The 72,089-nt window shown below is 35.8% G+C and overlaps 5 protein-coding genes across 6 annotated transcripts in view; 2 read left to right on the forward strand and 3 right to left on the reverse strand.

Annotated features, from left to right (window-relative positions):
- LOC132051663 (protein HOTHEAD-like) overlaps positions 1–1,559 on the reverse strand; it is a 6,777-nt gene extending 5,218 nt beyond the window's left edge. The window contains exons 1-2 of one of the 2 annotated variants that reach the window (XM_059442831.1): positions 1,345–1,559; positions 250–611 (exon numbers count right to left, since the gene is read on the reverse strand). In XM_059442831.1, the coding sequence (XP_059298814.1) occupies positions 250–591 (342 nt within the window). In that variant the 5' untranslated portion in view covers positions 592–611; positions 1,345–1,559. Of the gene's footprint in view, positions 1–249; positions 612–1,277 lie in introns of both variants that reach the window. The other variant, XM_059442830.1, reaches the window with a different exon arrangement.
- Positions 1,560–14,939: 13,380 nt separating this feature from the next.
- On the reverse strand, positions 14,940–15,266 carry LOC132053787 (uncharacterized). The gene has a single exon (XM_059445891.1). The coding sequence runs from the start codon at positions 15,264–15,266 to the stop codon at positions 14,940–14,942; it is 327 nt and encodes a 108-aa protein (XP_059301874.1).
- A 6,180-nt stretch (positions 15,267–21,446) lies between these two features.
- LOC132051664 (pentatricopeptide repeat-containing protein At2g22410, mitochondrial-like) lies at positions 21,447–23,827 on the forward strand. Its single transcript, XM_059442832.1, has one exon. It carries the CDS (start codon positions 21,550–21,552, stop codon positions 23,227–23,229), a length of 1,680 nt encoding a protein of 559 aa, XP_059298815.1. The 5' UTR covers positions 21,447–21,549; the 3' UTR covers positions 23,230–23,827.
- A 361-nt stretch (positions 23,828–24,188) lies between these two features.
- On the reverse strand, positions 24,189–26,678 carry LOC132051665 (L-idonate 5-dehydrogenase-like). Its single transcript, XM_059442833.1, has 6 exons — positions 26,460–26,678; positions 26,182–26,249; positions 25,653–25,889; positions 25,037–25,327; positions 24,741–24,928; positions 24,189–24,645 (listed from the first exon to the last, which is right to left on the reverse strand). Exons 1-6 carry the CDS (start codon positions 26,590–26,592, stop codon positions 24,453–24,455), a joined length of 1,110 nt encoding a protein of 369 aa, XP_059298816.1. The 5' UTR covers positions 26,593–26,678; the 3' UTR covers positions 24,189–24,452.
- Positions 26,679–32,763: 6,085 nt separating this feature from the next.
- Positions 32,764–40,486, forward strand: LOC132051666 (uncharacterized). Its single transcript, XM_059442834.1, has 5 exons — positions 32,764–33,044; positions 35,690–35,951; positions 36,038–36,234; positions 37,381–37,568; positions 39,808–40,486. The coding sequence occupies exons 1-5, from the start codon at positions 32,950–32,952 to the stop codon at positions 40,092–40,094; spliced, it is 1,029 nt and encodes a 342-aa protein (XP_059298817.1). The 5' UTR covers positions 32,764–32,949; the 3' UTR covers positions 40,095–40,486.
- The last annotated feature ends 31,603 nt before the right edge of the window (positions 40,487–72,089 follow it).

Here is a 72,089-nt window from a genome sequence, read left to right on the forward strand (position 1 = left end):
AAGAAGATAATCAGCATTTTTCGTAAGGAAAATCTGAAGAAATGACAATATATTTATGGTGTCTGTTAGGAAAATTAAGTGTCTTTTATGAAAAAGCATGTGCCTTTTCATAAAATAACTACCTTTTCGGAAAAGACGCAAGAAATAAAACCTTCACTTTCCATTCACGTGAAATATACCCAACAAAGATAGTAGAGATCAGTATTCAAAGATTTATGATATTCTAAATAAAATATTTTCTTTCCTTACCTTTTGATTCCATCCCATTCTCTTAACGTACCCCATACTGGCCCGAGAAAAAAACCCGGCATTAATGGCTGAGCCACCGCCTAAGACGCGGGCGCGGTGGTTGAATACACCGTCCGTGGAGATGAAGAGTTGTGCGGGTGACGAAGGAGAAGTGTCAGCTAAATTGTTGGCAAAACCGGTAATGTTTGTGATGTTGGGGTTCCCATATGGGAGGCCACCTCTTTCTAATAATAGAACAATGGAACCTTGTGAGAGAGTTGCTGCTAATGCACAGCCTGAAGTTCCTCCTCCTATTACGATGTAATCGACAAAAACCACCTCTGGAGCTGATTTAGCATCCATGGCGAATGTGGAATATGGGGCTGCATGCATATAAATGAAACAATTATTAGCACCTAATTTTTTGGATTTAACCTATAGATACATGGATAATGAAAAATGGCTGATTGAGCTGGCTAACCATTTGATGACTCGGGAAGAATGGAAACAGGGAGTCAATCCCAAATTGTTTGAAAAGTTTAGACTTTTTCATTCGCCGCCATAATAATTATATTCCACTTCTAGGTAAATGGCCATGAGCTTATGATTACTCTCAGCCTCTTTGACGGCCCTTTAAATAGCGAAGCTTTCCTAATAGAAATATTTGCATGAAACATAGATCTCAATTCCTTAGGAAGCATCTCTGGACAAGATTGATCCATTTAGATCTTGGTCCATAATGCATGGTCTTTTTATTGATTTTCATAGTAAAGTTTTTATAAGACCAATACATTTACTAGTACTTGTTTAGCTGACATGATCAATGTAAAAATTAAACTCATTGTTCTAATTGGGGAACTTTGTAAAAATTACGTCCATCTATTGTAAAAATATTGCAACTACAAAAGTAAAAAGATTATTTTATAATCAGATTTAATAGACTGTACATCACTAATTCGATTGTTTCACTATACCTTTAAGTAAGACAAAAGAAAATGGAAGCAAAGAGAATTGATTATATGGAAATTCTCGAGCAGGAAGAGAGTTACCTTTCTCAGAGTAACAAGGAACGGAGAGAATGAGAATTCCAATTAGAGAAGAAAAAATTGAGCTAACCATTTTCTGTTTCTAGATGATTAACAAAGGCCACAGAAGGAATAACAAGCTAAGCTGATCTTCTTATTATATAGAGAGATCATTCACGATTATAGAGGCAAAACATTCTGCAAGGTGCAAAGATTTTTGGGTCAGGTTAAATCGGAATTGTTGTTCAACAAGTCAGATGGTGCACTAATTACCATGTAAAAAGATGAGCAAGTCGGTGATAAAAACGCAAAGCTTCATTTACTTTAAAGAACCCGTTTCTCTAACTCTCACCTGCCCAAAAAGAAACTAATTCATTAAATGTTTCTTACTGCTAATTTACGGCAAGTTATTAATGAAACACAAACCAAACTATTACAAGTTGTTATAAATAGTTAAACTGAAATATCACAACTCTACTCAATATATATTCTATCAAATAAAATATTATAAGAAGTTGATTATAACAAAATATCAATTAAAATATTTGCATTTACATGGCTAAAAGAAAAAAAAATTCAAATATATAATTTTAAGGTCTCAAACTAAAATTTCGCTTTAGGCCCCCTAATTAATCCATTGAGACGCCCCTGATCATAACGTTAAAAAAAAAAATAGAATATTGTTGGCACGTATCTTTAACTAGTGGTCTCAATGGTTTTTTGAAAAATTACCGACTTACTGACCAAACTGAACGTATAACAACCCGATTATTAGGAATTTTTTAACTGCAGATTTCTATATAAATCTATAAGTGTACCGAATAATTAGGTAGGTTTTTAATTTTATAAAAATGCAAAACTGTATCGAAACATTTATATGTGTAAAATATATTTTATATATTAAATTTAACTAATGAAACATAAATTTTTCCCTTCGGTCTAGAGTGATAGAAACGACTACAAGTCAAGCACCCAAAATCCCAACTCAAAACCTAATATACTCCTACGAAAACTAAATTAGTTCTAACATCTTGAATAATAATCTACAAGTTATTTCAACGATCTTGAGTGGTAAGCTACAGGGTGTTAGATATCCTTCCTCTCGTTTGATTTAAATTTCTCTTAGTCAATACTTAATATTCGTAGACTCAATTCTTGAGTCTCATTTTGATGAATTTCTTTTTCTCGTGTGATCTTTGACTGTTTTGCCTTTGCTAATTAACTTATGGCTACTGTAAAATAGTGGGATAGATCTCTATTCACGTCGTCTTTTACGTTTCTCTTGATTCATTACCTTTTAAGTAATAAAAATGTCTAGAGAGTTTTTGCTAAAGCCTTACGAAAGTATGCCTGATATCTTTTTTTTAGCATCTACTTGTAAATATTATATGACGTTTTTAATAAATACCAAAATTAACCTAATTATACCAATATCGAAGAGCAACAGATGATGCAACGATTATATAAAATCTAATTACCAAAAAAATGGATATGATGTTGCAGCTATAATTTTCTTTAGAACGATTATTTAATGATGTTGCAACTATAATAAAAAAAATATTTACATTTATTTAGGATATGATTCATGGGAAAATACATAAACCCCCCCCCCCCCCAACATATACTCGGATTAATTATGACGCACTCAGCCTTTGCGGGCGATCTATTACCCCCCCTGGCCTTATTTTTTCTACATTTTTGTACCCTTTTTTGACTGACGTGGCAAAAAAAAAATTGATGTCCGCCACATTGGTGCCACGTCACTGCCACATCACTGCCACTTTTCCTTTCTTTTTTTTCATTTGATTTTTCTTTTATTAATTATATTTACGCTAATTGACCATTAAACCATTAATTTTGTCTTCTTCATCACTAAACCCTTCTTCTTCTTCTTCTTCATTTCAAGAAATTCATCAACTCATTTTCTTCCTCCATTAACACACACACACATTCAACCAATTTTCTTCCTCCATTAACACACACACACACACACACATTCAACCCATTTTCTTCCTCCATTAACAACACACATTCAACCCATTTTCTTCCTCCATTAACACACACATTCAATTTAATCATCAATCATAAAGAGCTTATTTTCAAGAAACATTCAACCCATTTTCTTCAACTCATTTTCTTCTTCCATTAACACACACATTCAATTTCATCATAAACCCCCCTTCTTCTTCTTCATTTCAGGCAGCCCCCCCAAAACTCGAGATTGTACAATTTCTTCATTTTCCTGCCGTTGTCTTTGCCCCCCCCCCTCTCCCCAACCCGCTCCTCTTGACCCACCCATTTGAAGAAATTTCCATTGACACCCATTTGAAGAAATTGCCATTTGAAGGACAAACTGTGCAATTTCTTCCTTTCTGGGTTATGTTCAATCATGGACTGGAATTTAACAACAATGGAAATTGTTGTTTGTGAAATTTCATGGAAATTGTCCAACCCGCTCCTCTTGCCATTTGTTAAATTTCATGGAAATTCATGGGGAATGGAATTTAACAACAATGTAGAAATTGCACGAACTGCCCATGATTTCACGAACTGGGCTATGTTCAATCATGGCGGCGTCGGTGGAGGCGGTGTGGTGGTGGCGGCGGCAGTGGGGGTGGTTGAGGAGAAAGAAGAAGAAAGAGAAAAATAAATTGCAATTAGTAGCTTTGACAATTGAAATGTGGAAGAAAGGGAGGGTGGGGGTGGGTGAGAGGATAAAATATAAATAAATTTTTAAAAATGATTTTTTATTAAAATATAAAAACTATTTTTACTGTTTTCACTCGATATTAATTTTTTTTTTGGTGCCACGTCAGCCAAAAAAGGTACAAAAATACAGAAAAAATAAGGCCAGGTGGGTAATAGGTCGCCCGCAAAGGTTGGCTGCGTCATAATTAATCCGAGTATACGTTGGGAGTTTTTTTATGTATTTTCCCTATGATTCATCATAATTAGTACATATAATACTAAGCTTTAGGTGTTATTCATCATTAATACATAAAAATAATGAACATATAAATATATATAAAAATTTAGAATGAAAAAAACAACTTAAACACAATATTAAAAAATTATATATACTAGTTAAGTAAATTATTTAATTAGTGCATATACTACTAATTTTTAGATTATTCATTAATACATAAGAATAACGAATTTATAAATATATACTTATACGAGACGTCTCAAGTAATATTGTTAGTCATAAATAATAATAAAAGAATATATATTCTAAGAATATAATATTCTATTAAATTAAACAACTGAGCCAATAAATTGTTGTTATTAACAATTTGTACAAAAAAAAGGGCACCTTATATACTGTGTCATATAAGTTTACACAATTATATGCCTTACAATATTACTTGAGACATCTTGTATAAGTATGTATTATGTCCATTATTTTTATGTATTAATGATGAATAATATTCTAAAACTTAGTAAGTATTATATGCACTAATTATGATGAATTATAATCCTAAATAAATTTAAATATTTATTTAAATGTTTTTATATATTTTTTTCTAAAAAATAATAGCTACCGCGTCATTAAATAGGTATCGAAAATTATATTTTCGGCTAAAATAACATTGTAACTAACTAGGCAAAGTTAAGTGACTTTTAAAAGGCAAAATAAAATCGATTGAGTATGACGATCAATTGCTCAAAGTTGAGTAATCATTCAAGCTTCTAACTATCAATTGCTCAAAGTTGATTAATCATTCAAGCTTCTAACTCTATAATTAAAGAAGGTGATGTATGTGATTACCTCGTCATGTTGATTGGTGTCTGAATCGTAAATAAACGATTGCTATATTTGTCTAAGCAAGTGGTCCAACTGAATTCTGCATGAAGTTTATTTAAGTATATATACTTAAAAGGGCAATACTTGGGAGCATCATATAATCCATATCAATCTTTAATTAAAGACTTCTGTATCGGGACCATCCTAAATTTAACGGATTATTTAGTAAACATCTAAAATTTGTCTAGTCGTTCCTGCGTAAACTACTTAAATGGTAATCTAATTATCATGAATAATTCTTTCTTCCTCCTCTTTTTTTCACGTTTTGATTGCGTTACTATTAGCTTGAACATTTTAGCAGGTTAATCCGAATATATGAAGATTAATTTGGAGTATATTCGGCGTCACATGAATAATGATCAATAGTAATAACAGAATTTAAGGTCTATACTCTATTGTATTGAAGAGACAAGTACGGGCACAAAATGTGGTAAAATCGAGAAAGTGCACTACCAGAAAGAGAGGTTTTTCCTAGCGACACTTAATGAGAAATTTGTGTTATAAAATATGATTTTTCCACGCCATTTCCACCGAACCAGCTCACTAAAAAAACACATGATGGTAAACAAGTTCCCATTGAAATGCTGGGAAGCTTCTTGATTTTTCGGCGTGAAAACACTACTATTTAGGTTTTTTCCACTGACATTTAGTGGGAATAGCCACAAAATATTTTTCAGTGGGAAAATAATGATTATTTAGTAGTAGTGGTCCTCACGAATACATAATAGGCTTCATCAATTGGGCAATAATTAGGACACAAAGGTAGTTCAACAACAAAAGGATGCACTAAATCAATCGATGCTTAATCTGCGGAAACAATTTAAGTACCATGAGGATATTTGTGGATTCTAGACAAATGACTAAGTTCAACTTGGACAGATCCGACCCCCAGGCCCAAGTTTCACCTAGTTCAGAAGCCCAATACACAAGACAGATTAGGCCGGCCATATTCACAAACGGGCAATTGGCACGATTGTCCTTCTTCGGGGATGGTATTTAATTTTTGGCCCTCAAATTGCTGGTCTTTAATTTTTGGTCTTCGCCTCAAAGTCTATGGGTTCAGGGTTCGAACCCCTGCTCAGTCAAATATTTTAAAAAAAATCGCAAGACAGAGTTTAGATTTTGTAAGGCAGAATTTGCCTGCAAAACTCTACCTTGAGGCAGAGTTTGCTACCTTATAATGCAGAGTTAGCATGCCTTATAAGGCAGAATTTGCTACCTTAAGGCAGAGTTTGCCTTCGGGCATAAGGCAAACTCTACCTTAAGGTAGAGTTTGAATCCAAAATTTTGCCTTGCGATTTTTTTAAAATATTTTGACTGAGCCGAGATTCGAACCCGGAACTCATGAATTTTTAGGCAAACAACAAAAATTAAAGATCAACCATTTGAGGGGGAAAAAATTAAAGACCAGTGCCTTTGAAAGGCAATCCACGCAAAAAAAAAAAAAAAAAAAAAAATGTTCACAAACATTGGGTTGGTCCGGTCGCTTCAATATGATAAATTGCAAGGTTTGCCCTTCAAATGGGATGGTCTTTAATATTTGCCCTTAGCAATCGAACTTATGTCTAGTGGCGCATAAGTTCTTTAAGGGTACAGGACATAACTTGTGAAATATTATGATGCGAAAATATAAACTTATATTCCACGAAAGAGTTATTTGCCTTGAGAAACAAAACTTAAAGACTAACAGAAAATAGGGGCAAAAGTAGTTCTCAAATGACCCCTTCAATAAAGCATTTCGGATATACTGGGAGCAATCTGAATTTTCCAGAATATTTTCAATCCAAATGCAACCATCACTTAGGGCCTGTTTGGAAAGCCACCCAAGTAATTGGAATTGGGTGTAATTACATAGTTTAGCTTGTTTGTTTAACCAAGTAGTTACACAGTTAGGTGAGAATTAGGAGTAATTGAGAGGGTGAATTACACTCTCCAATTATCAAGGGGGGGGGGGTTGAGAATTAGGTGTAATTACACTCTGTAATTACAAAGTTACTTTAGTTTGTTTCTTTTTGTTTTATTTTAATTTCTTTTTATTTTTTATTTCTATTATTTTTTTTATTTCTATTATTTAATTTCTTTTTTATTTTTACTTTTAAAATTTTAAAATGTACTTTTCTTTTTATATTATTTATTCTTCATTTCCTTTCTTTTCATTCTCAACCATTAGTTCTTGTGGTTCCATGTAATTGCTCGTATTTTTTTTATTTTTTTTATTTTATGCATTTAGCATAACCGTGTTATTATTCTAGTTTAAATGTGTTATTATTCTAATTTTTTAAACTACATCTCTTAATATTGAAAAGAATGAGTTATTAACAAACTTGGCATATAACGAGCGATGTTATTAAAATAGATTTTCGTTGTGTAAGAGTTATAGACTTATATTTTCTCTTTCTTTGAATTATTTACTTAAGTTACATTGAAATTTGACATACGAGTATTATGTTAAACTTTTTCTTTTGGATTCTGAATTTAGGTTATATTTTCGATTTTAAGTTATTCGCTTTAGTACTGTTGACTTGTTATTTCACATTGCATGTTGTTTATTTTTCACTTACAATTGATAGTTTTTTGTGTCAAACATTTGAATAATGTTATGACATTATATTTATAAATATTATTTTTTTGTCAAACATCCAATCCATGACGTTCTCACAGAAAATGTCTTCTTTTTAAGTTTTATAATTAATTAAAATTAAATATTATTAGTTTGAAAAATATACATCAATTATTTTTTACAATATTAGTTACAAATATATGATTATTAATTAATATATTTTAAAGTAATAATGTGCTATTAAATAACTAATTTAATATCATTTATAAAGGCAAATATTTTTAAATATTAATTTTAAATTTTATTTTTATTTTTAAATTAAACTAACTGTGTAATTACACTTGTGCAACCAAACAAAGACGCTTGTAATTACACTGTAATTACGTTATGACAAACAAACAGGTCATTGTAATAACACTACTGTGTTATTACTAGGTTGTGTAATTACTACCCTAGTAATTACACCAATTTCAATTACCAGGTGGCTTTCCAAACAGGCCCTTAATTTTGTAGATAACGTGTAAATTGTACACAGTACTAGTTGTTATACATAGATGCATATATGAGGGACATTTGTAAAATCATAGCTCTATTTTTCCTTTTCTTTATTTTGTTCAAATACTTGTATATGTAGAGATAGCTAGTAGCAAGTGTAGGTTGTACCTTATGTATGCAGTGAATGGTTGTACACAGTTTGTTAGTTTGTTAGACAAATAGTTAATCAGTTAGTGGGAGTTGATGCTGCAAGTCTAGATATTTTGGGTCTTAGCTGTCAATATAAGTAGGACATTGTACACACTTTGAGATTGCTTTTGTGAATGTGAATATACATATAATTCTCTCCAATTTCTTCTCTCTAATTCCTTCTCATTACTTCAAAGATCAGTTAAACTCGATTTAGTTAATAAAGAGTCTTTTCATTGTATTGTCTGTCCATTAGCAAGACAAACTAGAACTCCATTTCCCCTTAGTGTCAAGAAAATTGTATTTCCTTTTGAACTTGAACACATGGATATTTGGGGCCCTTATAGACAGGCTATCCCTAATGGATTCAAATACTTTCTTACCATTGTATATGACCTCTTTAGAATGATTTAGGTGTACATGATGAAAATAAAGAGTAACACTGTTGTTCTAATTAGAAACTTTATCAACTTTATTCATACTCAATTTTCTGCTTCTATTAAGACAAGTAGATCTGATAATAGTCTGGTTTTTATAACAATTATTGCTCTACTTTGTTTTCTTCTCGTGGCATTATACATCAATGTTCTTGTGTCCATACACCCCAGCAAAATGGGGTGGCCGAGAGGAAACACAGACAACTCCTTGAAGTATCTAGAGCACTAAAATTCAACCATATGCACCACTTAAGTTCTGGGGTGAGTGTCTTCTCACTGCTGTGATGCAAGTCTAGTTGCCCCCAAGGTCGCCTACAAAGTCGAGAAGGGCCAAGCTTCACAAGGAATAGGTACTCGTGAGCATGCTTTGGTACCATTCCGGAGTTCCCAAGTGTGGAAGATTGCTTGGGAGGATCAAGCGGAGATGGATGAACATTGAAGTGGCTAAATTAGTGAAGGATGGCTATGCTTGCAAATGAAGCTACTTCATGAATTCAAGACTTCATCTCCAAAGGAAGACCAGCCAAACAAGGACCTCATTTCATTAAGGGTAGTTATGTAATAGTCAATACTCTTCTTTTCCTTTCTAGTATAAATAGTAGGTCTTTTATTTCCTAGATTTAGTTTATGTTGAATACTCTTGTGAGAGTTATGAGTGCTTGGAAAAGCCATTGTTGAACCTTGATTGGAAAAGGGGTTACTTGGGAATTCAATTCCTTGAGGTCCACTTTATAGGTTTAGGTGCTTTTATGATCCCATAAAAGCACCTAAACCTGTGAAATGGACCTCAAGGGAATTGAATTCCCAAGCAACCCCCTTTTATGATCCATAAAAGCACCTAAACCTATGAAGTGGACCTCAAGGGAATTGAATTCCCAAGCAATCCCCTTTTCCAATCAAGGTTTAACATTGGCTTTTCCAAGCACTCATAACTCTTACAAGAGTATTCAACATCAATATTCAACATAAACTAAATCTAGGAAATAAAAGACCTACTATTTATACTAGAAAGGAAAAGAAGACTATTGACTATTACATAACTACCCTTAATGAAGTGAGGGCCTTGTTTGGTTAGTCTTCCTTTGGAGATGAAAGTCTTGAATTCATAAAGTAGCCTCATTTGCAAGCATAGTCATCCTTCACTCATTTGGCCACTTCAATGTTCATCCATCTCCGCTTGATCCTCCCAAGAAATCTTCCACACTTGGGAACTCCGAAATGGTACCAAAGCATGCTCACGAGTACCCATTCCTTGTGAAGCTTGGCCGTCCTCGACTCTATCCCTCTTAGATGACCTTGGGGCAACTAGAATTGCATCATATGTCTACCTTATCAATAGATTACCCTCCAATGTCCTTGGTGGTAAATCATCTTTTGAAGTTTTTCATGGTTCCACTCCATCTCTCACTCAAATGAGAGTGTCTGGATGCCTTTGTTATGCTACTATCCCTCATTACTCAGATAAATTCATACACCCGAAGCCATATCTTTTGTTTTTATGAGTTATTCAGATACACAAAAGGGATACAAGATTTACAATATCTCTACTGATTCCTTCTTTGTCAGTAGAGATGTTGTATTTCATGAGTCTATCTTTCATTTTAGATATCCCAAATCTTCATTTCTTCCTTCTGTTCCTTTCACATCTCCTAGCATAGATCCTAATGATTCTACCTTCCCTTCTGGCTCAAGATTCTTCAGTTTCTATTCCTACTTTACTTTCCGGTTCTCTCCCTTCTCTTGATCAAGCTCTTACAGAATCTATCTCTATTCCTGCTTCTATATTCCTCTTGCTCCAGCATCTTCCCCTATTTTTATTGCTCCATATCCTGCTACACATACTTTAACTCTTCTTGCTCCTTCTTCTCTTCCTTCTAGAAAATCTGCAAGAGTGCATAAGCCATCTATCTGGCTTACAGATTATGCTCATCTTTCTTCTTCTTCTACTCCTTATTCTATCTCAGCTTCTATTTCTTATTCTTCCTTGTCCCCTTCTTATGTTTCTTGCCTTAATGGTTTTTCTTCCATTATTGAAACAACTTCTTTTCATCAAGTTGCTCAAGATCCAGCTTGGGTTTAAGCTATGAATCTTAAATTACAAGCTATTATTGATAATCACACTTAGGATGTTGTTGAACTTCTTGCAAGGAAGAAGCCCATTGGTTGTAAGTGGGTGTTCAAGGTCAAATAAAAAGTTGATGGTAGTGTAAAGAGATATAAAGCAAAACTTGTTGCTAAATTTTTTGCTCAACAAGAGGGTCTAGATTACCATGACACCTTTTCACAAGTTGTGAAAATGATATCAGATGTGTTATTTCTATTGCTACCCAGTACTCATGGCCTCTTTTCCAAATGGATATATATAATGCTTTTTTGCAAGGTGATTTACATGAGGAAGTCTACATGGTTTTACCTCAAGGATTTGCTAGCCAAGGGAAGTCTAAGGCATGCAGGCTACTCAAATCCTTGTATGGCTTTAAGCAGGCCAGTAGACAATGGAACATGAAGCTAACAACTACTTTGTTGCAGTCTGGTTTTCAGCAAAGCAAATCAGATTACTCATTGTTCACTAAGAGATGTGACACAGATATTGTGAATATTTTGGTGTATGTGGATGATCTGCTTATCACATGTAGCAAGACATCACTAATTCAAGAAGCAAAAGATATATTGAATCATAACTTCAAAATGAAAGACTTAGGGAATATGAGATTTTTCCTTGGAATTGAGTTTGCCAGGTCAACAAAAGGCATACTCATGAACCAGAGGAAGTATGTGGCGTTAATATCAGAGTGTGGTTTGGGAGGAGATAAACCAGCTTCAACTCCTTTGAAACAGAATTAAAAACTAACTAGCATTGAGTATGACAAAGCATTTTATTTTGGCAATTACAAGGAGCTGGAAGACAAATGAGTGTACCATAGACTTAATTGGAGATTACTATACCTAGCAACCACAAGACCAAATATCTCTTATGCCATACAACACTTGATCCAGTTTATGCATGCCTCGAAAATGCCACATTATGAGGCAGCCTTACATGTGGTAAGATATATAAAAGGCAGTCCTAGTCTGGGATTGCTAATGAGTAGCAAACAGTCCAACAAAGTGACAACACATTGTGATGCAGACTGGCATCCTGTTTGTTGTCTAGAAAATAAGCTACATGTTTTTGTGTCAAGTTAGGAGACTCTTTAATTTCCTGAAAATCTAAAAACCAAAGTACTGTGTCCAGAAGTTCAGCAGAAGCTGAATATAGCTATGACACTCACAGTTACAGAATTACTATGGCTTGAAGGCTTATTGAAAGAGCTGGGATTAAAGGTAGATTTGCCAATGGATTTGAAATGTGATAGTAAAGCAGCCTTGCAAATTGTTTCTAATCCTATGTATCATGAGAGGACTAAACACATAGAATTAGATTGCCATTTCATTTGGGAAAGAATACAACAAGGAATCATCAAAACAAAATATGTACCAAGCAAAGCTCAGATAGCTGATATTTTAACCAAAGGTTTGGGAAAACAATTACATGGTGATATGGTATGCAAGTTGGGAATGTTAAATGTATTTCATCCCTTAACTTGAGGGGCAGTGTAGAGATAGTTATTAGCAAGTGTATATTGTACCTTATGTATGCAGTGAATGGTTGTACATAGTTAGTTAGTTTGTTAGACAAGTAATTAATCAGTTATTGGGAGTTGATGGCTCCAAGTCTAGATATTTTGGGTCTTATCTGTCAATATAAGTAGGACATTATACATAAATGTGAATATACAGAAAATTCTCTCCAATTTCTTCTAACTAATTCCTTCTCATTACTTCACCATCTTTTCCATTAGTTAAGCTCTATTACACAAATAGAAAAAGATGTTTTTGTGCTATAAAACATGATTTTTTTACCTTATTCCCACCGAACCAGTTCACTGGAAAAACGCATAGTGGGAAACAAGTTCTCACTGAAACATTGGGAAACTTCATACTTTTTCCGTGTGAAAACACTACTATTTAAATTTTTTCCACCGACATTCATTGAAAAATAGCCACTGAATATTTTTCAGTGGGAAAATAAATATTTTAGTAGTGTTTCCCCTTCACCAAAGATAAATACTGATTCTGCACAAAGAAAAATTCAATCAATGAAATGGAACTACCCCAAATTCTAACATATCCTTCTTGAATCACTCTTCTAAATGGCTTCTGTGTATTGAGCTCTATGTTGATGTATGTAGGCTTATTATTCCATATCATATATAGTATATGTAAATTAATGAGTTAATGATCCAAGTCCGAGGCGCGCAGGTCAAGTTTTTAATTAGTCTACGCACTAGATAGTTTGATATTTTTAGGGTGTGTTCAGTAGGGAGGAAAATGTTTTCCTAGAAAATGTGTTCTTGGAAAATAAGTGAGTTTCTACTTGTTTTCTCATGTTCGGTTGGGTAGTGAACAATAAGTGAATTTCTTTGGGTAGTGGAAAAAAACTGAATTTCTTTGGAAAAAAACTGAATTTCTTACTTATTATTTCATGTTCAGTTATTTGTGGTAGAAAATGTTTTTTGAAAAATATTCATCCAAGCCCCACCCACCCCACCCCAACCCCACCACCCCATACCACACCAATGCCTACCCCCACCGCCCACCTCCCACCCCAAGCACCCACCCTCTACCACCCACCCCCTAACCAAATCCCCCCACCCACCCCCTAACCAAATCCCCCCACCCACCCAACCACTACCCTTGAACGCACTTCATCTTCACCCACCTTACGCCCACACCACCGCTCCATCCGACCCTCCCCCCCACACCCTCCCAAATTTTTTTATTTTACTTTTATAAAAAAAGAAGAGCAATTTTTTCTTACCCACCCCTAACTACCACGCCACCCTTACCACCCACGCACACCAAATTTAATCACGCAAACTTTCTATTTTTAATTTTTTTTTATATTGGTAAAATAAAATATGAAGTAGAAAACTCAGGGGAGGTGGGGGTGATGTAAAAAACCCAAGGAGGGGGGAAGGGGGTGTGTGGTGGGGGCTGGTGGTGTAAAAAAAAAAAAAAAAAAAATGGAGGGGGAGGGGGGTTTGTGGGGGTGGGGGTGGTGGAGGGGTGGTGCGTGGAGTTGTGGGAGTGGTTGGGATTTGGTGGTTGGGGGAGTGGGTTGGGTGGTGATAGGGTGGTTGGTGAAATGTCACTTCTGCACTTATTTTTCCTACTTTGATTGGGGAAGTCATTTTTCCCCAATTTCAAGAAACTTATTTTCCTAAAAAAAAATTATTTTTCAAAATTATTTATCAAATGAACATGAGAAAATTGAAAAAACACACCCTTACTATATCCAAACTGCTACACTAAAGTCTACCGAGAACTGTCATTTAGTAAAAGTTAAGCCCAAATGACAGCAAGCTGGCAAAATATTTTTGGAACTGGAAGCAGGTGATCGTGGAATAAAAGTTAACTCCTTCGTGGCTAAAAGACCAAGTGATCATGTCCCCAATTAAGATCAGACCTCGTGTATTTGAAATTTTATCGACTTTTGGGGAAACGATTTTTTAATTGACATAAGTCACAGATTTTTTCTGTTGTGCAATAAATAACAGAAGATGCTAGCTGCCTTCCTATTTGCCTAGGTGATTTTCTCTCTTCCTTTTACCTTTTCCGATAAAGGAAATGCACACTATTTATAATTACGGGTGGTATATAGTCGAGAACGTAAAGGAAAAACTCAGGAAGAAATTAGCTGGGCGAGGTATTTAGCTGTTCTAAGAAAGAAGAAATGGAGATGAATACAAAGTAAAAATGAGGAACAAAATATAAGAAATTAATACATGTAACGTTTAGAAAATGGCAAACAGATGTACTTGCTCCAATATCGACAAGATCCGACAAGAGCTTTGTTTAATTGTTTTACGTACTTCTTCTATAGTTCTATTTACAAAATTTAAAATTCACACAAAAAGTAAAAAAGGGAACCAAAAAAAAAAAAAAACAGTTTTACGCATTTCTTAAGGGAAAAAAGAAACTCATTGTATTTTTGTCTATGTTGCTCAATCTCTTTTAAGCTGCCGCCATTTGCATGTTAGATCCTTCAAAAAATACCGCATTTTTGAACGATCTGACAGGAGTATCCGACACGGGTGCAACAACATATTTAGATATAGTCCGATTAACATAGATTTTTGTAATTGGATATAACATAACTATGTAAGGTTAGGAGTGATCTTGATGACAAGTCCAGGGAAAACATCATCAGGGTCATGGATATGTGGATTTTGCTCAACTATGAATGGGTCATCACACTTGTCACTGATGGTATGCAGAGTTTCACCTTCTCCAACAACGTATATTTCATCACAAGGCCTCATAATCAGGAACGGCTGGTTTCCTTTCATTGCAGAGTTCTCTTCTACTGAGCTCAATAGAAGTAGGCAAAATATTACAATAGCACAGTACAAACAAGAACCAACATCTGGTATAGCTAATTTTGCTAGTGTTGTGGACTTCCCTGATATAACAAGGATAGCCATGTTATGGTGTACTAATAAAGAGGACAAAAAGAAAAGGAAGAGAGAAAATTGAGCAAGTATCGATGAGGGTGTTTACATGTTTTCCTTTATATAAAAGAAGAAATTAACGGATTTAGGTAACATACGGGAGGTGGGCGGTTGTGTTTTATTGTTAGAAGTTGGATACAAAAGTCTTCCACTATATACTTGGTCTGTTATTATTAATAATGTCCAATTTACGTGGTACTCATTTCTTTTAGTCAGTTTTAATTAGTACTAATAATTTAATTCCGAACTTCTCATTTTAGCCTTAACGAAATAATTAATTGATAGCTAAAAAAATTTATATAGCTTATATTAGAACAAATTTCAAGATTCTTTTTTTAGTTTTTTAAAAACTCCATGTTCAGTCAAATACCTTGACATAAATTGAGACGGAATGAATAATTTACCTAAGTTTTTTTAAAATTTTGACTAAAAATAGGCTCGTGAATTGATTAAATGACCCTCTACAAAATACAACAAATCGTTTTTGTGTTATGTCAGAATCGCCCATGCATACAGAAGGTCGTCAAATACCTCTATTCATTTTTTTTAAAGACCCTTTTAACTAATTTCCTCCCTTTTTACTTTGGTGGAGGGTGGGTGGTTCATTCATGTGATCCTAGTGAAACAAAGATCCTCTTATTATCTTTTGATCCTAATTTATGTGATATCACTTAATTGGACATAAAAAAATTTAATTTATGTGATATCATTTAATTGGACATAAAATTTTAAAAACTGCAGAGTGGAACCATGCAGTATCAGAAACGAGATAGATCTTCCAAAGAACAAGACCTTTTTCGAATAAGCCAATTCATTTGGGACCCTGCAGATCCACTCTTTTTCCTATTCAAAGATCAGCCCCCTGGCTCTGTGTTTTCACATCGAGAATTATTTGCAGATGAAGAGATGTCAAAGGGGCTTCTTACTTCCCAAACAGATCCTCTGCTAATAACCAACGAATGGCAAGTGCTTTTCCTTGTGTGGATCCTATTGCAATGGGAACTTGATGAGTCGATCCACCTACACGTCTTGCTTTTACTGTTATATCGGGAGTTACTCCACGTATTGCTTGACGTAAAACGGATAGTGGATATAGATAATTTGATAAGCTAACAATTGTGTTTCAAAATACGGTTAACCAACATGTTAACTAATTGATTACGATAAATTGGATCGAAGTTTGCTTCTTCTTCTTCTTCTTCTTTTTCTGCAGTACCTCGACGTGACATGAGCGTGAGTCCCGTTCTACATGTCAATACCGGCAAGGTGGCAACAATGAAATTTATAGTAAGAGGAAAATCCGTCGCCTTTAAAAATCGTGAGGGTTCAAGTCCCTCAATCCCCAAAAAGACTATTTCACTCCCCAACATAAAAATAGTTTGTGAAATTTACAGTTTCAAAATAATTTAAATATTTTTTTGAGTATAAGTTATTTCACTTTAGTGGAGGGCGGGCGGTTCATTCATGGGGTTGAAGGATAAAAAGAGGCACTCTTATGAGGTGGTTATAGATGTTAATTGTTACTGTAGTATTTAATTTTTGATGATGTTATTAGTGGACATTGACCCTTTTTAATCTGATTCTACATAAAAATTAGTTTCAATAAACAAAAAACTAAAAGAAACAAATAGAATGAATCAGAAGAAAACATCCCAAGAAGAAACTAGGAAACAATTTCCCACCCGTCAAATAACTAGGATGTGCAATATTATTTTAAACAAAAAATGTGATTGACCGAACATGTTTGGTGAGCCACAATCCTAGTAGTGATAGAAGCACTTCATTAATCAATTTTATCTGATCCTCGCAAATTGAAACGCGTGGCTCATATTAGAGATTTTGTTTCATTTTTCTTGATTTTAGGAACTCACCAAGTATCAAATAGTCATATGTGTTTCTGAAAGGGCCAAGTGGCAACAACTCGGATAGTGAAACTTTACTAGTTTGATTAATCTAATAATAATGTATCGACTTGTTCGCGTTAATATACTTATTAAAGAAGTAAAGATTAATCCACTTTCTTTCAAGAGCTTTTTTCATTTGTAGAGTTTAAGACTTGAGATCTTTAATTTAAGAGTAAAAAAATCTCAATAATCCAAACAAAGCAATCGGTGATCTCTCTTATTCTTCTTTTAATCAAAAGAATCCTAGTTTTTTCCAATGAATTGTTCCATTCATTATATTGTTCTTATCAGTTGCTTTTATCTATCACATTGCCGACCAATATTTCGAAGAAATGATTTTCTATGACCATTTTACATTTACCATTTTGAATGACCTATTAAAATATAATACTACTCAATTTTATATGCTTGCATCAGTTGTCCTCAGTTGCTGCGTTCTCAAGTCTCTCTTTTTACTAGTCTTGAGAAGCCCGTGCTGAGCTCGGGCCCAAGATCAAGTCAGAAAATTTCACAATAGTTTAAATTAGAAAAGAGATAATTTGATACATTGTAAACAAATATAGTTGGATGTATTTAAAATATTAAAAAAAAAAAAAAAAACTGACTATAAGAGTAGAGTCGACCATTTAGTTTGGGTTTTCTTCACAATGGTTCAGAAAAAACTCTACTCCCTCTGTTCCTATTTAAATGTCTTAGTTTGACTCTGCACGAGGTTTAAAAAATAAAATGAAACTTTTAAATTTTGTGGTCTTAATCTTGACATTTAGAATTTTGGAATTGAAAAACTTATTAAATATAGAAAAATGCATTTTTTTGGGACATGCCAAAAAGTAAAGTAAAACACTTAAATTAGGACAAAGGGTATATTATATTTCAGCTAAGATTTCGATATTTAGAATGATCCTTTTATTTCTTCATCACAAATTCTTGCTTTATTTTCTTAAAAAAATAACATATCACCGTAAGAGCGGATGTTTAGCTAAACTCAAAATGGTTTAAGAGTTAGAAAAGATAATTAACAAAATTAAACTGCAAAAGTCACTACAAGAAATAAAATATTTGGCAACAAAAATTTTTTTGTTGCCATAGATTGATTATCATTGCAAAAAGTACTTTTGGCAATAAAAAATAATAATTTTGTTGCATAGACTTTTCCCAACGGCTGTTATTGCAACAACGTGCAACAACTTTTTTTGTTGTTGCCAAAAGTACTTTTTGCAACAATAATCAATACTATGGCAACAAAATTAAATTTTTTGGCAACAAAAAAGTTCATTTGCCAACAATAAAATTAAGTTGTTGCCAAATATTAAATTTTTTGTTGTCATTTCTATACTTTCTTGTAGTGAGTTACAAAACTGTTAAAAAGTTAAAATTTATTAAGAATAAATGCAAATATGTGATTAAGCAGCTGCCCACTTCGTAGCCACATTTACATCCCTTTCCGTTTTATTCTCCTCCACCCCTAACTTAATTAAGCAAATTGAATAAAATGTATAGTCCTTTTTCTTTTATTTTCAGTGTAAAATCAAAAAAAAAAAAAAAAGTTAGCTAAAAGGATCTGTGTGCATATGCGCGATTAGTAACAACCATATTTTATGAACTCTCTGGTTCAAGAAAAAAGTATCAAACTATACATTCTACATTTATTCTTTTGTTAACGAATTAGTAAACTTACTTATAAATAAGACAAAATTTAAAATTTAAGAAATTGACACTTTATACTGACATTAGTATATCTTAATTCTAATTAAATCATATATATCTAAAATACAAAAAGTAGCTACTTTTCTTAATTTAAACTTTTTTTTTCTTTCAAAAGATGCATGTGAGGAAATAACAATTTCCCCCTTTATTTCTTGAAGTCTAATGGAATATTAATTTGTTAACTTTATGTCAATAATAATATTATAACTCTGCTATCAGTCCCAAGAAAGTTAGGATCAACTAAATTTAAATAATTAAATCATGTCTCAATACAATAACGTATCTAAAAACATTATTATTTGTTCTCGCTTTTATTTTTCTAACAGATCAATTTTTTTTTCCTACTATACAAAATTATGTTAAAATATCATACCTAAATTTATATTTTTAAATAAAAGATTATTAGTAAGAGATAAGATCAAGAGAAATTTCATTATAATTATAGAATTTATAAAGTGAAAATATCATTTAAAAACTTCTCTCTCAATACCAAACGAGGTCTTCAAAGTTATTAATATTGTATAGTTTTTGTCTTTGTGGATGGTTGTTTCTTTCAGATGACATCATCACCAGTTACAATTTTTTAAACATTTTAAAGAGTCTTAGTAGGCGTTTGACCACAGAAATTAAAAAGAAATCACTTTTTTTTTTTTTTTGGAATTTTTGAAGTTGGAGTTGTGTTTGGCCGTAATTTTTGAAAATAATATTTGGTTGTTGAAATATACTTTTTCTAAAAAAATATGAAATATGATTTATGCCCCCCAATTTCTAAAAACTAGCAAAATCACCCAAAGCAATTAATAAACATAAACTGTGCGAGAAATATATCAACTATACTGAAGATCAGCTTATGCAGTGCTCAAAACTGATGGTTTCTTTCCATCAAAAGGCTACAACCGGGAGGCTTATTGGTGTACACGAAAAATATAACATCTATAAATATGGCTTTGTTGCAAAATTCCCATCTACTTCTTTTCTTTTAGAGGATTTTTAGCACGTGATGTTGAATATTGTTGGAGTGGAGAGTAATTGAGCAACATAAGTTGCCTCTGACCAGTAAAAAATGTTGTATGAACTTTTAGAGAAAATTGAGCAACATAAAAACTTTTAGGGTAAAAATTGAAAACAGAAAAATAAAAGTAATGGTCCAAAACAGAAAATGAAAAAAGTGAAAAACAAGATTTTGATTGTTTTTCAAATTCTGAAGTTGTATTTGGAATTTTTATGGCCAAACACCATAAAATGTAAAAAACATCTAAAAAAAAGTGAATAATTCTCATGGCCAAACGGGTCCTTGAACTTTTTTATATTTACCAAATTGAAAGTGGCAACCTAAATAATAAAGGAATAAAATAAGGCTACAATAAATGGCAAGTATAAGGGCAAATTTGGAAGAGCTCTTCTTTTGATTAGCAAGATGCTCAACTAAATAGTTGCGATGTAACTGAGGATTACAAAAATCATTAGATTGTCCCTTATTATATATAGTAAAGTAATGTGATATGCGATTTAATTTTTCAAGTTAAATTATCAAATGTATATTTGAAATCTATGAAAATTATTTCTCTCCCGTCCCAATTTATTTGATATAGTTTGATTAGGCACGAAATTTAATAAAATAAAAAAGATTTTTAAAACACGTGGTATTAAAGTGTGACTCAAATTCATTTTTATTAAGGATAAAAATGAAAGTTTGAAATTAAATTATTCTTAAATATAAAAATGTATCATTATTTTTGGGACAGACTAGAAATAAAGTTTATGGTATAGAGGCATAATTCAAATAGCTAGATTTTGAATAAATAAAAATTACACTACAAATTCTAGGTAAATTGATTGTTATGTATAGGGCTGTTCACAGTTTTGGTTAAAACCAAAACTAAATCGAAAATTTAACCAAACCGAATAAAAAAACCGACATTTGGTTTAGTTTGGTTTGGTTTGGTTTTAAATTTGAAAAACCGATAATATTTGGTTTGGTTATGGTTATAGTAAAAAATAACCGAATAAATAACCGAACCAAACCGATAATTATATACATAAAATTTATAATTATTTATATGTATAATATTAACTTTTCATAAATAATTAAAGATATTTTATACCTTTTAATTATTAATTTAATTTTGGTCTACGTATTTTTAAGGCGCAAAGTACGTCTTAAAAGAATATGTCGAAATCAACAATCCAAGCCAACTCTAATAAGTTGTAAGCATAAGGGTAAAAAGTAAAAACCCTACTATCTCTTTTCATTTTACATTGCTTATCGTATGTTTTCACTTGATATGCGCAAAGTTCGCCGCTTGTGGTAGTGAGGAAAAAGAGTTTCATAAGAAATTTGAACAATGTAGAGAGAGAATATTTGAATTGTCATGCGGCTCATAAATTGAAAAACCGAACCAAACCGACAATAACCAAACCGGTGATTATTATTTTACTTGGTTTGGTTATGATTTTAGACATTTAAAAACCGACTAAATTGGTTTGGTTATGATTTTAACCAATAACCGACCCAAACCGAACCATGAACATCCTAGTTATGTAAAGAAATTCTCTAATGTTTAGTTAGAAAATCATCATTTCCACTAGCTTTCAACCTGATCTGAGTAACATTTACTGAGAAAAATTGGAGTAATTAAAATTTCATGAAACTCTCAAGACTATTTTCGTCCACTGTCCAAAAACCATCGCCATACTTGAACATCTCAAACTCAACTAAAGAACTTCATTGCCACCTCATCAGAACTCAAAATCACTCCAAAGACCCTTTTGCTATTTATAATTACATGATTCGTGTGTTAGTCAAAAATGATCAACCCATTGATGCACTCCACCTGTTTGACAAAATGCGTCAACAAGGATTACATGGAAATAACCTCACTTTCATTTTTATATTTAAAGCTTGCTTACAAGTTTCAGATATTGTTCTTGGAAATGCAGTTCATGTTAATGTTTTGAAGCTTGGGTATGAGTCCTATTTGTATGTATGTAATTCTTTGATTTATTTGTATGGTTGTTGTGGTGATTTGGGTTGTGCTAGAAAGGTGTTTGATGAAATGTCTGAGAGAGATTTAGTATCATGGAACTCATTGATTTGTGGGTATAGTCAATGTAATAGATATAATGAAGTGTTGGGTCTTTTTGCTTTAATGAAAGAAGAAAATGTGAAGGCGGACGCGGTGACATTAGTGAAAGTAGTGCTAGCTTGTAGCTATTTAAGGGAATTTGAGATGGTGGATTATGTCGCGAAGTATATTGGGGATAATTGTGTGAGAATTGATGTGTATTTGGGAAATACATTGATCGATGCGTATGGTAGACGTGGATTAGTTAGCTTAGCTGAAGAAGTTTTTGCTAAGATGGAAGAGAGAAATGTGGTTTCTTGGAATGCCATGATCATGGGGTATGCTAAAGCAGAGGATTTAAGGGATGCAAGGGATCTTTTCGACAAGATGCCTAAAAGAGATGTGATTTCTTGGACTTCTATGATCACGGGGTATTGTCAAGCTAATCGATTTTCAGAAGCTATTGCACTTTTCCAAGAGATGATGGCGATTAAGGTTAAGCCTGATGAAATTACGGTTGCTAGTGTGCTTTCTGCTTGTGCGCGTTTAGGTACACTTGATGTGGGTAAGGCAGTACATGATTATGTTTGTCAGCATGACGTTAAAATGGATATTTATGTGGGGAATGCGTTGGTGGATATGTACTGCAAATGCGGATCTGTTAATACAGCCTTGGAAGTGTTTTTGAGCATGAGGAAAAAGGATACTGTTTCTTGGACTTCGATAATCTCTGGCCTTGCAGTGAATGGATTTCATGATAAGGCTCTTCAGCTCTTCTCACAGATGTTAGGAGACGGTTGTAAGCCAACTCACGGTACATTCATTGGCGCACTACTTGCTTGTGCTCATGCAGGTTTGGTGGACAAAGGTTTGGAATACTTTGAGAGTATGGAAAAACATCATGGATTGGTGCCAGAAATGAAGCATTACGGTTGTGTTGTTGATTTGTTGTGCCGCTCTGGTAATTTAAATAGAGCGTTTGAGTTTATAAATCTTATGCCTATGGCGGCAGATGTGGTTTTGTGGAGAATGTTGCTTAGTGCTTGTAAACTTCACGGTAATGTGGTTCTTGCTGAAATTGCTGCAAACAAACTTCTTCAATTAGATCCTGATAATGGTGGTAATTATGTTCTGTCATCAAGCACTTATGCCACTGCAGAGAGGTGGGACGATGCAATGAAAATAAGGCAATTGATGGATGAGGGTACAGTACAGAGGCCATTAGGCTGGAGTTCAATTGAAGTAAATGCAATCGTCTAGCATTCAAGGAACCATGCCTTTGAAATGTGAAGTACCTGAAACATAGTACTGTTTGAAGGCACGTGAAAATCGAGTGCATATCATGTGAGCAAGAGTTACTGTTCTTTAGCTCTGCCCTTTTGGATTAAGGAAAGCTTAATATGAGTTGCCAACTTATGCATGAGTTTGGTTTGCTCTTCTTCAGCAGTAAAAAGATGAAGGTCCCAATATGGATATAGGTTTCTATTTGACACCTAAAGAACATATTAAGTTTGATCGTGGAGAACAGAATTGTATTTATGAGCTCTGCTTCCTTGGGGTTATAGATGGTTGTTGTAACTGGTACGTGATTTGTCAGGTGCATATTGCAAGTATAGCACCGGTCTTTTGCTCTTTGCTACTGCCTCTGTGCCACATCTAACATTTTAAAATTGGAGTGATGGTCGGAGGCTTAGAGCATACTCCTTAGAAGATTGTGAGTGTAGCTGTAGCAGCAGAATCGCAAGGTATGAAGCTGCAAAAATCTCGCTGATTGGTTCTTTACTTTTTGAGTGATACTGTATATTTCTGAATCATGTTCATATTGATTTTTATCTGTGTTGCTCGAACTATCCAACAATGATGCCGCACCTGTGTCGGATTCTCCAAAAATGCACTACTTCTGAAGTATCCGACACGCACCCTTCGATAATTATGAAGAGTCCGAGGAACATAGGTTTTTATCCTAGTGATCATGGGTTTGGTTGACACTGAACCTTGTGTAAAGCATTCTAGTTACGGGCAAGCCATTCTAGATGGAACTTTTGGACGAGTATATGAATGATCAGTGGTTTTACATTATTCACATCCGCAATATCCTTTTCTACAACATTCAAGTTAATTATTAATACTTCTCGCTGAAAGAGGTTAAAAACTGATCTCCAAACACGCATTTGTGTAATGATTTTTTTGGAGAGATGCAAGCAGCAAGGTAGAAAATATGATTGAAAATCTGTCTCATGCAAATTTCATTAATAATAGGCCTTTATATAAGCACAAAAACAAAGTAATAGACTCCTCCTACCCTAAAGTATTAGACTCCTACTAAAACAAAGAAACTGAATGTTCTACTAAATCAACTATTACACTCCTCTTACACCTAAACAACTTGTTATTCTAAAAAATTGTAGCAGTAACACATGCAACTTCCAACAATTTGATACCAACTTTGAGTTCAGGCCACACTGCCAGTAACTTCTATTCAGCTACAGGTTGAACATGACCTTGATGGCATTTCCACCGCGAGAACTGGTCTCAAAGGCTTCTTCCACACCCTCTTGAGTGAACTTATACCTGTGGGTTATGAGCGGCTTCACGTCTATTTTACCAGTTTTCAGAAATTCAATGCAGAGTGGCCATGTATTCCGATATCTGAAAATGCCCACGACATCCACCTCCCTACGACACAAGAAAAAAAGACCCTGATTGAAAATTTCACCTTCAACAAGTGTTTTAGGGAAGAACTTTAATTAAAATCAAAGTAGTTCAAGTACCTTGCAGCAGCTGAAGTAAGAGGGAGAGTCATCTCACGCTGACCTAATCCAACGAGGCAAACTTTACCACCAGCACGGGTGGCTTGCAGAGCCATTGACATAGTCTTGTTAAAACCAACACAATCAAAGCTCAAATCCGCAGGACTACCCATTGCACTACGTATTTGCACCACTTCCTCTTCCACATCCTACAAGTCGAATAGTGCATGAGATATACCATGTTTGTCCATCAAAAGAAAAAAGATTACCAGGGGATGACACAGATAACTGCTGATGGGGAGAAAAAAGAGGAGAACCTGCATACTAGAAGAAACTTTAATGATCTCATCAGCACCGAGGTCTTTCGCGAAAGATAATCGGCAATCATCTATATCAACGATGACTATCTTGGGTGATCCAAAAGCACGAGCTGCCAGCATAGTGACAAGGCCAATAGGTCCTGCACCTATGATCACTAGTTTGGTTTCTGGACCCACTTGGGCACGGCGGCAAGCATGGACACCAACACTCAAAGGTTCACACATTGCACCTTCCTCCAAGCTTATATTATCTGGTAACTTAAAACATAGATCTCCAGGATGCACCACCTGATGCAGAGACAAATTCCACACTTCTTATGAAGCCTAGTAAAGGATTTCAAGAGAAGGAAAATTCTTTTTCAGTTAACTCACTGTCCCCTACTTGAACAATTCTTTTGTAGAAAGGCACATGTTCTTATACTGCAACCGCACCTGTTGCAACAAAGTAAAAGATGGGTGCAGTGATATTTTGTCTACACTTATTGATTTAAAATCTTGAATCTGCCTTTGCTCTACGTGAGTTCGATAGCTCTTCCTGGTTCCAACACCCCGATTGCTCTGAGCAAAGTCTAATCTTTGTCAACTTTGGAAAATGATGGAGCAGAGATATTACCTGGTTGGCTAAAGCACCATTAGTTGGAGGAGAGCCAAAGAATTTCATTTGACGGCAGAGATTGTAGCGATCGTCTTTGCATAATTGACACTGCCTGCAACTAATACCAGGCTCCAAAGCTACCCGATCACCGATCATCAGAAATTTCACTTGGCTACCAACTTGTTCTACAATTCCAGCACACTCATGCCCAAGTACCATCGGCTTTTTAACCACGAAATTTGCTACTCTCATATTCTGGATAGCCATGTTGAAACTAAGTTACAACGCAGTAATCTAAAATTTTCCAAGTACCTTAACAATTTTTTATATCACCAATCTTCTATGCTCGCAAGGGTGTGGTCTAGTAATCAATAAAGTGGTTGAAAGTCATGAGAGACTAGGTTCAAATCGGCATGGTGCCGGTACCTGTACTAGTGGGAGAATAGTTGAGGTGTCCTCTAGATGAGATGACCCCAACACCACAGCTATAACGGAGTAAGATTTTTTTTTTTTGTTGTTGTTGGTCTATTATACAGACTAAACTTACCTTAAAGTGATGGATATCACTTCCACATATACCAACAGCTTTAATTCGAATCTTGACATCATAAGGACCTAATTAACACAAGATCTGTATCAGCACAAAACAAATAAATTCAACTAACTCAAGTTGATGCACAGGTAGAATCAAGACAGATTTCCCAGGTCAAAAAGTCATGAAGGAGCTCAGCACGGTTCAATTAAGTGCATGAATTATTGTGGTTGAGAGAAGAAGAAGAAGGCAAGAAAGACAAAGATCTAAGAGCAAAAAACAGAATTACCAACCAAGAGGTGGGAGCCTATATGGCTGAATCCGAAGTGTTTTGATACTAAGAAGCCAAACTGCCAAGTTCTCTTCTTCTGTTACACTGTATTCTGCTTCACCATCTGATTCTGATAAATGTCCCTTGATCACCATTCTTACACACTACCGCAGCGTCACGAAGGTTGACTTAACTAATAGTCCTTGCGGTTCAGTTTAGGTGTCATACTTCCTTTTAAATTTTATTTCAAAAAGAATATCATACTTTCTTATTTAGAAACTATTTAATTTTAAATTTCTATATACCTTTAATGTAATGCTTTATAACACACAATTTTTATGACTTGTTTTACTCTCATGAATTTTAGAAGTCTTTTTTTCTTATAATATGATCCTTTTCTGAATGTTGTATATAGCGAGAACTTAGTAAATCGGACTGTCAACCTCTTTCTTTATTAAATTTCACATCTTTTTTGGTTGTGGTCGTCTTATTGACAAGACTACCACTATGGTCATTTGGATTGATATGATTAGGCGCGTGCAAAGTAAATTGACAAATCACATCAAATTGATAAATTAAATTAAATAAAAAAAAGTCAATTAATAATTTGATTTGACTTGATTTGATGTTAAAAAAATTTGATCATAATTGATTGGATTTGATTTTAGCTAAAAAAGTCAAATCGAATCGCATCGAATCGAATCAAATCAATCCGTTATTACATTTATTCAATTTAAATATTTTATACATTAAAATATTTATTTGTAATGTAATTTAAAAATATTTTTTAAATTTTTTCGTAGTTTTTTAGTCTATTATCATATTATTTCAAGCTTGAGCTTAAAATTTTGAATGTCAATGAGTTTTATATCCCATGGATGTTAGTAACTCAAAGAAAGTCCAAAAAGAAAATCCAAAAAGAAAATCAACTCAACACTAATGCTAGCAAAAGAAATTCAATTCTACGACTAGGAATGACAATAATGTTGAATATCTATTCTTTAATTTTGCATAATTGATTTAGAGAGTGAAAACACATAACTTAATTTTTTTCTTTGTGTTGTAATTAAAACTTATTAGCCGTATTTATTTTAGCATAACTTAGTATTTTTAGATTATGGTCATTTTCTTTATGGCTTATTAATAAGCAATATTTTTCTTAACCGATTTTATTATCTTTTTTGTTGAATATTTTAATACAATGTCATCACTCATATCACATTTTTTGTTATTTTTTTAAGAAACACCTTAATTATATAGTTGTATCTTACTAGGAATAAAGAAATATTTGAAGTAGAAGTTATATTGTTTGTATGAAGACTTTTCCGGGAAAAAATCTGAAAAATCCTAGAAAACCGAATAACCCGAGGTTGAAAAATTGAATTTTTTTAGTTTGGTTTAGTGTATAAATTTAAAAACCCTACACAATTGGTTTGGTTTGGTATTTTAAAAATTCGAACCAACCCGGTTCATGTACACTCTTAGATATGGTTATACAGAAATGAGTGACATATTTGTATTATTACAATAATTAGGAGAATGAAGGAAAAATTGCTCCAAAAAAATTGTTTGCACTCAACTTAGATAAGCGTAACTTAATTAACTTGAACCAGAATTGAGTTCATTGCAAGGTGACAACTAAATGCTGAAGTGAATAATTTTTATATACTAGTACTTCTCTAACTCAAAAATATAAAGTTCAGCTCGCAGTTTACGCAACCCAAGATCAAGTTTTAAGTAGCATTTATCAAAATTAATGGATTCAGCTTTTTCTAAAATTTCTCATCAAGTGCCCCCTAGTCCGCCAGTAATCCTTAAAAAGGTTAGAAAGAATTTCTTTTTCCAGTTTACTAATCTTAATTTGTTTACATAAAATAATTACTACATGTCTTTGCAGTTTGGGGAGGAGGAATAGAATATACTCCCTTCGTCCCAATTTATATGACACCATTTGACTTGACATTAAGTTAAAAAAAAAAACTTTTAAAATGTGTGGTCTAAAATAAGCTTTATATAAATTTGTAAGCAGAATCGTAAATTATCTCATAAAGTTAAATTATTTATAAATATAGGAAGATAATATTCTTTTTGAGACAAATTAAAAAAATAATGCACATAAATTGGGACAGAAGGAGAGAGAATTTGTGATGCAGAAAGTAGATTTTGCAGGGAAAAAGAAGATAAAAGCTGCGGCTAAGCTTAATTCTGAGGTAGGGTTACTTGAAGAGAGTTTTCATTGATTATGGAAGTGGATACTTACATCAGGTTTTGTACCAATTCTCAGTTGAGCATGAACAAAAGAGCACAACAAACTTATACGGAGTACACAATAATGATAAGCATAAAGGTGTCTGTGGGGTCGAATTACAAATATCAAAAGTAATCATTAACTTATTAGGGAATTAAGTGCTCAAATTAGAAACTTATTCCAGCTCCTAATTGTAACTTACTTTAATTATAATTGCACATTACTCAACTAAGGATAGTTGACTCAGAAAGTCATTCAATTTTATTTTCTAACTTAAAAGTTGTTCAACTATTGATATTTCATTCAGAAAGTCATGTAATCTATTTAAATGATTTTTTGATTAAAATTTGCTGACGTGAAATTTTTATTTAAAACTAATCATTTAAGAAATAAGAAGATACCCGTTTGGACCTTATTATTGACCTATCCCTCTTGACCCGACCCGCTAAAAATTTATTGACCAAGAGATAACGAATACAACTTACATAAAATGGGAAAAGGGTCAAAAATGCCCCTCTACTTTGGCAAAAGGGCTAAAAATATCTTACGTTACAAATTTGGATAAAAAATATCCTTCCTCTCATTAAAGTTTTCAAATATACCCCTATCTTTACGGAAATCCCCAAATCCCCAAAATAACCCTATTGCATTTTTAAACCCGCTCCATTTAAACCCGATCCAACTATAATAAAAACACATATGCTACCAACTTGTTCCCGAGTCCTACATCTGAACCCACTAGGCATAGAAGCGGGTAACCCATATGAGTTTTTTATTTAGTTGGATCAGATTTAAATAGAGCGGGTTTAAAAACGAAATCAGGTTACTTTGGAGATTTTCATTAAAATAGGGGTATATTTGAAAACTTTAATGATGGGAGGGATATTTTAGCCCTTTTTCCAAAGTAGAGGGGTATTTTTGATCCTTTTCCCTACACAAATTGACAAAACATATATTGAAAATCAATATCTTAATTCACACAAAAAATATATTGAAAAATCAATATCTTAATTCACAAATACATAAAAAAAGTACAAGTTTGTTATAATCTAATGGACAACTCTAGAACCTTATATGTACGCTAGATAGAATGTTCTAAACATTCATATTTGTTAATGTTATGTTTTGCCCCGCCATGGTTTGTCAAATGACAAAGCAGTTTACTGGCAGTATGATACTCGCAATCAAATTAGGATACAAGTTGCGTTACACAACTACTTCATTAAATGCTTGATATCATCTATTTTTAAAGCACCTGTCCTGTCTTGTTTAGTGACAGTGACTTTAATTTGTTAACGATTATGAGGCTTTGTAACATCAGTGGGTCATTTCAACTCTTGATTGGTACCTTTAATTGAACTAACGAGTCACTAATTATCGTATCACAATCTAGACTATTAGTATTATCTCAAAATAATAAAGAAGAAAAGACTCACGGTATAAATATTCAAACTCTATCGATAATTAATCTTCTAGCAAGTGGCAACCATATTTTCGATTTGAGTTGCCAAAATAAGTAGCAAGTATTAATTTTTATTTATCTTTAATTTATAGAGCATATTAAAAAGAGATAATTAATGGAGAACTATCACGTTTTTAACTATAACTTTCAAAAAAAGATAATAGGTATGACTCATATAATAAGGGAAACCCTTGAAAATATATCCACTTTAGAAAGGAAACCTTCTTATAAACTACTCTGGAAAAAAGACCACCAGAAACTAACAAAAGGGAAGGTAAACGTAAAAGAAAGGATCCGCCTGCTCAAAGGAACGGATCCTCATCATAGATCATGAGACTGAAGGAAATAAGGAAACATCAATGGCTATCAAAGGTTCAAGTCACCTCACGAATTCTCGAGAAAAACTGAAGAACGAACTAGAAGGCATATGCACCACCCTCCATGAAGAACTTGTGAAAAAGAGGGCCCGACGGAATGAGCTAGTCAACCTCAAAGACATAGTCACCGAGGCTATAAAAAGAATAGATTCTCAAAATCGCCAACCTCCAGGCACGTCAATTACTCTAATAGGCAACTGCCAAGACACAAAAAGAGAATAAGAGACTAACCTGAGGACAAGAGAGTTTGAAAAAGTAAATACCAAGAGTAAGAGAAGTACATAAATAAGGAGGTGAAACCAATCAGAGGAAAAATCACGAAAAAAAATATCTTCAATAGAAGAGACAAATAAAGATCTGCACCTCCTAGAAGGAGAAGTATGCTTAGATGGGCCAAAATGTATCTAGTACATTCCTTACCTCATTAATGAGGATTTAGGCTTGTCTGGGTTGGTTCCAAACCCACCCTAAACTATCACGTTTTCGTACTTAAATTATTACGTATGTTATTCCCTGAACGACCCCCTTGCTCATTATATGTTATGTAAGTGTGTTCATCCTCCCAAATACTTTTTAAAAAAAATGTCAAGTGACACTTCACGTGATAATTTTTTTCCTTCAGATTTCGTTTAAATTATTAATGGTTTTACTTTTAACTTCAACTCTAATTAAATAAGTAAAACTAAAGAAACACAAAAGTTAAAAGTAGAGAGGAATTAAAAGTTAAAGTGATACAAGAAAGGTTGAAGAGAAAAATATAAGGGACACCACTTTTGTCCCATTTCGCAGAGATGTCTCTGGCGGTAAAGACATTGATGCAGACCGGTTCTCATTTGGTTTGATTTCACAGTGATTTCATTTTATGATCTTTGACTTTTGTCGTGTCTACGGTTGAAAGGTGTGAATCAAATATCATGAAAAAATGCCCTAAACTTTGAGAGGTTGAAGAACATATCTGCATATTCACATGTTCTTTTTATGTCTTTTCCTCTATTTTCCTTAGTTCATGTGGCTTAATTAACCGTTATAAAAGCCACGTAGATGAGATTTTTTGCCCCTCACACGTCTGTTAAGAGGTGGTTACACACTCTTTGTCCATCTGTCAAACCAAGGGGTTATAGTACTTCAAAGTTGTAGTTTAGAGGGTAACGTAAAATAGATATATAGTTTAAGTATGAAATTAATAAAAATGTAATAGTTTAGTTTTAGCACCTGAAAATTATAATTTTAGGGAGTATCCTAAACTAGATAGTTTAAAGCGAAACGAATAAAAATGTGATAGTTTAAAGGGATTTTGATCCATTATCTCTATTAAATACCATGAAACGGTATCAAAAGAGGAGTAGAAACAATAGAATAACCTGAGTAGGAATCACATTGATAGAGCTCGAAGGCACTTCTTAGTATAAAATTTCTACATCAGTATTTTCATAGAACGATTACACATGCAATTCTTGTAGTACTTGTATTAGAGATTTGTTTTTGAGAAGTAGAGGGAATTATAAGTGGAAGGTGCTTTTGGAACTCACAAAAATAGTATTCGGGAAAGCGTTTGCTTGAAAATTTGACAAAGAGTTTCGGTTCCCGGTGCCTTTATTAGGGAATGCTTTGCCTCTTACATTCAAGTCTTCACTCACATTCAAGTCCTCAATATTCAGGGAGTGTTTTCTCTCCACATTCAAGTTCATCTAGGTATAGAATCACCTTTGTTAAAGAGTGTTTTGCCTCCCAACGAGGGACTTTCCTGCGCGAATTCAAATTTAATCAAACTCCACTATAAATATTTAGGACCCGTTTGACCATGAGAATTTTCCACTTTTTTCCGTAATTTTTTTTCACTTTATTTCAAAATCAGCATTTGGCATTGAAAATTCCAAATACAACTTGAAGTTGTATTCGGAAAACACCTAAAACGTTATTTTCATCTTTTTCACTTTCGGTACATTTAAACAATTAAATTTCTTTTAAACAAAAACTATAACAAAACACAACTCTATCTTTAACTTCAATTTTAAAATTCAAAATATAGTGAGAAATATTTGGAAGTATATTTTGGAAAATTTGTTTTTTCAACCGAACAAAGATTAAAAAAAAAAAAAAAGTTTTTATTTTCCCAAAAAACTCTTTCCTCAAATTTTACAAAGATATACGACACCTAAGATAGTCACACGTGGCATGTGGTGAAACGCCAGAGAGAGTGATAATCACGAGATTCTGGTCTTCGCTCACCTCACTTATCAACTCTCTCACTCTTGGTTGTGTTCACGTCCTTCATTCATCACCTCTTCAATTATTTTGTATATAAAAAATTCACTTACTATGCTACCTGTTACTTTCATCCCTTCATTTTAATTCTTCTTTCAACTCTTCTATTTCTTTTTTTCTTTTTTTTTCTCCTTTTGACTTTCATTTCTCACCATTTCCGATGGAAAAATGTCGTTTGCTTCTGTTACTTGCCGTAATTTCTTCTATTTTCCGGCTTCTCCATGCTACCGACGGTGATGCTGATCCGATTTACAAGTAATAATTTCACCTTTAATTCATGCTCAAGTAGTCTCTAGCTAGCTTATTGTTGTTTCTCAACTATCGATTTACTATGTTAGCCTCTGAAATATATATATATATATATATGTTTGATTTTTGTCTGGTAATTTAGCAGCAATTGACACAGCTTGATTTACTGAATGAATCACTAAGCGATTAATGGTGGCTCGATGAAATTAGTGGCCTAAAGCTAATTTTTAATAAGAGACCTATGTTTTTTTCCCCTATTGTTTATAGTGTATGTATCCTTAATAACATAAAGTCTTTGATTTCATGTACAAAACACTGTTAAATACCTTTTCGTTGTTTCTGAACTACTATCAATTTACTAGTGGTTGATACTTTCTAAGCTTTCTTATTGTTGTTTCTGAAGTATCAATTTACAAGTGGTACTCTCTCCGTCCTAATTTATGTGGCACCATTTGACTAGGCACGAAGTTTAGGACTTTTGGAATTTGTGGTCCAAAACAAGTCTTAGATAATTGTGTGGTTGTAAACCATCTCATTAAGTATAAAAGGGGAAATTTTAAGTTAAATTTTATAAATATGGATATATGACATTTTTTTGGACAGATTAAAAAGAAAAGCGTGCCACATAAATTGGGACAGAGGGAGTACTATGTTAGCCTCCAAAATATATGTTTAATTTTTGTGTGGTAGATTATGTAATTCATAACTTTGGGGAATTAGCAATTGGCACAGCTCGATTTGCAGTATGAATCCACTAAACAATTGAATTGGAAAAAGAAGTGCTTTGTGCGGAGGAAAGTTTTTAAACGTAGGAAAAGCATTTTTTGGAGTCATGTTGGGTATAAAAGTAGGTGACATATGGTAAATTTATGAGGCGGAGGATAGAGTAGGAGGTTAGTATTTTCGGGTTAGTTTGGATATTAAAGAGTGATAATAATGTTAAAGTTCAAGTTGAAATAAGTGATATGGAGTAAGTTTTGGGATATTTTTCACTCTTTTGGTAGAAACATTTTCCGTCATACCAAACACTGCTAAACTCCTTTTCTGGAAATTAAAGCCCTTTTCTTTATTCCTGACATATCGCGATACATTATTTTCTTAAATTGATAAATGAGTCATTGGGAATTAGAGGTGAGGTTGCTTATCACTTGATTAGTGTATGCTTGCGCATACATATGGGAGATAGAGAGTAGCCTATGTATTGTTGAAATCTACATTTTAAGGAGAAATACAATGGTCAATGATTTATTAGCTTGTGCTAAAAATCTATATATTTCTTCGGCCGTGGAATTTGCGTCCTTGCTAATCGAAAGAAATGGACTTGGATTTCTAGAGTAACCTGTGGAATCAATTGATCTTTCTTGTTGAAAGTCAAAAACCTTGTATATTGTGCGTTACACTCCATTTGGATCATTAAAGATTTAACCATGGATTAAAATGCTCTGTGGTCAAGGAACCTGTTACTATTGAGAACTTTTTCTTTTTCCAAATAAGCACCAATTAGACACAACTTCAACCACATAGATATTCTTTAAGAGCTTCTATCTCTTGACCTTTGGATTGAACTTCCTAAAATTACAAGTCATACAACTGAGTGATGTCGAATGATGGCGGTGTTTGGAATAAAAAAGGGTTAAAGTTTGGTTTTGTTTTGGTTTATGTTTTGAGAAATAATGTGTGGTTTGTTTGGTTCTGGAAGAATTGCATGTGTCATGTTGGAAGATTTATTTTTGGAAGGAATATTTGGTCTTTACTCTTTTTGGGGTTTCCGGAGGAGGTAACAGCATTTCCGCAAAAACAAAATCAGTGAAAACAGTTTTTTATAGGCCCAACAATTCAAACCAATATAGGTTGGATCAGGAAAGTACGCTATAACCGATTTAGACTGTGTATCTATTAGGCATCTTTCGATCATGTTCTTCTTAGTATGGACCAGATATTAATTTTCCACAATATTTTATCTTATGGAGTGAATTGATGCCAGTGAGCTGCTTTTTTACTTCATAAGGTTACAAATTAGGAGAGGCACCGTCAGGTCCTCTAGAACTGTGGTTAGTTGCGGACCATTACTCGTAACAAAGATCCACATATTTCAAAATTGAACATTACTTTACAATTGTAACATTTGACTGTTAGAAGGCCCACATAACCTAGGCTACTATGGCTTCTACAGTCCAAAACCCAACCGAAGTATGAATAGCCGCAGAAGCTTCAAAGATCAAGAGTGATCCCAAGAACCAGTGATAACTGAGGGTCCATTATGTTTTGACCAGACAATTGATCATGGATGTGCTAAGCTCATTTTGGATGTGGAACATGACGAGTAACAGCTATTTATTCTCACATGTATAAAGTTAATGTAATTTTCTGTTTATGTTCTAGAAATTTCCAGACAGAATCATGAACTGTAAATGGCAGTATATGCATATAAAACATACTTTTTGAAGATTTTTAAGCTTCTAGCCACCCTCTGGACTATGGTATACTTAAGATTATTGCAATCACCTAGTAGGGCATTGCTTTCGTTCCTGGTAATAGTTTTATGGGATGGATTTTGATTGAAATCCGAGTATCTGCTTGTTTTCTGCTGCAATATTTTTAGTGCGACTCTGTTTCATGACTTCTGATCATTGAATTTATTGGTTTCACAGAGCATGTGTTGGTCACTGCAAGGAGACTGGATGTATGGGGGAAAAATGCTTTCAACATTGTAACTTCTCTTCTGGGGAAAAACCAATTGATGGTCCATGGTACCTACAGGAACCACTTTATCTGAGATGGAAACAGTACGACTGCCTTAGTGATTGTCAATACCACTGTATGCTTGCCAGAGAGGAAGAAAGGCAGAAACTTGGTCTTAAGCCTATCAAATATCATGGGAAATGGCCATTCCGGCGTGTCTATGGGATCCAGGTTCTTCACAAAGTTAGATTAGTTTGTTTACTACATCTAGTATCTGATATAATTCATTCATCTTAACACAGTCTTCTCCGAACCAGGAACCTGTTTCTGTGGCTCTCTCTGCCTTTAACCTTGCTATACAATTCCATGGATGGGTATCCTTTTTTATCCTAGTGAACTACAAGCTACCTTTTAGCCCAAAGAACAAGCCATATTATGAATACACCGGCTTGTGGCATATTTATGCAATTTTATCAATGAACGCTTGGATCTGGAGTGCTGTTTCCCATAGTAGGTGAGTTTCCATTCTTTTTATTTCTTTCTGATTAGTAACCCTTTCCTACTGTAAACTGCATAAATTTAGTTTAAGCTGACATCAAGTGGTTTGAAACTGTCTTCTGAAGTTGTGGTAGTTCCCATTTTTTTAGTATAGGCTTCTCACTAAAAATGTTGTTACAGGAAACTGTACGAGTTTCTTCTATTTGTAGAAACTTTCTCCGTTGCTCGTCGATTTCCGAATGATGTTGCGTGCCATCAGATATCATATGTGACTACGATGCTGCTGCGAATAACTTTGGTTTATGAGGAGTGAAAATGACAATTATGCCTTTTGCATTTTTATTTATAATTGGAATGTAACAGGGTAGCACTGTTTGGTGCATGTAAATCTTGTTTTTTCTGAGGAGTATTTTTTTTTATGAATTGTGTGACTTCCTCAGTAAGCTTACACTAGGAGAGACAGGACACTTATATTTAATTAAATGACTCCCTCCATTACATTTTTATGGCACTATTTCCTTATTAGGCCGTTCTGAAAAATGACAGCTTTCTAAATGTGGAAAAAATAATTTAATTTCCCATTTTACCCAATGACAAGTTTTTACTGCCACAGAAATATTCGGTATATTCAAGATCACAAGTTTCAAAATTCTTATTAGCCACACAATTGTTATGGCATATTTAGGACCACAAGTTTCAAAAGCTTCCTTTCTTTCTTAAAGTTCGTGCTCAGTCAAACTACGACATATAAATTAAAATGGAGGGAGTATGTCTTAACATGTCCCTGCAAGTGGTTTCCTGATTTTTTTCTTTGGTGAAACACGTGGAAGTACCTTTAGTTAACAGATCGTGGTAAAACTTGAGCCAAGGATCTTTTCTGCTGTGATACCATGTTGAATTGTATTATCATTTCATCTGGGCTTAAGTTATTAAAGAGGGGACACTTTTGTTATTCAGTTAGGCCTTAGCACTTTCTAATTCTAACTGTTGTTTAAGACTTCCTACATTTGTAACTTTTCAGAAAAGTTACACAAGGGTCTTTGTTATAGTAATAACCATGTTGGGTAACTGTGACACTATTCTTTGAGTCATTATGCTGCTTTGTTCTTGCTTACAGTTTCTCCTTTTTGATTGTCCTATAATGTTCTGGAATTAATTGCAGAGATGTAGAATTTACTGAGAAGCTGGACTATTCGTCCGTGGCTGCATTGGTTGGGTATTCTCTTCTTCTTGCTATATTGCGAGTCTTCAATGTGAGAGATGAGGCATCAAGGATAATGGTTGCTGCTCCCCTTGTTGCGTTTGTGACAACCCATATCTTGTATCTGAACTTTTATCAACTCGACCATGGTATGTCCCCTTTCAATATGACTTTCTGTTGAACAATGCATGACTGGTACCTTATTTCCTGCTAGGCCTGGAAACAATACATCAACTCCTTGGATAATTGTAGCATCATTTGTCCCAATTTGCTCTGGGTCAACACCTAGGATCTTTATATTTTCAACTTCTGCAGTATATTAAAAAATGCAAAAACTTGGTCCAGTAACTTCCTATAGTTTCTCTGTAAAAACATAATCAAGTGAATCGTGACTAGAGAGGGAGGCTGTAGATGTGGGTAGATGATTGAATTTACTTTCAAGTTATTATGCATGTCCTTTTGGATGTTGAGTAAAGAGTCATGAAGATTGTCAATGAATTGGATCTTAGGACAGGTAAAATGTTGCATCTTATTTTGTATCCAGTCTGCCTTGATAAGGTTGAGCGCTCTCACCAAGTTTTAATTTCTTTGTTTGTTTTGTTACAATTTATTTCATTATCAAACAAAACTCAATAACGAAAAACAACTTCTTTATTATAACTATATAACATATCTAACAAAAAAGTTTTTTAATTAAATATTTAACAAGGTTTCTCATGGGTCAATTTGGGCTAAATCGTAGGCACAAATTAGCCCAACTTCCAGATGGGGGCTGAATTTTGCAGGGTCAAGATGGGCTGACTTTTGCATGCCCCAGTTATTAACCCACCCAAACTTGGACTGGTTGGCGGGTCATGTTTTCATGGGCTAATTTTGCCGCCCCTTGTCCTGATGACGTAGCTGGATTCCACTTTTCAGAGTTCCTGAAACTGGCTTAGACTGCCTATCTTGCTTATCCTTGACCTTAACTTTCAGGTTATTTTGCGTTTCCTTTGGGTTGTTAAGTAGAGTGACAGAAGAATGGTAATGAATGACTATAGCTAAGAAAAACGTAAAAAAAGCTGCATCTTAGTGAATCAAGTTTGCCTTGATGAGGATGGTGTCACGCGGTTATCTTGTCTTGGGAGCAAGGACACGTGCGGATTGTTTTTATCATATATATTCAGATTTCAGCCACTAGCGAAACAAAATAGAAATTACTCAAACAAAGAAAAAGTAGACCTGAAATTCAATTTGTTCTTTAGTCATTTAACAGTTATTGAATCTATGAGTTGAATGTTCAATTGCTATCATGAAGTGTTTGATATAAAAAAGCAAACATGTTGTTGAGTGGAAACTACTCTATCAAGAGTAGTAAAAGGCTAATTGAAGGAGTTCTTTCTCTGCTGATTGTCCATTTTTATCCTCTACCACTATAAGATTCAGTTTGTCCACGCATATGTTGTCAAGTTGCCATTTTGACTCTCCATAAAACAAATTCATGTTTCTAGATATACTTTGAATAAATTTTCGAACATCTGCTGCAATACTAATATTTCCCTTTCCCCTTTTTGATAGTGGTGCACTACTGATGCTTCTTGTAAAGCATGTGTACTGTGACCATGACATATACAGTAATCACAACAACAACAACATACCCAGTCTAATCCCACAAGTAGGGTCTGGAGAGGGTAGAGTGTACGCAGATCTTACCCCTACCTTGGCAGGTAGAGAGGCTGTTTCCGATAGATCCCCGGGTCAAATTTAAGCAGAAATACGGCAATACGAAAACATAAGTAGCAACAATGTCAGGATAGTAAGAATACTAAAGTAGAAGCGACAACAAGTAGTAATAGAAAACTGAGAATAAGAAATACGAGAATACTAAAATAAAAATGACGAAAATAATACTGATCCTACTGGAAAGGAAAATAATACTTATACAGTAATCACAATTTTAGAAAATACAAGGCACTATAAAATAGACGTTACATCTTAAAAATCGGGACAGAGGTGTCTAATATTGCATCACCTGTCGTCAAACTTTAGGTCATCTTGCTTTGGTACATTAATAATAACATTGGACTGTCACCTTTTTTCATTTCCTTGTTTACCTTATCAAATACTAATATGACCTTGCACCTGGGTTGGGAGGGGGATTGGTATAGAGAGACAGAGAGAGCTGAGATGTGTATAGAAGCTACCTTTTTTTGTCTTTTTCTTGACCAACTTCAGACACATTGAGGGAACATTTTTGGTGGTCAAATTAGTGCCCCATGTGTCATGTGGTCAATCATAGTTGCAGGGACCCTTAAAATTACTGATTATGTTTAAGTGGTAGCTCTATTTGTCATGAATTTGTTACATGATATGAGGCGTGGAAACTGAAGTTGTCAGATTACCTTGCAGGATTAAACATCAAGGTCTGTGTTGCTATGACAATGCTGCAGTTTGTCTTATGGGCGGTCTGGGCAGGTTTTACTCGCCATCCATCACGCTGGAAGTTGTGGCTTGTGGTGGCTGGTGGAACCCTTGCTACACTCCTTAAGATATATGAGTTTCCTCCCTATATGGGATATGTAGATGCTGATGCTTTATGGCACGCTTTCGCCATTCCTCTGACCTACTTGTGGTGGAGTTTTGTAAGGGATGATAGTGAATATGGAACAACAACTGTCATCAAGAAAGCGAAGTAGAATGAGAAGCATATTGTAATTGGTAAAAGGTGTCCAAAGTGATTTCCATTCAGGTCTTTGTTAGTTTTTGGTTGGTTGGCTCTTTTTTCTTGCATGTACGCATTTTTTGGAAATGCTTGGCCATGCGAGTTTCGCTTTTTCCAACTTCAGTAGGACTAGTTCAGATGCATTTTTTGATTTGCACATCTTTCTCCAATGGTCTTGTTGTAAAACGTATCTGAAGTTGTACTTATGTGATCTGTAGCTTGTATTCTATACATTCATATTCAGGGAGTTGTTCTTACCTTGGGCACAGCATGCAGTCATTTTGAGCTCCTTGAGAGAATTAGTTAAGAGTGGTTTCTGTAATTTTAAATGGTGTGGGATATGTGTTAATTTTGGAGTTCCCAGTGCTTATAGTTTAAACTAGTTTCTTGGACATGTGCGTTGCAGGTGTATTTCATGATTGTTAGATATCGTTTGAATTCTTAAGTTTTGTTAATGCTGAATACATATTCAACTTAACAATATTCTTGTTTCTTTAGAAAATGTTTCAACGACATATAACTTACATATGAAATATGAACAATGTCGGGAGTGGCGGAGCTAGGATTAGAACTAAGGGGGTTCAAAAATATAAAGAAATAGATAAACAAAGTTGCCAAGGGGGTTTAATATTTGCTATGTATACATAAAAAAATATTTTTCACCTTATATATACAGTGTAATTTCTCGCAGAAGGGGGTCCGGATGAACACCCTTGGCCCTTACTGGCTCCGCCCCTGAATGTCGGTTGTAAATGCAAGTACATCACATGTAGAAGTTTTTGCCTTGTCTTTAAGAAACCATAGTCTTCTTTCCCTTTCAATCGCATTCATATCGAGAAGTTGTCGTCTAACAAAAATAACATTTTGTGGATACTATACAAAAATCCGATGATTATTTAGTAATTAAGTATCAAGGTACAAAAATTCAATTCTACAAATTTAAACAGCGGAAACGAAAATTCACTACTTTCAAGTTGAACAAGACTTTTACATACACTTAAATAAATAACACCCATTCTACCTACAATTATGATGCAATGAACCGACTTCATTCTTCTGTTCCATTACAAATGTAAACTTGCATTTTATGGTCAATAAAATAGTGATAAATATGTAATCGGATGCTCAAGAGGTAGAAGACCAGATCTATGAAGATTGTGATAAACTATAAATAAAGTAATGCTAATACCCTTGATTTGGATAGAGTGTTGATAGAAGTTCCTATTTGCCAGTTGTTGTGAACGATATTGGCCCGAAGGGCACGCTTGGAGGTATTGTTAAGATGGGCCTGGACTAGTATTTGTAAAGTAGCCCAACACTAAATTAAGTGGCCTTGTATGGGATCCGGGGAGATAAATAGCAACTGGTTGGAGCAAAATAGGTTATGCGTATGGTTACGAAGAAACTATCTTTTTTCCTCTCATCCCCTTTTTCAGATTCTAACTTCTCATCCCATTCTTATCTCCATCCTAAGTTACTTGATTTCAGTATTTCTCATTGTAATTCAATAGTTTGAGTGTTATAATTATAATTTGGCTATCAGTGATTATATATATTTGTGCTGACATTTGCTATTACTTTTATGCTTTTAGAGGTACCAAACCTCTTGTCTGTACATCCTCTCTCGTTTTAATTGGGCTAGTTTTCTCAGTGGGTTTAGGAGAGAAATATTGCGCTGCATATTCAATTCAAGTTGTTGTGTTCGATATTAGAGCAGAGACTGACGTGCCAACAAGAAAGTCGCTGGATGAGAAAATGACTGTCCCTTGGATTGTTTTTTGGACTGCTGGCACTTACTCAATATGTACTCTTTGGTACACTAATCTACTTCCTTTCTACGAGGACACACTATCCATCATTCTAGTGTTTTCAACCACTTCAAGAATCTGGTACATGACCTTGAATTTGCACAAATCAATTATTGTCCTGAATTCTTATGAGAAGTTGGCTCAAGAAATTAACAATGAGCTTCAATCAATGCTCTGGATTGGAAAGCAAAAGGGTGGATATGTGCTGCATCGAAGTTATGTTATTGTTATCATACTCCCCCTTAATGGAATTGAAGCGGAGAAGTATGTTCCACTTTATGAGTGTGATATTCTTTCATCGTTGCTATTGTTCTACTCGAATCTTGAGGACAAAGTTCTTTTTGAGGACGGGAGTATTGTTGTGAACATATTGGCCCGCAGGGCATGCTTGGAGGTATTGTTAAGAATGGGCCAGGACCAGTATTTGTAAAGCAGCCCAACACTGAATCAAAAAATTACGCAGATTGTCCTTCTTTTGGGGTGGTCTTTAAATGTTGCCCCTCCTATTTGTGGTCTTTAAGTTTTGCCCTTCGCTTGAAAAATGGCCTTATATTTGAGGTTCTGGGTTCGAACCCCCGCTCAGACATAAATTAAAAAAAAAAAATAATATTACAAGGCAAGACTTGGGTCACGTGTATGCCGAACCCGGCATACACTTGTTAAGGAATAACCAAAATTATGCCGGACCCGGCATACTTATACCTTCTGGGCAGACTTTAAGTTAAGCCTTAACTAAAAGTCTGCCCAGAAGGCAGAATTTTTCCTTAAGACATAGTTTAGTTATGCCTTATGGGGCAGACATTTAGTTAAGGCATAACTAAAAGTATGCTCCATAAGGTATAACCTTTCCTTAAGACATAGACTTTGCCTTATAAGGCAAACTTTTAGTTATGGCTTAAGGAAAAGTTCCGCCTTATGGGGCATACTTTTAGTTATGCCCTATGGGGCAGACTTTTAGTTAAGACATAAATAAAAGTATGCCCCTAAGGCGACACTTTTCCTTAAGGTATAAACTTTGTCTTATAATGCGGAACTTATAGTTATGCCGGATTCGGCATAACTTTAGTTATTTTTAAAAAGTGTATGCCAGGTCCGGCATACACTCGACCCAAGCCTTGCTTTGAGATTTTTTTTTTTTAATTTATGCCAGAGCGGGAATTCGAACCCAGAACCTCATGATTTCTACGCGAAGCTCAGGATTGCAACGCGAAGGGCAAAAATTAAAGACCAACATTTTGAGGGGCAAAAACTAAAGACCATCCCAAAGGAAGGGCAATCCTGCGAATTGCCCACACTAAATTAAGTGGCCTTGTATGGGATCCGGGTTGATAAATAGCAACTGGGTGGAGCAAAATAGGTTATGCGTATGGTTATGAAGAAACTATCTTTTCCTCTCATCCTCTTTCTCAGAGTTTTAACTTCTCATTTCCATTCTTATCTCTATCCTAAGTTACTTGATTTTAGTATTTCTCATTGTAACTCAGTAATTTGAGTGTTATAAGTGTAATTTGGCTGTCAGTGATTATACATATTTGTGCTGAGAATTCTGGTTTGCTACACCAGTCGAGATAAAAAAATTTCAGAGTTCCGCCGTGAGATCTAACCATAGCTAATGTCTGGTCCAAGATTTCCAAACATTTTAACTTCTCTCTAAAATATTTGTTAGGATCATGATGAACTTGGCATGCTGTTTCTTCGAATATGTTGGCAAGAAATCTTCTTGTGAATAGCTGGTTAAAAAATGAAAAGATTTTGCCTTAATAAATAGTGTTAACACGTTTTATCTTGCAATTTTTTTTTTTTTTTTTTGCAATTAAAGTGGTTAATTATGAGGAGGCTTTTGCCTTTCTTTTTAGCCGGTATTGTATATATCTCTACAACATTAATTATATGTATTACTGAAAGTTGAAAAGATCTCCAAAATATTACTCCCTCCGTTCACTTTTACTTGTCCACTATAGACTTTGCACGCCTCTTAATAAATAATAAATGAAGTGCATAATTTACGATCTCATATTAATTGATGTATAGTCTTAATGGTTTTGGAAAATGATTTGGAATTAGTAAATAATGCTAAGGGTAAATAGGAAAAATAAATTATTTTCTCTTGATATGCGCAAGTGGACAAGTAAAAATAAAAATCTATATTTAGAATAAAGAGACAAGTAAAAGTGAATGGAGGGAGTAATTAGGAACTTTAAAGGTTGAGTATTACTATTAGAATCTGAAAGCAATTTTGATACATTGAGCAATTTTTTTTTTTAATACATTGAATGAATACTCTGTAGTAAGTTGAATGCACCCGGCCAGTTATTGGTCTATTTATCTCATTTCATTTTAATAAAATATTATTACTAATTTAATGTAAATTTAATTTTTACTGACAGATCAAAGCTTCTATTGTTAGGTCAATTATGAAGTAAGAGTTCAAGAGAAAAGAAAAAGAGGGAGAAACGTTGTCTCAATAATTAAGATAAACCATTTTTTCTAATTCACTGATACTATTAATGCCAAGAGGGTATGTACATGAACACAATTAACACGTATATTGTATATTAACATAAGAACAACAATTCAACTCCCAAAAGAAGTTAATCTAGCAATTATGATCGTTAATAGCAAATGCCTAAAATTAATACATACGATGAACGTGATATATAGATTAACTACTTCTTTTTCTTTTTTCTTTTTGATTTTTTAAAGGGTATATTTACATATTTGTACCAAAACATTATTAAAGTGGTGTTTATTGGAAGGGCAAAAATGTCATTCAACTTTTAATGGACATTTTGATAATTCAACTTTTCCACTTAGGATCTTCTCACTTTTAGAATAGTATTATGATATTCAATTGGTCATGTTGCTGGCATTGTATCTAATCGTTTCCAAGGCCCCAATTTTACCACTATATCTATCTATCTCTGTCTTCAGGCTCATAAAACTGGATTGGAGCATCACTTGATTTCACTTGTTGGATTTTTGCTTTGCAAGGGGAGACACATGGATAGCGTAGATCGTTCCCACATAGAAAGTTAGAATTATACTTTTCGAGTTGTGTTAGTGAGAAGATGAAAAAAAAAATAGTACTCCCTTCGTCCCAATTTATGTGATGTTTTTTGCTTTTCGAGATTCAATTTGACCAAACTTTAAAGCTAAAAGATTAACTCAATATTTTAATATTAAAATTTATATATTTTAAAACTAGATAAAAACATACTATTGTTGCAACTTTTCTCAAATTAATTTGGTGAAAATATACAAAGACTTTTACTGTGTACAACAAATTTATATAGTTAGTTACATAAATGTCATAAGCATCTTTTCATAAAGAGCAGAATTTATGTGACTTTTAGCATATACATAAAAATCTGCATCACTATTAATCAATCAAATATCCCACAAAATTAGGGACTCATATTTATACCTTTCTTCTCCATCCAACTTCTCTCTCCTATAATATTCATTCCTTTAATCTCGCTTATTTATACTTTTCTTCTTTTCATTCTAACTGGTATAGTACCCGCGCGATGCGCGGAAAGTCTCAAGAGGAAAAAATTTATAAGAAATTATTGTCATTTTTAAAAAAAAGAAATTATTATCTTATTTGCTTGATCATATTAAAAATTTATTATTTTATCAATTGTGAAATTTAAACCATTTGATTCATAATAGTTTATTAGAAGACTGCATTAACAGCTACAACTATAGATAATGCTGAAATTTCTCAATCACCATAAAAAGTTACTTGATAATTGTATTTTTAGGTCATAATTTAATTCTATTTTTAGTGTACATTAGATCATGATGTTTTAACCAAATGTTTAATTTTATTTTGTTTAAATGAAATAAATATATCATACATTCATCCACTAATTTTTGTTTGTTCCCCATTTTTCTTTATTACACTTCCACCGCTTAAAAGTAGTCACATTTTTCTTTGACATAATATCATTTAACACTACGTTATGATTTAGTTTCGTCCGAATTATAATCAGAGAAGCTCATTTAGTTAGAGGTTTATTTTTATAAGAAGATGAGGAAGTCCAACTTAAAGACTAAAAGGGTGTTTGGCTTATAAGTTGGTTAAACTGGTTTATTATCACTTTTTAGATTATCTACTCGTTTGGTAAATATCAAAGTGATTATAAGCCAAATCAGCCAAAAGTCAGAAGCTAGTCATTCCTAACTTTTGATTTTTCAGCTTATAAGCACCTGTAGTTTGACGAAATATTTTACTATTTTATCCTTAACATTTTTTGTGATTCTTAAAATATCTTTTACAAAACAAATCGATCCATCTCACTATACTCTATAATTTTTAACAACTTCAGGCTATACAGAGATGCTAACTAATCATAATTTATGTTTCTTAGTTAAGCGGATAACGATATTCAAAGCAAAAACTCAAACCAAGAATTTAATATCTTCCAACCATACATCAAGGAGAGAACTAAAAAACTTACAATAAAGAAGAAAAAGAGCAAAACTGTTTAAATTCACTTGAATGATTTCTGACATCATATCAGCCACAAGCCCATAATTGCATGATATTGTTAGCAATAGGAATATAGATTGAATCTTCATGCCACATCTCCAACCAACTTTGCCTTTCCTAACAGCGAAGCCAGTGAACCTCGTGAAGTTTTTTTTTTTTTTTTTTTTCTTTCTTCTTAATCACAAAGCAGTTTCTGATTTAGTGAGGGGAAGTTATAAAATCGTGATGAGAAGTTGTAATCAGTTTTAAATATAAAAACCTCAATTAGATAAGGATTTGGATCAATTCAAGTTCAAAAAAGAAAAAGTAAAATGAGCGGAAAAAAATTTCTTTTGTATATTTCCAATATTTTTCGTGTTTTTTTTGTTAAATTAAATAATTAAAATCACAATGTTCCATATTTGAGATATTATGAAATCTTATCATTTACAACGTTCCATGTCTTTAAAAAAATATTTTACTTTGAATTCAAACCCTCAAAATTTAGGATGTGGAAAATGATAAAAATCTCTAAATTTCACTAAGTTTATATAGTTATGGAAAATCTATAATTTTATAATAAGATTTTTTTAAAAAGATTTGTCCTAAAATTTGCTATGAAGGAGGAGGCAAAAAACGTGTTTTACTGAATTTACAAATGATAAAAGCTTAAACGTGCATGTGGTGGGGAATGGGTTAGTTTACTTTTCTTCCCTTTTTCTTTTGTCTTTTTATTTTTTATTCAGATATTTTATCTTCTAATTTAAATGCTTTATATTATACTTAGTCTATTAGATAGACTATAAAATTTTGGCTTAAAATTGTCAAGTAACTTTTTGTTATTAATGTACGATTTGGTTAAACTTGTAAACGACTCTTCTTTTTTTGTGTGCGTAGGTATAGAAGACATAAATATAGATACTAATTAAAATGTATTACTGATTTAATTTTAAAAAGTAATTGAAAAAATCTGCAATTTTTATCCTAATTCTTAGCAACTTTGTCCTAAAAGTCAGAGGCGAATCCAAGATTTCAAGAGGATGGGTGCACCATTGCTTTTAATATAAGATATTAAAAACGTTAAAGGCCAATCTTGGATTAAACCCAAAGACTTAACAGGTGCTCCACCCGGTCCAGTTTGACTATGTGTTCCTTAAATTAATATTAGACATATTTTAACGATTATATACATAATATACCGAATTTAGTCGGGTGGCCATATATGGGTTCACGTGACCCATTTTTTTACATACATTCGTCCCTGCTAAAAGTGCCAAGTGGCTTATTCTTATGATGCCACTTGAATTAGTTAATTAGTTAATAATTTACTTGCTTAATATTGCAAGGTATGCAACTGCTCAATTACGTGTTAAGATATTGAAATTGGTTTATAAGTTTTTTAATTTATTTTATCTCAATTCAAATTCAAATGAATAAATAGATTAACTTAATTCAGGAACGTGTTTGCTATAAAGAAGGAGACAAAATGGTGCAAACATTTATTACGTGTTAAGCTATTGAAACTGGTTTATAAGTTTTTTAATTTATTTTTATCTCAATTCAAATTCAAATGGATAAATAGATTAACTTAATTTAGGAACGTGTTTGCTATAAAGAAGGAGACAAAATGGTGCAAACATTTAGGATCATTCACAACCAAACAACTGATTTTCAATTCAAAATCATCATCATCATCATTATGTTAGTTCGATTTTGTTTTGATCAGTAAAGGTAGGATATATATGGATATAGATATAGATATAGATGTTATTATTATTATTATTATTATTATTATTATTAGTATTATTATTATTAGTTCGATTTTGTTTAGTAAAGGTAGGATATATATGGATATAGCTATTATTATTGTTGTTGTTGTCGTCGTCATTGTTATTATTATTATTATTATTATTATTATTATTATTATTATTATTATTATTATTATTATTATTATTATTATCAATTAATGATGATTAGAGATAAAAGATAATAATGAACAACAGAAGTGATAAACATCCGTTAATTACTGAATATGAAACATAAATATAAATACTAATTTGTTTTTCTTTTCATTTTTTTTTTAACATTGTCCTAAACTTCTAATAGTTAATTAGTTATTAACATTGTCCTATAATTAATGATGATTAGAGATAAAGGATAATAATGAGAAAAAAAAAAAGAGAAGTGATAAACATCAGTTAATTACTGAATCTGAAACATAAATATTCAATATTAATTTCTTTTTCTTTTCAAGTTTTTTATAACATTGTCCTAAACTTCTAATAGTTAATTAGTTATTAGTTAGTAGTTAATTAGTTAATAAGTAACATGTGGCTTTTTCTGGTGATGACACTTGGCTTAATGTGGTGCTTTTTTCCTTGGCTTTTAATAATACTAATATACATACCCGCGCGATGCGCAGATTGTTTCAAAGAGAAAAAGAGCAGAAAGAGATCATTGTAATAATCTTAGCTTTAAGTTCTGATCACGTTGAATAATGCTAACATATTAAGAAATTATACTGACACAACATCGTAACAACATGAATGAAGTTGAATCGCAAAAAATTTGAATTCACCTTAAATATCTTAGTGATGCCCACAATTCAATTTTCTAATTGCCTAATGCACCATCATCATGAGGTTTCCGAATCTACACAATTTGAAATAAGTTGGGTGTTCATTATTCTTGATTTCAAATGATGTATTTTCAAGCACTTATACCTATAAATAGAAATAAAAAACTGTTTTACACCAGAAATATAAACAGTATGAAAAACATCTTGTTCGTCACAAAAGATAATTGCTAGAAATAAAATAAAAATTTGACATTTAACCACATATACTTCTTCAAAATCACTAATGACTTCGAGTATTATATAATGCATCTGACTGGTCCTTGAGGTCATCAGGATTATAATTTTTCCACGTAACAACGCCACCTATATTCTAAATCAAGCCCTCATCTAACCAAATTATATAATAAAAATATAACTTAAGGATTTTAAAACATAAAAGGACTAAATGTTTTACTTTCCAAAATTTTGCAATGTGTATACCTTTGGTATCTCTTTGTCCATCCGATCAACACAGCTTTAAGACACATATTGCAGATTTTATATATATATATTATCAATCTTATTACAGACTAACATCTTTCTATGGTATATATAGTTTTTGCTTCATTACTGATCATTTCTTCAAACAATATACAATCTTTTATACTTGTGGGGTTATATCACAATAAGATGATGCAACACAGACCTGATAATTATTATGGACGTACTCCAAAGGATGAAGGAACCTCTAGAAAACAATATTGTTCATTGTCAAACTTCCGAAGGGATTTTTGAAAGTAAATAATATCCCCATCTTCTAGCCACAAAGCTAGAATAAAGCACAAAAACTTTTAATGCTAAAAGATCAAAGAAACAAAAAATATTGAAAGAAATCGACTACACAAACAAATACATAAGACCCCAAAGGTGGCTACTGTCAATTAATTGTACATACTTGACGGCCACGAAATCTCAGCTTTCTGTCTATATGTTCACACATCACATTGGGTTAGAAATTTATTTCACTCTCCTCAATTTTAATATAGACAAAGGCGTTACGCGAATATTATTAGAAACAAATAACCGTTTCACAATATGATCTTGCTCGTTTGAGCATATTAAATTAGTTGTTATATCCACTTATCACATGCCATAGTGATTTTAATATATTATTTTAAATAACAACACTTTTCAAAATTAAAATAAAAACCACATAGTCATCAAAGGACTTTTTAAAGATATTTAGTACTAAATAATTCACTATTACATGTATGCAATATGTATACACTTATAGAGAATTGAATCAAAGAAACATGGTTAGACTATAGCTTTCATTTTCTCAAAATATATATATAAAATGTTAAGTGTCCTATTTTTCTCTCCTACAATTAGCTTGTACATGAAAGACCTTAAGACTACCCAACTATACATAAACTATAAACTGAAAAATCATTATAAATTCCGGTCTTGCATTCATATCAATTACCAATAACTAAATATAAACGGAAAGAACTAACTACAATGTAAATAAATATTTAAGCCAATAGGAATTACTACATATAGGAATTACTGCATTCTTTGGTCATAGTACTTTCTACCTTCAGAAACCCCATACCACAAAAATAAAGATGAGGCTTTTTTACCATTTTGAGATATTACCAACACATTGTGTGGAGGTAAAGATCCTCAATTCACCAGCCATTTAATTATCAATAGCAATCTAGAGAACTCTCAGAGTAAAATATGTGAAAGCATAGAAGACTTAAAAGAAAAAGTATATTTTTCATGTTACCAACCCATGTCCGCACTTTCTTTTATTCACATCACAAAAACAATGTCGATCCAATGTTTAACCAATTATCACAAGTATAAAATTCCACAGTACACAACTTTCTACTTTTTTCACTTTTGTTAATTTCCCTTGCAAATCTGGCTGCTTCTTCTTATTTATCAACTGCCAAAAATGCTGCTAGAATGGTGATCATCAAGCTTGTAGAATGGCAATATGCAGAGATCAGAATGCCACTGATCCAAGAAAACGACATCACTGCACTGGTCATGTATTGTGTTCCAAAATATTATATTTATGACCACAAAATTATGTACATGTCACTGTTTTTTCACTTCTATTAATAAGATAAAGATAAGAGTAATTAACAATGGGTTTTGGGCCCTCAAAAGGATTCAAGTGCAAGACACATTGTTCCTAAAGAAGTTGCCATAAAGCATTGAACCTACACTAAAGAATTAGTCACAACTAAAAGTGTCACAACCCTTTAGCATGCTTGAAGCAAATAATAGAATACTACATAGCACAGAAAGACAATGGAATAATTTTGAATTTTAAGTATTGAATCTTTTCTCTTAAATTCTGTATTTTTCAAGTTGTAATCAAGTTTTACATTTTAAATACACTTAGTTTTTTAATTTTTCAATAGTACAGTTTTCTAACAAAGGTTAATTTGGTTGGTCCTTTGTTATGTTTTGAAGCATAATATACTTAATGATAAATCAGTAAACATAGTTGTTTAACCCTAAATATGTAAGCAGTTAAATTTATATGCGGTGCCAAAGATATGCAGCTAAATTCAATTGAAGATTTGAGCAGAATGACATACGATGGAATGGTCAAAGAAATCAAATCTAACCAAATACCGGGTTCACAGGACCTCGGGTTGGGAAACCGAGGTCGGTTTCTCTTTATCACGAGCTTTCAAGGAGTGTAAACAAAATAAAACTTATGAACAAATGGGAACAGAAGCTATATTCTTTATGATTATTGATCTCAATCCTCTCTCTATTCTCAATTGCCAACCCCCTTTCTGAATGGGGGCCTCCCCTTTATATAGTAGAGGAGTTATAGACCTAGTACAACTCTAAATAAAGCAAATAATCTGTTGACAGCTGTGTCGCCGGGATTGGCGCCGGAATATCCGGCGAGGGCGGATATTTCGGCCTTCCGTTATGGCGTTGATTGTCCTTCCATTATTGCCTCGCACAAATCCGTTCTCGAGCTCTCGATCCCGGTGTGATGCTCGGGTTTCGCCCGAGCATAATCGTAATAACGGGAAACCGAGCATGACCGTGTCCTCGGTTTTACCCGTATACAGATAGTCCCCCATTTCCCGTGGCGCATTTATTGACGGCGGGGAATGGAACCTGTAAGTCAAACATTGCTCTGCCCAACGCTAAGTCATTATTAGCCAGCCGCCAAATCTTTCTGGGGAATCCTCCATGAATCAGAATTCTTGATACGCTACAGGACCCAAAAATCTTTTCCTATATAAAGCCCATGCTTTCATCCTTTCCTTTGCACCTGTACTTCTTCCAATCTCACCTTTGTTTCTCCTTTCAAACTACGTTAAGAAAAACATTCTATAACCATGGCGTATGTTCCATTGCTGACTCAAGGTGAGGGTCAGTCTTTGTTCATACCACCGGCTGGGACCGAAGGCCCAGACAGGGAATTAGAATCTACTGCTGTGAGCATTGTCCCGTCGGGTTTCAGCTATGCGAATGACTGTAGAGTTCTTCATCATCTCGACACGGTGGAGGATTTCGAATCTCTTATTGATAACAGCGCCATTGCCACTGTTAGGGAAGATTGCCGTTTAGGCGCGGATGTTGACCTTCTCCCCGTCGGGGAAAGTGTAAAAATAACTCATCATGTCCTTGGCTACTCGTTATTATACATGTACCCCTTTGCCATTGGGTTCGTGTTTCCAGTTCATAGGATAATCGAGGACTTCTGCCGTCGGTATCGGGTATGTATCGGTCAGATAGCCTCTCAGATTTGGAGGCTTGTGTTCTGTATTGAGAAATTAGCCAATGCGGCCAGGGTGGCTTTTACCCTCGACCACTTACTCCATTTATATGTACCTCGGGTGATCCGAAGGGGATCGTTCGGCCTGATTCCCAGGGGAAGCCGAAGTCTCATTGACCCCGAAGATGATTACGACAGAGGGTGGCTGAATCGATTTGTGATTGTACGCACGGCTCAACCGCATCGCCCTCTCCCCGTCGAAGTTTTCGGCGTGGGAACCCTTCACCGACCGCTTGAGCCCGTACTCGAGGTCGCTATCTTTGAGTGGGTGATGGCCCTTCTCAGGGCTTCTCATAGCCTAGGGCGTACTTGGAGAAGCATGGCACCCGATGGGTGAAAAGGCAAGGATCACGGCAACTCCTTGTCCCGAATACCCCGACCTATATTCCACTGTATCTTATCTCGACTTAATGTCTTTTGATTTCCAGGACTTCGGTCGAGGAAGGCCCCCAGGGCGAGGTCAGCGACCGAGGATGTGGCTCGGCGGAGGAGAGCACATGCTCCATCGAGGCTACCCAGGAGTAGGGCGGTCGGTAGTTTTCCCATTATACATTCGGGGGTTGGATCTCGAGTTCGAACTCGCCATATCATGGGAACTCGTCGGGAGATGCCTTCGGGTGAAAGCGCACCGGTGATTGTGCTTGACGAGGAGGATCTGCCTGAACCGGATATCCCCGGGTCTTCCGCCCCTGATGCAAGCCGTGGGGACAGTTAACCGGTATCATCAGTTATCACTGCATCTTGCGACTATACTCGGAGATCTTATCCTCGACTCATTAGTTCGAACCAGGATGTAGCCGCTTTATTATCGTTTTCTGAATACCGGCCATAGAATAGGGCTTTTTTTTTTTTGATGTACCGATGTGCCTGGCACGATCGGGTTTTTTTGAAATGGGAAAAGAACTCTTGGAACGTTGTAACCGATTCTTATCTGACTTTATCGAGCACTCCTCGAGTGGTGTTTCGTACTTAAACGTTTAGAACATGTTTTCGTTGTATTTTATCAATAACCGCTTATTCCATACTTTGAACGAACCCGTCGTATCTTGCTCCTGTTTTGAATTTCGTAATTCATAAATATTCATTCCGTAACCGAGAATACGGTTAGCAGACTCGATCAGGGTCGGTTCGAAATAGCACCCTTTACGAGGTATTTACAAGCTTTCTCAAGATCATGGAGGATTCGTTCGAAGATCCGACCAGGGTCCCTTCGGAATGTCGATCCGTTCGATTTGTTTGAAGATCTGTCCCGGTTGCTTCTCGCATACGCTTCTCATGATCGGATAGGATCAAAGTCCCATCCGTCACATCCGCCTGACACCGCCACTTATCGGCACCTCGTTGGCTTTGAAGACGGTTGCAGAAGATTAACCGTCTCGGCCCCACTCTATAAAAGCGAGTTCCCATTTCTTTTTTTCACTTTACGATTTTTACCAAAGCCAATCTTTACCTTCGTTGCCTCTCTGAGTTCTTCAATCTTCATACCTTCATACCTCCAAACCTTCGTATCTTTATATCTTCATCTTTCCTTCTTAAACGCCATTCCAATCTCCAAACATCTATTTCTAGCATCTTTATCCCTCATACTTTTAAAATGACAGGCAAACCTTCCAAAACCAAGGCTGGTGAATCCTCCTCGGCTCCCAGACCTGAACCGCTGTTGTCCGACTTTGTTCCTCAGGATTATTCGATAGTTCGGGATTTCAAGGTTGAGAAACCTTCTCAGCAGGGGGACCGAGGTATCGACGTATCTGAATACCGATGCATGATTCCCCTAAATAAACTCGAGCAGGTCAAAGAGGATTGTGGGTGGAAAGGAAAGGAGGTCGTTATTCCCGATCAAGACGAATCCATAACGACTCACATAGAAGGGTATTTAAGTGTTTTTACTTATCCTTTCACCTTCACCACACTCGACCCGGTTGTGGTCGATTTCTGCATTTGGTACGAGGTCACCCTCGACCAAATTCATCCATCATTTTGGAGGATTGTTGTGCTCCTCAGGCATTTCGCTACAAACGCGAATGTCCCGTTCATGGTGCCGCACCTTCTTCGTTTGTACAGCCCCCGTGTCTTTAGAGGGGGAATGATTAAACTCTCCAAACGGGCTACAAAAGCGCCCTTCTCTGGTCTAGATGAAGATAGGGATAGGGGCTGGTAAGGCAGGTATGTCCGAATCAGGATAACGGACCTGATTCCCGCTGATAAATTTTCGTTTCCAGAGAAATGGAACTCAAAACGTAAGTTAATTTATGTCGATGTGATTCGGCCGTGTACCCGTTCCAATCCTAACTCTTTTCGTTCCTTGTGTGTATGCGCAGCCGTTGGTCCGAACCCTTAACGCGTTCCCAACCTCGACCAATGGATCGGGAAAATATGCTCCCAACTGACTTACGCCGAGCGCAACTGGAGGCGTTTATCCCGGTCCCGTTGGGAGGCCGGGACCCATGGTAAGCCTTCTCCTTAGAGTGACCCTTTTTCTCAGGCATGCGACGCCATATCAAGCAACAACCGACCTTCCCTTTGTTTCATAGGTTTATCAAAGGCCACCAGATTCGAGGCCGAGAAATCGCCGAGGCCTCGGTACCGACGAGCAAGACATCGATGCTACCGGTCTAGGAGATCTGATCGTAAAGAGAAAAAAAAAATCTTCTGAATTATCTCAAGCCCCGCCTCGGGCTAAAAAGAGGTCGAGGGATGTTACTTGAGGGGTCTCTTTGGAAGGGACCCCGGCCCACACTCTCGATGCGGACGTTGTCGGTCAACTACTGGATCATCCGGAAGATGATGACCGAAGTGCAGGGGCGAGCATCGTTATATCGATGAGATCTTCGAGCATGAATTACGTGGTTCTGTCGGGCAGCCCACTCCACCGTTGGTGGAAAGCTCAAGCCATACTCCGGTAATATTTCGGGTCGAAAGCCGGTACTTCGCTCGTTCGAGCCGAGAACCGGCCACCGCAACGGCCGGATCGAGGGCAACTTCCTCGATGTCAGGTTCTAAGGTACCCACTATCTCGCCCTTGTGCGGTATTGGCTCCGTTCTTCCGATACAAGCTGTGGCCACATCTGAAACAATAATTTGCATATAGGATTCTCCGCCGCCATCGCGGACATTCCCCGCCGCCGTGGAGAGCCAAAAACGGGTGACCGAGCGGAGGGCGATTGGTCACGGTGGGTACGAAATACCGGCTCCGGGGATGTCGGGTTTCGAGCATCTGTGTATCCATGGGGCTCAGCGTTTCGGGGTTAATTCATGTCCTAAACTGGAGAAGTCGTTTCCTTCCCCAAGTGTCGACCCGAGTCGGAAGAGGCTGATTTTCTTTAATGTGCCTACGCCGATATGAATATGTTATCGGTCCCGTTGGGATATCTAGCTATTTGTATCCCTTGGTTTCCTAAGAGGATCGACAAAAAATGGCCGAGGTTAGCGAATCGTGCCTGTTCAATGAGGCTCAAAGACGCGTTGAATCGGGTAATTCTTGATTTTGGATTCTATTTACCCAACTTATTTAACTTTGAACGTTATTTTGATATCCGTTCCTTCTTCCCTTTTAGGCCTCCGTGCTCCACCATGCGAGCTTCCACCGGTTTAGGTTCGAAGTGGGTCGGCTCCAGGAAGAACTCGACGCTAAGAGTCGGGAGGTTGACGAGCTTGGTCTTATATGCAAAGGAATTAGAGCATATCTCGTCTCTCCCCGATTTCACCCTCCTTAAATCGGAACTCGACACGGCTCGGAGTGAAGCCGCCGAAGCCAAACGCGAACGCGACGAGTTGGCCGAGAAGGTAAAGGCTTTTGAAATTTACAATAAGTCTTTAATAGCCGATGCTAACGCCCTCACTTCTCAGGCCCGAGCGTATGTCAGCCAGATAGATCAACTCTGTTCAAAGCTTGATGGGATCAAACCCGAGCTTGATTCCCTCCATGAAGTAACCGTCGGTGCTGTGGCCGAGCGTGATATTCTCCGGGAGCAACTTCGGTCGGCGGAAGGACAAATAACGAACCTTAGCTCATCACTCGCTTCGGCCGACGCGGAGAGGGATCAACTGGGCCGTGCCATCGCCGATTTGCAGGTTGAGCATGGGAAAGCTCTCGATCAACTCTCGGGCTATGACGACATGCTCGATCAATATAAGGCCGACGTGACTGCCGCCGAGAAGGCCAGTGATCTTAGAGCCGAGTATGAACGATGTTTGTCCCGTAAGATGACCCTCGAGGAGGTTCAAGCCACCGGTGTGGATCCGTCGAGTTTGCTCGAGGAAGCAAGAAAGCATGAGTGCGTAAGCGAAGGCTGTGTTTGATCCCGAGGATTCGGATGTTGACACCGATTAGGCCGATGGAGATTCCGAGGAGTCTGGTGAAGAATATTTCAGGGGCTTTGCTCCCCTTTTTTGTTTTGGATATTTGTTTTGGGGCCACTGTCTGGGCCTTTGTAAATCTCATTTTTTGTGTATGAATGAACCGAAATTTGTATTTGACTTTGCAAAGTATTTTCCTGCTTCACTGTTTGCCTGGTTTATGCCTTTGTTATAATTTGCCATATTGCGGTCAATATAAAATTCGGACGGTAACGACCCTTGATCGGGCTTTGGTTCACGTAATTGTTAGCCACTGCTTTGTTCGTAATTTAAGAGGTGACCCCGATCGTGATAATTTTGCATTTGTAGATCGAGGTCTTTAACCGTTTTTGGACCGTGGTCCTTACGGTTTACGCGATAATTTGGACCATAGTCTTTTGACCGTCTTCCGATATTTGACAACATAGGATCCTTTTGAACGAAATAAGATTTTTATTGAAGAAACCGGCCTGGGAATACATTTGCAATTGTTGCAGTGGCGAGAACGAACTAAATGGACACGATTCGATTGATCGTTTGGTCCTTACATCAGATCCTGTTGTTCAAGCCTCGACTTTTACATATACATAGACCGTAGTCTTTACTCATGATATAGTAGGTAGTCCCCTTGTATTCGAGTTCGAAGTATGAGGAATCGGGTACTACTTGATCGTATAGTGAAGTCCCGCTCCCGGTCTCTCGATCTATATTCGTAGCACGCTGTTCGGCGCCGCCTCATTAAAAACCTTGCCGAAAACCCACCTCGGACAAAACGGTCGAAGGAAAAAAAAGAGTGCGCACGTGCTTTCGGGCCCATGCTTATGACACGGGGCAACCGGTCTATCCGTTTCGCTTCCCTTGGGCCGCATCCCCGCATGGTTAGGTCGAATAAAAGAAAAAGGGAAGTTATTCATACCTTTAACAATAATATCTCTTCAGGTGTGCCACGTTCCAGTTATTTTTCAACTGGTGTCCCTCTCTATCTTCGAGCTGATAAGAACCCTTCTCGGTTATTCCAAGCATCGGCACGGACCTTCCCAATTTGGAGCTAGCTTCCCCCTCGTGAGGTTCTTCGTATGAAGCGTGACTTTTCTCGCACCAAGTCCCCAATTTGGAAATGTCTAAGGTTCGCCCATTATAATACCTTTGCATCCTTTGCTTTTGTGCGGCTATCCGGATATGTGCGCCTTCCTTCTTTCATCCACGAGATCCAAGTTGACAGCCATTGCTACGTGGTTCGAGTTCTCGGCGGCATAACGGAACCTTAAGCTCGGCTCACCAACCTCAACGGGTATCAGGGCCTCGGCTCCTTACACTAGGGAGAACAGAGTCTCCCCGGTGCTCGATTTCACCATTGTGCGGCAGGCCCATAGGACTTCGGGCAGGACCTCCTTCCATCGGTGCTTGGAACCGGCCAGTCTCTTCTTTAAATTCTGCAGTATGATTTTGTTGGTAGACTCGACCTGGCCATTCGCGCTTGGATGATATGGGGTTGATAAGATCTTCTTAATTTTGTACTCTTCAAAGAACTTGCTGACCTTGCTACCCATGAACTGTTTTCCGTTGTCACACGCGATCTCCGCTGGTACCCCAAATCGGCAGATTATATGGTCGTAGATGAAATCGATGACCTCTTTCCCCCTGACTTTATCGAGTGCTTGTGCTTCAACCCACTTAGAGAAATAATCAGTCATAAGTAAGATAAACTTAGTCTTACCTGGAGCCCACGGCAGGGGTCCCACTATGTCTATGCCCCATTTCATGAACGGCCATGGGGAGAGGACCGGATGCAGCTCCTCTCAGGGTTGATGTATGGACGGGGCGTGCCTCTGGCATTCGTTACATTTCTGAACGAAGGTTTTGGCATCTCCGTCCATCTCGTTCCAAAGAGTATCCTGCTCGGATCAACTTGCGTACCAACGAATCGGCTCCTGCGTGGTTCCCGCAAGTGCGCCGTGAACTTCCTTAGAACGTAGTCGGTTTCCCCCGGTCCTAGGCATCTGGCCAAGGACCGTGGAATGATCTTCGCACAACCGGCCATCGACCAAACAAAATCTAGCGCCTTAGTTCGAGGGCTCGTGATTCTTTGGCATCCGATCGCAATTTCCCCGTTTGGAGATAGTCTATGTATTTGTTCCTCCAATCCCAAGCGAGGTTAGTCGAGCTTACCTCGGCATGGCCGCTTTCTATGATCGATTTTGTTAATCGCACCACAGCCTCCGGAAGGAGAACCCTTCTGATTCGACTGAAGATCCCAGGTTTGCCAGGGCGTCCGCTTCATTATTTTGATCACGGAGTACGTGCTCCAATGTCCACTCCTTGAACCGGCGAAGGACAACCTGCAATCTTTCTTGGCATCTCCGCATTCTGTCGTCTTTGATTTCGAAGGTTCCGTTCGTTTGGTTGACCACCAGGAGAGAATCACACTTTGCCTCTACAATCTCGGCTCCCAAACTTTTGGCCAGTTCTAAACCTGCAATCATAGCCTCATACTCGGCTTCATTGTTAGTTAAATCAGCAGACCTTATAGATTGTCTTATCACGTCACCTAAGGGGGGTTTGAGAACGATCCCCAACCCGGACCCTTTCACATTGATGCACCCATCCGTATGAAGGGTCCAAACTCCCGTGCTAGTCCCCGAGGCAAAGCATTTCCTTATCAACCTCGGGGATCATGGCTGGTGCGAATTGGCCACGAAGTCGCCGCATTTGGGATTTGATTACGGTTCGGGTTTGTACTCAATATCGTACCCGCTAATCTCTCACAGCCCACTTTTGCAAGTCGGCCGAGAGTTCGGGTTTATGCATGACGTTCCTTAGGGGGTATGACGTTACAACACATATCGGTGACAACGAAAGTAAGGCCTCAATTTTCTAGATGCACTTAACGAGCTAAAGCGAGTTTTTCCAAATGAGGATACCGGTTTCGGGTCACCGAGAGTTCTACTCACATAGTAAACCGGATCTTTGCGTTCCATTCTTTCCCGAACCAAGACACGCTTACCGCAATCTCGGACACGGCCAAGTATAAAATACAATTGCTCGTGCACTCTTCGGTGTGTGGAGTAGGGGTGGACTTGATAAGTATCTTTTGAGTTCTGCCAAAGCCGTCTGACACTCGGTGGTCCATGCGAAGTCCGTCTTTTTCTTGAGCAACGAGAAAAAACGGTGACTCTTATCCGAGGATCTGGAAATGAACCGGCTCAGAGCGGCTATGCGTCCCGTTAGCCTTTGTACCCCTTTGATGTCGTTTATCACAGTGATATCTTCGATGGCCTTTATTTTATCCGGGTTGATTTCGATTCCCGATTTGACACCATGAAGCCGAGGAACTTAACCGATCCGACTCCGAAAGCGCATTTTTTCGGGTTGCCTTCATGTTGTATTTCCTTAGTATGTTGAAAGTCTCCTGCAAAAATTTCAAATGGTCCTCTGCTCGCAGGGACTTAACGACCATGTCATCATTATAAACTTCCATAGATTTCCTTATTTGATGTTCAAACATTCGATTGACTAGGCGTTGATAGGTTGCATCGGCATTTTTTAGGCCGAAAGGCATTACATTATAACAATATGTGCCAAACTTAGTTATAAAAGAGGTCTTTTCTCGATCTTCCGGGTCCATTTGGATTTGGTTGTACCCGGAGTATGCATCAAGAAAACTCAGGGTGTCATGACCCGCGGTAGCGTCGATCATGCGATCGATGCTTTAGGCAAAGAAAAGAATCCTTCGGACGAAAGCTTTGTTTAGGTCTTTATAATCTACGCACATTCTAAACTTATTCCCCTTTTTAGGTACCACCATAACGTTAGCTAACCAATCCGGATATTTTACCTCTCGAATGGACCCTATATTAAGGAGCTTGGTTACCTCGTCTTTGACGAAAGCATGCTTCACCTCGGGTTGCGGCCTTCGCTTCTGTTTCACCGGGGAGAAACTCAGATCCAAGCTTAGCTTGTGTGTCGTCACGTCCGGTGGGATACCTGTCATGTCTAAATGGGACTAAGCAAAACAGTTGGAGTTAATTTTAAGAAACTTAGTAAATTCATCCCCGAGCTCGGCGTTAGCCCCGTGCCCAGTATACTTTCCTTTCGGCAAACGGGCAAACAACGTCACTTGTTCGAGCTCCTCAACGGTGGACTTGGTGGCGTCGAATCATCGGGCCCCACAAAGGTTCTCGGTACTCCAAACTTTAACTCGTCATCTAAATGTCCCCGTTTTGATCTTTCGAAGATTCCGGATCGGGATCTCGTAATTGCTATTTGACATTCTTCCCTTCAGTCCGATCCGGAGCTTTTGCGGTCTTAGCGCATTCTTCGACCGCGAACATTTCTTTCGCACCGTCGTCACCACGGACGGTTTTGATACCTTCTCGGGGTCGGGAATTTCAACATCCGATGCAGTCGGCGGACCGCCCTTACGAGACGAATCCACGGTCTCGCCCGGCAGGCATTATATCCCATATCACCTTCTCGTCACATAAAATTTCGTCCGCCGCACAACTCCCCGTCATGCCGATTGGTAGAGTGATCTCGCCTTTGGTCGTTTCGCATGCCATGTTGAATCCATCGAGGACTCGGATGGCGGTGCACGATCTCGATCTAAAGGCGGCCCACGTTCGACGACTCTCTATCGGATGATATTAGCCGAGCTACCCGGGTCAATCAAGACACGTTTAATCCTAACATTATTGACAAGGATAGAGATTACCAAGTCATTATGTGGTTGTGCAATGCCTTCCATGTCCTCGTCATCGAACGTGATGGCACCCTCGGGTCATCGCTTCGACGCGCTTTTCCCTCGTTATGGAGATCTTTGTGCGCTTCATCACTGGCCCCACGGGCATGTCGGTTCCTCCCATGATCATGTGTATCACCTGGTGAGGCTCTTCCGGCCTATCCGTCTTGTTGGAATCCAGGTTTTTAAAATGGATTTTTGCTCGCTCACTCAAGAATTCTCGAAGATGCCCCAAATTGAACAAACGGGCCACCTCCTCCCTTAGCTGCCGACAATCTTCGGTCCGGTGACCGTGAGTATGATGATACTTGCAAATAAGGCTTTTGTCCCGCTTCTCCGGGTCAGATTGGATGGGCCTCGGATGCCTCGTTTCTTTGTTCCGACTAACGGCCGTAACTAAAGTTGCTATATCGACGCAAAAGTTATACTCGGATAACCTTGGAATCTCTCTCGTTCCCCCCGAAATTCTTTCGACAAATAAGTTTTTGTTAATCAACTCGCGGTTGTTTGGACCTCGGTCGCTCCTTCGGTCACTTCTCTTATCAATTTTGCCCGATTCAGTGTTACGCCCGTTTCTCCTTCGATCGAGTGGATACGGCTGGTATCGGTCATAGGATGATCTAGAATCTCGATCCACCACTCTCTTCGTATGATCAATTCCTTTACCCGAGTGCCACGACACCGAAGCGGCTCTCAAAATCTTATCGTCTTCGACTCTTATTTTCGACTGATATCTGTTATGCACATCAGCCCAGGCGATTGCCGGGTACTCTATCAAGTTTTGTTTCGGGCCCATCGAGGTGATTGAGCTCCTTGAATTGAGCCTTTGGGTGAAAGCCTGAACGGCCCAATCGTCCGTAACTGGTGGCAAGTCCATGCGCTCCATTTGAAATTGAGCCACGAACTCACGGGGGGTCTCGTCGTCTCGTTGCTTGACGTTGAATAGATCTGACTTTCGGGTTTCGACTTTGATAGCCCCGGCATGGGCCTTAACGAAAGCATCAGCAAGCATGGCAAACGAATCAATCGAATGCTCGGGCAAGTTATGATACCAAAGCATAGCTCCCTTCGACAGGGTTTCTCCGAATTTCTTAAGTAGCACCGATTCCCGTTCATCATCGGCGAGATCGTTGCCCTTGATAGCGCATGTATATGCAGTTACATGCTCGTTCGGCGGTTATCCCACCGTACTTCGGGATATCGGGCATGCGAAACCTTTGGGGATTTTCATTGGCGCCGCGCTCGGCGGTAACGGCATTTGAACAAATTTTTTTCGAATCCGCCCCTTCAAAGACCGTCGGAGCCCCCGGTATTTGATCAACCCTCGAATTATAGTTCTCCACCTTCTTATCGTTCGCCTCTATCTTCTTTTCACCGGATTCAACTCGTTTGGTCAGTTCCATGAGCATTCTTTTCAATTCGATATTTTGCCCGAGGAGTCCATCGTTACCCTGCGAGACCTGCCTTTCCTCCGCATCTTGGGTCGGTTCCGATGGAGCAACATCGAGTGCCTGATTTCGATTTTGCAATTGCACTATGATCTCTTGCTGGGCCTGCAACTGAGCTATGGCCATAACTAACTGGTTCTGGAGCTGCTGCAAAGATGGCTCCGTTATCCTCACCGACCGGCATATTTTCCACCGATGAACCGACTTGAGCTGGATTAATGCGCGCGCGTGGGGGAGGGGGGTATCGTGGTCCGGTGCATCATCGCCGTCATGCTCGTGATGGCTCGGTTCCACTTGGAAGTTGACAGAATGTGAATCCGACATTTCCTGTATACCTGAAATCAAACCCTAAAGAACAAGTGTAAAATATCGAGTTTGAACACAGTGTTATATTGAACCGCCGCTAATATCTAAGGCCCCACGGTGAGCACCAAACTGTTTAACCCTAAATATGTAAGCAGTTAAATTTATATGAGGTGCCAAAGATATGCAGCTAAATTCAATTGAAGATTTGAGCGTAAATGACATACGATGGAATGGTCAAATAAATCAAATCTAACCAAATACCGGGTTCACAGGACCTCGGGTTGGGAAACCGAGGTCGGTGTCTCTTTATCACGAGCTTTCAAGGAATGTAAACGAAATAAAACTTATGAACAAATGGGAACAGAAGCTATATTCTTTATGATTATTGATCTCAATCCTCTCTCTATTCTTAATTACCAACCCCCTTTCTGAATGGGGGCCTCCCCTTTATATAATAGAGGAGTTATAGACCTAGTACAACTCTAAATAAAGCAAATAATCGGTGACACCGTGTCGCGGATTGGCGCCGAATATCCGGCGAGGGCGGATATTTCGGCCTTCCGTTATGGCAAGCATTGTCCTTCCATTATTGCCTCGCACAAATCCGTTCTCGAGCTCTCGATCCCGGTGTGATGCTCGGGTTTCGCCCGAGCATAATCGTAATAACGGGAAACCGAGCATGACCGTGTCCTCGGTTTTACCCGTATACGATAGTAACTGCATTCCGGGCCATCTTCGCACCTTGATTATGATTTTGATTCTTCAGATTTTCTGTAAGACTTATGAGTTAATTTTGCAGTAATTCATTTGTACAGAAAGATAAAATTAACCAAAAAACTTATCGAACAACGGTTATTCAAATTCATGCAATAGAGTTTATATTTCTAAACATGCATGTGCAAATCAGATAAGAATCTAGCACGCATATAAAATCTAGCAAAAAACTACAAACATAGCAAAGACAAGACGGTGAAATGAAAATAAGACAACTAAAATTTGTTGCCTCGCCCTCGCAAATTAACATATTCGTGGTTGAAAAAACAAAAAACACAAATAACATCCGAGATGACCATTTCCCTGATTCTTTGTAGTGAGAAAATTGAAACCCAACAACAGAGAACCAAAACCAAATGACATGAAAATAAAAAGAAATCAGAAAACGAATGAGGAAGAAGAAGAACATACCGGAAAATCAAGAGCAGCAACACAGACGGAGAGTATGTGGGTGAACAATGAAAATAAAGTGGCGTGGATTTTGTTACTATTGTACATGCACAAAAAGGAGTAATGAAGATGCCAATTTACCCATATCTCACCGATCGTGCAAAGGAAAATGGGAAAATGGGAACATGGTGCAGATGTGGGTAGTTTAGATTAGTTATCCTTTTCTTTTATGTTTTCTTTTTAAAGATAAAAAGTGTTTTTACCTTTAAATAAATTTTCAGCCGAAATGTATATATAAAGTTGGACTGAGTCAAACGTAAGTTTTAAAAAATTTATATCTAAATTCAAATGGATAAATAAATTAACTTAATCACTCTCAATTTAAAATTTAAAATTCAGAATTGAAAGGTTTAATTGGTGTTTATTCTACTTTTATCATAATTAATTATGGTTTGTTTTAAAATAAAAAGCATAAAGTCACTAAACAACGATGACAATAATTAACGTTGTCTTAATTATTTTTAAATTCAAAAACAATAACTAATGTAGCAAGAACAGTTATTAATTTTAAATTTAAAAATCTAAACTGCTTTGAATTGATTTGGATTAGTACATATTTAAAAAATAAAGTAAAAAAGAAACAAACAAAACCTTGTGTTTTAGTTGCTACAAAAAAGGAGCCAAAGAACGTGGTATTTGTTGCCTCTACTTTTCTGGAAATACGTTTGCTATAAAGAAGGAAAATAAAAAACATGTTTTATAGAATTTTAAAATTTTTAAAGGCTTAAAAGATGGGATAACTATACGTACAGGAGACAATATGGTGCAAATTATACGGAGCACTTAACAATGAAATAACTCATTTTTAATCTATTTTTCTTTTTAACATTCTCTTAATTATTTTTAAATTCAATAACAATAATTAATAACTAACTCTATTAACTAATTAACCATTTTTTGTCTTAAAACTACCACGTGTCATTATTCTACGCTGCCACTTGTCAAAATCTTAGGGCAAACTATCCTCTTTTTAATAATATAATAATATAATATATAGATATATAGATACTTCTTTATTTTTAATATTAGAGATTTCATTCTAATTCTTCTTATTTTGAATATTATATATTTGATACAATATAAGTATCTTTCCTGAGTATGTTACATGTAATTTCTAATACTATATACTTGATATAATATAATTATCTTTTTTTTAGCATGTCAAATGTATTTTTTTAATAATATATATTTGATATAACACAAAAATATTTCCTAAGTACGTCACATCTATAATGATATCTATTGGAGTATATAATATATACAAAAATTGTCACATATAATAAACTGTTTGGATACGTTTAATATTTTTTTTTGGATTTTTCCATCTTGATCAATTGTTTCCCCAATTATTGTACTATGTACTAGTAAATGTATGCTATGTCAAATAACGAATTGCATAAATATAATATAATACAAACACGTAAACAAACTATATGATACATAAATATAATATACATGCATTATACTTGATTTATACGGCTAATATATTGTTTATCACATCTATCTATCTATATATAATATCTATATCTCTATTATTTTAAAAGCATGAACTCCCTAACTTGAAAGTTAAATTACCTAAATACCCATATTAACATAAAAACCCTACTATTAATTAAATAGAAAAAAAAGAAGAAGCAACGCATAGCACCAACCCAACAAATAAAAAGTCGTTGCTCTTAACAATAGCCTTGTGCGGTTGGAGAAAAAAATGAAAAGATGTTACTCTTACCAATAGCCTTGTACGGTTGGAGAAAGGAGCAGGGGCGAATCTACGTATATCCCAAGGTGTTCATCCGAACCCCCTCAGTCGAAAATTACACTGTTTATATAAGGCCAAATTTTTATTTTATGTGTATATATTTAATATTGAACCCCCTCAACACAAACGAAAGGTGCAACTCAGTGGCGTAGGGCGTTTAGAGTTGCACGATGCACGCAGGTTCGAACCCCTGCAGCCCCTATTACAACATTTTCTGAACATTTTATTTCAGCTGTTTCATTAAACAAAACGACGTAGTTTAGTAACGTTATATTTACTTAAAATAAATGGACAAAATGGCGTAGTTTTGTAGGGGGACAAGTCTAATTGGATTCAAATCCCCAAATGAGTCAAATACTAAACAAACCAAAGGTTTTCGTTCTCTTCTCATCTGTCACTGTGCAGTGTCCAAATCTTTCTTTCTTTTTTTTTTTTTTTTTTTTTTGCTCAGTTCTGTCTGCTGATTTAGCCATTGCTGGCTGTTGACGTCTTCCTCTCCTTAACGTCGGTCGTCTCTCTGGTCTCCGTTCATGGCTTCTTTGGTAAGTTCTTAGTTCCCTCCTTTCTCCTTTCTCCGTTTTTTTTTTTTTTTTTATCTTTTCTAAAATTCTATATATTTGCTTTATTGCTTACCCTCTTCATAGTTCATACCCCACTTGTGAGAATAAAATACTGTGTATGTTGTTGTTGTTATTGTTGTAATTTTGTATATTTGCTACAAAGTTTAGCTCGATTGCTTCAAATTGCCCGGAGTGACAGAGAATTGATCAGTTGCAAAATTTTCTCTCTTGCCTTTTAGATTATACCATGAAGTATTTTTTGTATTTAGAGATATGATAGTTGAAAATGTCATTCTACTAATCAGTTAATCATTTTGGGAAATATTATAATGACTCAGTTTAGTTTCATGTATAATTAATTAGTGTACTGTGTAGAGATTATATTTCTTGCTGTGTTTAAATTATTTATTTTAGGAAGAACAATTTATTCTAGGAAGAAGGAACTAAATGAGTAAAATTGTCTACAGAACTGTTTATTTCTTTTAAGTTCTAACAAAATTCTTACTTTTTACGATTCAGTCTCAACGTTCAGTGAAGAAGTATTTTACCAAAGTACCGAAATCAAGTGTAGCTTCTTCTAGTCAACCTAACCAGGAAGCAAATGCCAACCATTCAGAAGTACCATTACCTTCTTCTCAAGAATTTGATTTGAGTACTTTAAATTATGATCCGGGTGAAAGAACCCCAATCTTGGACTGTCATCCAAACCATTGTGATGTTATTAGAAGAACATATCTTATTAATGGTCCTTGTTAACCTCAGTTGCTTCAACATGAGTATCCTCAAACGAATATTTCTGGATCAATGCGCCGTTTTAATTCTGAATGGTTTGATGATGTATATCATGATTGGTTGGAGTATAGTGTTAGTCAAGATGCAGTCTATTATTTGTATTGTTATCTATTTAAAGGCTACAACACCAATCAAGGTGGGGGTGAAATATTTTCAACTGTTGGGTTTAAGAGTTGGCGTAAAAAAGAAGAATCTTGAAAAACATATTGGTCTACCGAACAACCCACATAACCAGTCAAAAAAGAAATGTCAAGATTTATTGCGATTTACATGATCTATTCATTTTGCACTTGAGATGCAATTTAGTCAATTTAAGCATGCGTATTTGGTCCGCTTAAGTGCTTGATTGATGTAGTAAGACTTCTTATAACTCAAGGATTGGCATTTCGAGGTCATGATGAATCTAAATCATCACTTAGTAGGGGTAATTTTCTTCAAATTCTCTCATGGTATGCAAAAAAGTGTGATAATATTCGTGATTATGTACTGGAAGATGCTCCTCAAAATGATCAAATGACTTCTCCAATGATTCAAAAAGATATTGTGAGTGCTTGGAAGATAGAAACAATTTAAGCTATTCTTGAGGAATTAAATGGTGACCACTTTTCTTTACTAGTTGATGAGTCTTTTGATGTCTCACGCAAGGAGCAAATGGCTATTGTCTTACGATATATTGATAGAAATGGATTTGTGATGGAGCGGCTTCTTGACATTGTTCATGTTCAAGATACTAGTGCTTTATCTCTAAAGAGGGCAATTGTTAATTTACTTGCTCAACATTCCTTAAGTCTATCATATGTGCGTGGACAATGTTACGATAGCGCAAGCAATATGCAAGGTGAGATCAATGGCCTTAAAATGTTGATTACGCAAGAAAGTAGATCAGCCCATTCCATTCATTGTTTTGCTCATCAACTTCAACTAACTCTTGTTGCGGTCTCGAAAAAATGTATTGAAGTGGGAAAACTTGTAGTGTTTTTTCAAATATTTTGAATGTATTGGGATCTTATTTTAAGTGTATGGATGAATTTCGAGATTCTCAAAAAGAAAGAATTCAAGAGCATTAGATTTGGGTGAGCTTACAACCGGTAGGGGCTTGAATCAAGAACTTGGTCTTTCAAGAGCTTGTGATACGCGTTGGGGATCTCATTTTAAATCTTTTAATAATTTTATTCTTATGTTTGGCTCTATTCTTAATGTTCTTGAATCACTTGTTCTTGATGCATGATTATTGGATGAAAGAGCCAAGGCAATGGGATATCTCGAAGCTTGTCGAACATATGAGGTTGCGTTCATGTTGCATTTGATGAGTGATGTTTTAGCAATCACAATTGAGCTTAATAAATGCTTACAAAAAAAGGAGCAAGATTTGGCAAATGCCATGTTACTTGTTGAAGTAGCAAAAATAAGGTTGCAAGCGTATAGGGATGAAGAATGGGATTCTCTTATTGCTAAGGTGTCTTTGTTTTGTATCAAGTGAAATTTTGGTACCTAACTTTGAGGAGCCATATGTTAGCTCTTTGAGATCACGAAGGAGACTTGGTGACAATAAAGTCTCTCATCATTATCGTGTTGAGGTATTTTGCAATATTATTGATTGGCAACTTCAAGAACTTAAAGATCGTTTTGGCGAAGCGACGACTGATTTGCTTCATGGAATTTCTTGTTTGAATCCAATTGACTCGTTTTCAAGTTTTGACATCGGGAAAATAATGAAAATGGCTAAATTATATCCTGATGACTTTAATGAATTCAATATGGGTTCTCTTGAGAATCAACTTGCAAGTTACATTATTGATGTTCGTGATGTTGATGAAAGGTTCTCCAATCTAAAAGGGCTTTGTGATCTTTCGAAAAAATTAGTTCAGACAAAGAAGCATTCAAATTATCCTCTTGTATTCCACTTAGTGAAACTTGCTTTGCTTCTGCCGGTTGCCACTACATCCGTTGAAAGAACTTTTTCAACAATGAAGTTTATCAAGAATGACTTGCGGAGTCAAATGAGTGATGATTTTTTTAGCGGTTGTTTGGTGCCTTATCTAGAAAAAGATGTATTTGATAATGTTTCTAATGATGCTATTATTAAGACATTTCAAGATATGAAACCTCGTAGAGTACAATTGTAAAACTCCACGGTTCTTGCTTGTGTAGTCTAACTTAGTTTCTTTGTTTTTGCTTCAAAAGCTCCCAAGCTTTTACTTTTGTAATATGGCATCTTCAAGTTGCCTTTGTTAATGGAAACTTCTTACTTTATTAGCTTTTGCTTAGTTTATACCTTTATTGTGGCATTTTGTTGTGATATTTTTCTTCATCATGAGCGGAGGTGCCTTCACCCAGCTTCGAGGTTTATGCACGCCTCAAGCAGGCCTTTGACAACACTATTCTAGCTTCGAGCATGTTTTTTAGTATTGTCTGTGCAAGAGATGCTTGATTTATTATATAGGAATTAGTTCCTATGTGTAGTTCTGCTTTGATTTCTAACAATTTGCTACATTGATGACATTGTCTCATAGATAGAAGCTCTTCCGAACCATTTACGGAGGAAGTATGCCTTACTGCGTGATTTAGATAAAAGTCTGCAAAGTATTACTTATATTCCAAATTTTATAAATTATTGGACTATTAAAGTTCTCTCATGCAAGTTAGTTGCTTTCTGACTTTCCATTGCTATGTGCTTCGTTAAGTATACTTTATTTATTTAAGTTATTCTTGATCCGACCCGCTCATTTGCCAACACAAGCGTGCTTATTTTATTTTTTGAACCCCCTGAATGGAAATCCTGCCTCCGCCACTGAAAAGAAGGATGCACAATCACACAGAGGTCTCCTAATGAGCAGCCATCATTCCATGAATTTTGGTTCCATTATACAATTTCGCTTTCATGGTAACAAGTTATTAGCAGAGTCAAACAAACATTAAGGTATATTTTTTTATTTCCTTTTATTGGACGTTTTCTTTGTTGGTAAAAAATGATCGACAGGAATTTAGTGTCAGGTGATTAAAAGTCTATCGGCTTTTCAAATAATTGTTCATTTTGATTTTTTAGCCTGGTCTCTTCTAAGAAGTTCTCTATCTTACTGATACTTTGTTACTCCTTCATTCCAAAATAATAATCATGTACTCTCTCAATCTCAATTTATGTGATACTATTTGATTAGGCGCGGAATTTAAGAAAGAAAGGAAAACATTTGAAATTTGTAGTCCAAAATAAATCTAAGATATTTGTGTAGCTGTAAATCATTTTATAAAGTTAAATTGTTTCTAAATATAGAAAGGTGAAATTCTTTTTATGGACTGACTAACAAGGAATGTGTGCTACATAAATTCGGACAGATGGAGTATCATTTTTAGAGTTAAACTATATAAACTTTGACTAACAAATATGTATTTTTCACCATACTGGTAAGAGAAGAATTGTAACTTATAATACTCTTCGTATAGTTTCTAAATATCTAAATTTTAATTTTAAACAATTAAATTAATCTAATCTAATCTAATCTAATTTTCTTTGAAGAAAAATCAAGTTCACTCTTGAAAAGCGAATCGTTTCAAGTAATTTGGAACAGAGGAAGTACTATTATTGTGCAAAATTATGTGAAAATCTGATGCTACATGCATGCTAAAAGTTTTATTCTTTAGAACGTTACTTGAGAATCTGACATCGTTCTTCGTATATTTCAAGTAACCAAAAGTTAGCAAGTAAAATGTAGTAAAAAAATTGCTTAAATGGCAAATGTTTCAAAGTATTTCTTGCAGGGATATAGTATCATTGAGTGTCGTGCCTCTTTTTTTCTTTTTTACCTTTTTGGGGATTTGGATTTCAAAGTTTTTATTTAGAATCTGGCTCTTTTTCTTTTTGTTGTTGGAAACTGACATTAGGATTTTGGAAATATAACTCTCAGGTTAAACATGAAATTATTGTTATGTGCCTCCCTAATTTCTAAATAACACATGGAGTGCGGCTATGTTGAGTTGCTGATTTAGTGAACACGAAAACTTCTATAATTCTAAGTAACAAAACTACTATACTCCCTCCGTCTCAAAATATTTGTCGACCTTACAAAAAATATTTGTTTCAAAATATTTGTCGTTTTATTTACCCAAGATAAAATTAAGTAGCTTTTTTTCATTTTACCGTTGTA

This window comes from Lycium ferocissimum, chromosome 4 (genome assembly GCF_029784015.1).
Source record: "Lycium ferocissimum isolate CSIRO_LF1 chromosome 4, AGI_CSIRO_Lferr_CH_V1, whole genome shotgun sequence".
Taxonomy (NCBI): Eukaryota; Viridiplantae; Streptophyta; class Magnoliopsida; order Solanales; family Solanaceae; genus Lycium; species Lycium ferocissimum.

What these genes read in the sequence shown, in the direction of transcription:
- LOC132053787 (XM_059445891.1), bottom strand. Translation starts at nt 15,266, where the DNA reads ATGGCTATCCTTGTTATATCAGGGAAGTCCACAACACTAGCAAAATTA.
- LOC132051665 (XM_059442833.1), bottom strand. Translation starts at nt 26,592, where the DNA reads ATGGTGATCAAGGGACATTTATCAGAATCAGATGGTGAAGCAGAATAC. An exon ending in ATATAGGCTCCCACCTCTTG is followed by an intron (nt 26,250 to 26,459) that starts GTTGGTAATTCT and finishes TGTGTTAATTAG; the next exon opens with GTCCTTATGATGTCAAGATT. An exon ending in CTTACTTCAGCTGCTGCAAG is followed by an intron (nt 24,646 to 24,740) that starts GTACTTGAACTA and finishes CTTGTGTCGTAG; the next exon opens with GGAGGTGGATGTCGTGGGCA.
- LOC132051666 (XM_059442834.1), top strand. Translation starts at nt 32,950, where the DNA reads ATGGAAAAATGTCGTTTGCTTCTGTTACTTGCCGTAATTTCTTCTATT. An exon ending in GATGCTGATCCGATTTACAA is followed by an intron (nt 33,045 to 35,689) that starts GTAATAATTTCA and finishes TTGGTTTCACAG; the next exon opens with AGCATGTGTTGGTCACTGCA. An exon ending in AGTGCTGTTTCCCATAGTAG is followed by an intron (nt 36,235 to 37,380) that starts GTGAGTTTCCAT and finishes AATTAATTGCAG; the next exon opens with AGATGTAGAATTTACTGAGA.
- LOC132051664 (XM_059442832.1), top strand. Translation starts at nt 21,550, where the DNA reads ATGAAACTCTCAAGACTATTTTCGTCCACTGTCCAAAAACCATCGCCA.